This window comes from Hemiscyllium ocellatum, chromosome 24 (genome assembly GCF_020745735.1).
Source record: "Hemiscyllium ocellatum isolate sHemOce1 chromosome 24, sHemOce1.pat.X.cur, whole genome shotgun sequence".
In the NCBI taxonomy this organism is placed as follows: domain Eukaryota; kingdom Metazoa; phylum Chordata; class Chondrichthyes; order Orectolobiformes; family Hemiscylliidae; genus Hemiscyllium; species Hemiscyllium ocellatum.
In genome coordinates, this window is record NC_083424.1 from 47,033,863 (window position 1) to 47,105,951 (window position 72,089).

General features: G+C 40.7%; 1 protein-coding gene across 3 annotated transcripts; it reads left to right on the plus strand.

The window, feature by feature from the left end:
- Window positions 1–7,298: 7,298 nt before the first annotated feature.
- On the plus strand, window positions 7,299–45,228 carry LOC132827391 (coiled-coil domain-containing protein 117-like). Of its 3 annotated transcripts, XR_009645994.1 has the most exons (8): window positions 7,299–7,364; window positions 9,558–9,671; window positions 18,422–18,782; window positions 25,620–25,670; window positions 33,984–34,238; window positions 36,184–36,321; window positions 42,579–42,766; window positions 43,346–43,426. XR_009645994.1 is itself a non-coding variant. In XM_060844056.1 (7 exons), exons 3-7 carry the CDS (start codon window positions 18,466–18,468, stop codon window positions 43,554–43,556), a joined length of 972 nt encoding a protein of 323 aa, XP_060700039.1. In that variant the 5' UTR covers window positions 7,299–7,364; window positions 9,558–9,671; window positions 18,422–18,465; the 3' UTR covers window positions 43,557–45,228. The 3 variants fall into 3 exon arrangements, 2 of the variants coding, with proteins under 2 accessions (XP_060700039.1, XP_060700040.1); XM_060844056.1 differs by lacking the exon at window positions 42,579–42,766 and having other exon boundaries at window positions 43,346–45,228; XM_060844057.1 differs by lacking the exons at window positions 7,299–7,364; window positions 42,579–42,766 and adding an exon at window positions 7,501–7,567 and having other exon boundaries at window positions 43,346–45,228.
- The last annotated feature ends 26,861 nt before the right edge of the window (window positions 45,229–72,089 follow it).

The following is a 72,089-nucleotide window of genomic DNA, read 5'->3' on the forward strand; positions in this document are numbered from 1 at the left end:
TACTCTCAGGGTTTCTGCCTCTTCCATCCACACACACAGTTCCAGATTCCCATACCTTCTGGTTAAAACAATTTTTCCTCACATCTCTTGTAAATCTCCTGCCATTTTCCTTAAATCTATACCCTCTAATCATTGATCCTGAAATAACTCCAGAGGCCAGTATCCCGTCACTGATACAGCTCTGGGTATCAAAATAGGTTAGAGACAAAAAAAAACTGCAGGTGCTTGAATCCAAAATAGACAGACAGGAGGTTGAAGGACACTGCAGGCCCTGAAAAAGGGGCTGGGGCTGGGGCTCGGGCTGTGTTCTTCCAGCTTCCTGTCTGTCTATTGAGTATCAAAATGCCAGACACTCCTACATTTGTCTGACAGGTAGAGCTCCCTGAATGGGACTGTTAATCTGGTCCAATCAGGGTACTCATTCAATGAGATCCACCTGACCTCATTACAATCACTATGGAGTCCCTCTGCCAAGGGGAAAGGTTTTGTCCTGTCTACCCTATCAATGCTCCTCATAATTTTATACAACTCAATCATCATTGGCTCTTCTTCCATGAGAGAACTTTTTTAAAAATTCCCTAGATTACCAAGTCAGAATTTGTTCTGGATGAAGGCATTTAGAAAGTGATGTAATACGTGTAGGATTGAGAGCAGGAGAAACTTCTAAAACACAGTGGTTGAGGTTATTGGTTTCATGATGAGAGCAAGTTTGGAGTCAGCCACATTGCTGAGAGTCTAGAGTCACATGGATGCCAAACCAGATAAGGACATCAGATTACCTTCATCAAACATCATTGACCACATCATTCCCATGAAAAATGGGGAGGGGGTTGAAGTTAACAAAAAGGCAGTGGGGAGGGGGTGCTTAAGAAAACCAAAATGGGATCTTGGAGACTGCCTAGCTCCTGGTTCCCATGGCAACCCTCTGACTAATGAGAGCGAACCTGCCCTCATCTGAGGACAAAGCTTAACAGGTAACTAACTGTTCTTGCTACATCTTCATGCCAGTGTTGATCCCATGAATCAGACTCTCTTCTCATAACATAGTAATGGTTTACAATTTAACCAGGTTAGGATTACAAAGAAAATTTGCATTCCAGATGCTTCTGAGCATGATTGATTTGTTTCGTTGCAAAAAATACTTTGTTTACAAAATGTTTAAACTACATTCCCAAACATTTCAAATTCGACATTTCAGAAATCGCAATAAAACAGAACTGAAAATGCTGCATACTTAGGTGCTTCTATCCACTTGCCATATTTATTCTATGCATTCAGTGGCAATCGTACAGCCTGGTTATGCATTCAGTGGTAGGTATACACGTTGCATGGTTCTGTAAGTCACAAATCTCTTGGTGTACTATGGTGGAAAGCCTTTCCCCACTGTGACTTTGCAGTGGCTGCCCCAAGCTACTGAGATTGCTCATTTCAAATGAGCTTTAGGCTGTGTTAACTCCGTCCATTAAGAACTGGATTAATATCATGAATGGACTTCATGCTTATTGTATCCTGTGTGCAGACTACAAAGTTCTGAAGAAGGGCCATTGGACTGAAGGTGTGAACAATATTCTCTTTTCATGGCTGCTGCCAGATCTGCTGAGTTTATCCAGCAATTTCTGTTTGTTTTTGCAGTCTATGGATTATGTATGTTGATGGACTCTTTGGAGACATCGCTAAATTTCAAGGGCCCTGGTGGTACTGAACTTGCTTGACTCTGTGAGACAAATGTCAGATACAAAGGTGAAAAGTCACTGCTAACCCTCAGCACTATTCAATTGCTCCTCATACAATTCCCCTTTTATTTCCTGACAATCTGATGAAAATTCCAGTCTTCTGATTTTTCCCTTTCATTTTACATGGGGTCAGAACATGGCAAGAGAACAAAAGATTGTTAATGATCCATGCCATTATTAATGTGCAAATCAACAAGCTAGTTCAGGGAATTAACTACATGGTTTATAAATCTCCAGAATTCGCTGGCCAATAACTTCCACTTTACTATTTGTTTTGCAATAACAATATTTTGGCTCCTTGTTTAAAAATATTTTCTGGCTTTGAAACATTAAATTACACATTAAACTCAAGACAAAAAGTTAATTTAGATAATTAACTCATGTTTTAAAGAAAAATCTTCTTATGTTGTTAATGTAATGCCAATCAACTTATCTAGCCCAGCATGTGTGTAATTGTGGAGTCTTCTTCCTTCAGGTGGTTAATTTTATGTTTTAAGATTTACAAAATATTGCTGTTCATTAGTTTTTCTGTTTAATCTAGTCTTTCTAGCTCTTTATTTTTCTTTCTGTATTTGGTTTGACTCTAATTCACCTTCCTTTTTATTTATTATATCGGTTTTGTAAAGGAGACTGCTGGTCCACTGTTCCCTGAGACTCTGTGTCCTATTGCTGTCACTGCACCTTTCAGTTACTATTTTGAGCTGAAGAATTCAGAAATGGCCTGTTCCACAACATCTGATTCATTAATTCAATGTGCTGAAGTCATGTAGGTGCATCTCAGTGAGATCAAGTTTAAATCATATTTCAACATTTAGAGGAACCCCAGGCCCTTTTAAGTAATTTCCTTCCTCTGTAATAAATGTGCACTATAATAGCAAAAAGAAACACTCAAATTTGCTTTTGGTTTCCTTCCTTTCTGCTTGTGCCTTTCCTTAGAGGCAACAATGTTGTGCAAGGCTATTTGTGCCAAATTAACTTTGTTTCAACAGTGAACAGTTGTTAAAGAAATAGTCAGGCAAAAAACAAGAGCACTGGATCCTAAAATCATCACTGACTATCTGTTCTAAGGTATATTGGGTGCCTTTAGATTATGCCATACAGTAAGTGATGTTTAAACAACAAGTTGGTGTTCAACTATCTCAGTTATTCTGCACCAATTCCCTCCGTATCAATGTAAAAGGTTTGTCATAAATAAGTTATGTGAAACTAAAACTTTCATCAATAATATTCAGTCCTGATTTTGTTTCCACGCTATCAGAATATTACCCACTCTTTTTTTCCACACTGCCCTCACACTCTTCACTGAAAAAAAACTACACAACACAAATTTCTCTCTATTTGGTTTACTTTATCGCAGTTGTTTATTTCTACCTACTTCATCTCTGTGTTATTAAAATCATTTATCACTATTATCACCATATCCCTCAGTTTCCTCAAACTCTGAAGCTCACTGTTAAAGGCAATCTGGAACCCTGACTTGATATCCTGATCTGGTTCACTTGTGTCCAGCATTAAGGTAATGAATCATGTTTGGAATAATTGTACTATGCTGTATCTTGTTGATGTACTCGAGGTATGGCTGACCCACATTCTGTAATAATCATACATGGTCTATTTCTCAGCTGTAGAAAAAGCAATGCCATCCTGTTTCTTCAGAATGTCCCGTCAGGCACAGAGACAATGCAAGATCACAACTGATCTGTTGTTCTGATGACCATGATTTTTGGCTTCCAGCTCCTTAACCAGAATTTCTGCACTGGCTTTAAGGTTGGCAGAGTTTTCACTGTATGTTTATAGTTGTACTATCGCTGCTGCTTTTCGCTGTGAATTTCTCCTTTACATTTGTTACAAGAATTGTGTCCTAAAGCTGATGTATCTGTTATTATCTTCCTTCACATTAACAAGTTTGCTGGCAACACTCATTATTCAATGGTGTTACTCTCTAACTGAGTTTCCCAGTCTGGATTCTTAAGCACTTTACAGTTGTTTTACTTCACTTTCTGCCTTTTTGTTGGACTGAGAATGCAGTGGAAAACATACCACCTGGGTGTTGCTGACCCCTAATCTTTATTCATGATTTAGATTTGATTAGATTAGATTCCTTACAGTGTGGAAACAGACCCTTCGGCCAACAAGTCCACACTGACCCTCCGAAGAGCACACAGACGCATTCCCCTACATTACTTAGATTAGTTTGGATTACTTACAGTGTGGAAACACATTTAAGACACATTGTTTGATACTAATTCTTCTGGGAAAGCATATATTGCAAAAATCCTTTTCAGTGTTCTCATCAGAGTCTGCTGCAGGTGAATGAAGTCCTCACACTTCAATCCATCTTGAGTAATAGTCGACCAGAGCTAAATACATCTTCCCTCTAAAGCCAAATAAATCTGTTACTAGGCTTTTCCTTGGCCTTCCCAGAAATCTTGATTAAATAATTTATTCTGTAGATATTTGGTTGTGTATGACACGTTAGGCATGACAAAATCTAATCCTGTATGCCTTTGGAAATGCCTAGTCACCATACTGCTTTGTTCTTGCTCAACAATTTCTGATAACTAGATGTCTCCTGTGGAGTTTCTGTAAGATTTCACTTCATATCGACTTTGGTAGAACCATCCTTTGGCCATATGGCAATAAGTCTTCCATTATTTTCAATTTTTGTTCTTCATTTTTTCATGGTACCTTTCCATTTTTTCTGGTTTCCTGGACTATATTTGAAACACTTTATCTACTGCACTGAGGACAATCCTTGAAAACAGAGCTCTCTGATCTTTGTGCACACCTTGTCAGGCTTATCAGCTGCAGGAATTTGTCTAAGTCTTCCTTCGGTTGTTAGTGGTTATTGCAGTAAAATAAGACTCTACTCTGATAGGGCCTCAGTGTGATTGTTGAAACTGTCTTCCCTGCCACTGAGTTCTTGTTGGAGTCCTTTTCATTATCAAGCTCACTGCAATACAGTTTTTCCGTATCAGTTGCCCCCTACCAAGGTGGAAAACTGAGAGGCAGGATCAGCCTATATGATAGCCTGGAGATCATCTAGGGAACTACTGGAGAAGGGTATCACTTAAGGTTCCTTGGCATTCATTGGAAATTATGTAAGTATCTGTGTAAAAAGTGCTTGCAACTCCTCATACAATTAAAATGAGTTGTCACCCAACCTGATCTATTGCATTGTTGCTCCCGATGTGGTCTCCTCCATACAGGGTTGAGAGAAAAAGTGAAGACTGCAGATGCTGGAGAGTCAGAGTCAAAAAGTGTGGTCTGGAAAAGCACAGCAGGTCAGGCAGCATCCGAGGAGCAGGAGAGTCGATGTTTCAGGCATAAACCCTTCATCAGGAACATTCAACATTCATCATTCCTGATGAAGGGCTTATGCCTGAAATGTCAATTCTCCTCCTCCTTGGATGCTACCTGACCTGTTGTGCTTTTCTAGTGCCACACTTTTTGACTCTCCTGATTATAAGGGAGATCAAATGCAGACTTGGGGACCGGTTCATGGAGCATCTGCGCTCTGCATACATCAACCAACCCGACTTTCCAGTCGCCATCCATTTTAATTTCCCTTTCACCCCCCGCCCCCAGCAACATGTCCATCCTTGGCCTCTTCCACTGTAAGAGTCGGAACAATGTAAACTGGAGCATCAACACCTGATCATTTGCCTGGAGAGCTTTCAGCCAAATGGCCTCCATGCTGGCTTCAGCAGCTTCAAATTCCCTCCATCCCCAGCCCTATCCCATGTCTGGCCCTACTCCTCCTCTTCCTTATCTCCTTGACCTGACCCAACTTCCTACTCACCTAACCAGATATTCCAAGTACAAAGGACAATCCAAGCAATAATAGATCTGAAATGCCAACTGCTATCATAACCATGGAACCCCAGTGCTCTAACATTGGCATTACTACTCTGTGTAATGTCTGGTGGGCAGATGCATATCAGCTCAAACAACAAGATGGCAGATGCACCTTTTTCTGGAAAAGTTAATCTGAGAAAAAAAAAGTGTAGATTATTAGTCGGGGTAAATACAGGATAGGGAATGGGTCTGGGTGGGTTACTCTTCGGAGGGTCAGTGTGGACTTGTTGGGCCGAAAGGCCTATTTCCACACTGTAGGGATTCTAATTCTAATTCTAAAAGAGACTCTGTTGGGTTCTCTCAGCCAGCCTGCTGTGTACTAAACAAATGCCTTATAACCTTTCTCCATCATCCTAATCCCCAGAAGCATCAGTCATCAATCCATATGCCCCAACTTTAGAAGCAGCCAAAAAGGAATTATTCAGTCTTGTTCACTTTTTATCATATGTCCAAAAGGTAGTCATGCCCATTATCCTTTGGTGATATCAATGCTAGAACTGGGACAGCCACAAAACTCTGTAATGCTGTTTTGGAAAGGAAGGAAGGCAAACACCAGAGTCATCCTCTAAACAAAATGCCTCAAACATGGATTGGATTTCCTATAGAATAATTACTGCACATAATTGGCTCAAAAAGCACTTTGGGATATCCTGATTTCTTTTCATTCATTCATAAGATGTTGGTATTACTGTCCATCATTAGCTGCTCCTGAAAAAGTGATGTGAGTGTTAAGTTTTCTTCTTGACCTGCTTGAGTCCATTTGGTGTAGGTACCATAATACTGCTGTTAAGTAGGCAGTGATAGTGAAGAAGTAGTGCTGAAAATGTGTTGCTGGTTAAAGCGCAGCAGGTCAGGCAGCATCCAAGGAACAGGAAATTCGACGTTTCGGGCAACTTAAGATAGTGAGTGGCTTGGAGAAGAATTTGCAGTTGGTAGTGATTTCGTGCATTGCCTGCCCTTGTCCTTCTAAATAATAGTGGCAATGGTTGTAAGGTGATTATATAAGAAGCGTTGAATTTCTGCAGTGAAAATGCATTATATAAATGAAAGCCATTTTTATTCAGTTGATGTTGAATGTTTTCCAAAATTACCTACATCAGTAATTCTAGAAAAGCCAGCTCCATTAAAGAAAATTTAACAGAACTGCATTCACCAGACTTTTTGGTACACCATACCCTGCAGGCAATAAAAGTTTTGTTGGCAAATTGTAAGTAATTGTGGGTTGCAATTAGTGAACTTTGTTGTCCCATGCTTGACTTTTTGATATTAAATTTTAAACTGATATTTTAAAAACTTAAACCACTTAGTGAAGTCTAGATTATTTACATTAATAAAACTAAGTGGTTTAAATTTAAAAAGTGGATTTCAAGGAATTTGCCCTGGTATAAAATAGAATATATCTTTAATGAGATTTTGAAAAGAATATTTCTCACTCCATACACACATGTTTGGGCTCCTTTAAAATTAAGTTTTAATTTTAAAAGCTTCTTGCAGGTGATCAAAGCCCGACCAAGCGGCTATTGTCAATGCCATCAGTGATACCTGTTACTTGCCACGCCGTCATGCGCCGATGCTGGCCTTTCCGCCCCTAACAAAGATGGCGATTTAAGTGGGGCGGGGCCCCCTCTGGCTTTGCTTCTGCGCGTGCGTGAGGCGCCCGATTGTTGGGCTGCGTCTCGGTTTGTTGCCGCGGTGACGCCATGACGTGGGAGGTGGAGGCGAAAGCGGCGGGGCAGAGCGGGCGCGAGACGGAACGGAGCCTTGCACATCCAGGTCGGTAAACGGAGGGGGAGAGAGAGAGGGGGAGGGGGAGGAGGGAGAGAGAGAGGGGGGGGGGAGAGAGAGGGGGGGGGGGGGAGGAGGGGGAGAGGGAGAGAGGGAGGGGGAGAGAGAGGGTCTGAAAACGGAGGAGGCAGTGAACAAACAAACAAACCGGCGAGGCGATGTCGTGGTGATCGGAGGGTGTTTTGAGCTCGGTTCGTTGACCGTTGAGCCCTCGTGCTGGCTTCAGGGACTATAGGGGGCTGCGCGCGGGAGAGAGGGGGGTCGTTGCTGCTCGCGCCCGCCGCCCGCTCCATCAGTTCGTCCGTGTGTCCTCTGACACTGCCCGCTGTGTCCATGGACATACATCGGGGAGACAGGCCGCCTACTTGCGGAACGTTTCAGCGAACACCTCTGGGACACTCACACCAACCAACCCAACCCAACCGCCCCGTGGGTCAACACTTCAACTCCCCCCCCCCCCCCCCCCCCCCCCAAAAACAAGGACATGCAGGTCCTTGGACTCCTCCATCACCAGACCACAGCAACACCGCAGTTGGAGGAAGAGCGCCTCATCTTCCACCTGGGAACCCTCCAACCACAATACCTCGGCCTGTCACCCCCCCCCCCCACTCCGGCCTGTCACCCCCCCCCCCCACTCCGGCCTGTCACCCCCCCCCCCCCCACTCCCCGCCTGTCACCCCCCCCCCCCCACTCCCGGCCTGTCCCCCCCCCCCCCCACTCCGGCCTGTCACCCCCCCCCCCCCCCACTCCGGCCTGTCACCCCCCCCCCCCCACTCCGGCCTGTCACCCCCCCCCCCACTCCGGCCTGTCACATCCACCCCCACCCCGTCACCCACCCCCCCCGTCACCCCCCCCCACCCCCCCCACCCCGGCCTGACCCCACCCCCACCCCCAGCCCCCCCCCCCGCCACCCCCCACCCCCACCCCTCACCCCCCCCACCCCGTCACCCCCCCCACCCCCCACCCCCGTCACCCCCCCCCCACCCCGTCCCCCCCCCCACCCCCACCCCCCCCCCCCCCCCCCCCCCCCCCCCCCCCCCCCCCCCCCCCCCCGGCACCCCCCCCCCCCCCCCCCCCCACCTCACCCCCCCCCCCGCCACCCCCCACCCCCCCCCCCCCCCCCCCCCCCGTCCCCCCCACCCCGTCACCCCCACCCCCGTCACCCCCCCACCCCGTCACCCCCCCCACCCCCCCCCCCCACCCCCACCCCCCCCACCCCCACCCCCACCCCGTCACCCCCCACCCCCCCCCACCCCCACCCGTCACCCCCCCACCCCCACCCCGTCACCCCCCCCCCCCCCACCCGTCACCACCCCACCCACCCCCACCCCCCACCCCCACCCCGTCACCCCCACCCCCACCCCCCCGTCACCTCCCCCACCCTGCCACCTCCCACCCCCCGTCACGTCACGTCACGTCACCCCCCCCACCCTGGCCCGTCACCCCCCCACCCTGGCCCGTCACCCCCCCCCACCCTGGCCCGTCACCCCCCCCACCCTGGCCCGTCACCCCCCCCCACCCTGGCCCGTCACCCTCCCCACCCTGGCCCGTCACCCTCCCCACCCTGGCCTGTCACCATCCCCCCTCACACTGACACTGACCTCTCACCCTCACCTTACCCTCCTTCCCGCTGCTTGAACTGCTGTGCTCTTCCAGCACCACTGATCCAGAATCTGGTTTCCAGCGTCTGCAGCCATTGTTTTTACCTCCTCCCACCTATCACATCTCCATCGCCCCTCCCCAAGTCCCTCCTCCCTACCTTTTATCTCAGCCTGCTTGGCACACCCTCCTCATTCCTGAAGAAGGGCTCATGCCTGAAACGTGGACTCTCCAGCTCCTTGGATGCTGCCTGACCTGCTGCGCTTTTCCAGCAACATTTTCAGCTGCTGCTGACACCATGTAATGTGTATGTGTCCGAGCTGTCAGTGCAATCGCAGCAATGCGCTGTCTGCAGCAAACGTGCGTAATTAACATTGTGGACCAGTAACGATTTGAAACGTTTATTTCACGTGGGTCGCGCTTTTGTTTCCCTAGCGCTTGTAACGGGGGTGCTGTGAATTTTCATCAGTTATTGGTGCATTTATCAGAAATCTGCCCTCGGCCGTCTTCTGGCGCACCGTGTGCAGAAGCCTGTTTACTCTCGGCGATATGACAGCCCAGCATCTTTGTGTGTATTGGCAGACTGCCGCCTGATGTAGCAGCCCAAGGTGTAAACCGGCGTGGATTATTGCAATATCTTCCGGTCACAGCATTAGATGGTCTTGCGCCTGCTTTGACATCGTAAAGGTCGAAAAGGTGAGAAACGTCTAGAAGTTTCCAGAACAGACAAAATCCAAACGCCAGGCGGCGTCCACGGTGCCAGTGATAGGGCCGTTTGTAACAAATAGTTTACAGGGCCGTTCTGATCCCACAGAGTATTAGAGGTCGACAGCACACTGTTTTTATTTAAAATCCCGTTTGATCATCTTTAAACCATTTTCTCGATGCTTTGATCCACGAGGGACTATGTTATGGATCAGTGTTTATGCCGGATAACTTGATTGTGTTGCAACTAATGCACATAATGGAGTCTCGCCTTTCAGAACATGAGTGTCTTCTATTCCGCATTTAAAAAAATCTAACCAGCCTGTTTTTTTAAAAAATGTTGTAACACCTCTGGACCAGTTAGTTGGGAGTTGAGTATGAGCCTTCTGGTCCAAGGGTATGAACCCCCTGTGTTCTGCACATACTTGTAATGTTTTAAATGTTTAATGTTAACGTTGTAAATGTTTTGTTATGAAGAATAGACCTCAAATCGATTTGAAGGTCCACGTTACAGGGCAGAAGCCCAATTAATAAGCCTATCCACTACCTCTGCACCAGGTAGTCAGTTATAAGGACAGGCTCGGAGTGTAGGAGGATGAGAGGTGACCTTACAGAGGTTTATAAAATCATGAGGTATAGATAAGGTGAATGGCAGTTGTCTTTTCCATAGGGTGGGGAATTTCAAGACTAGTGGGCTTATTTTTAAGGTGAGGCAAAAGGTTTAAAAAAGACATGAGTGAAATCATTAGTGTGTCATAGAACAATATAGTGCAGAACAAGTCCTTCGGCCCTCGATGTTGTGCTGACCTGTGAACTATTCTCAGCTTAGCCCCCTACACTATCCCATCATCATCCATGTGCTTATCCAAGGGTGGCTGAAATCTCCCTAATGTGGCTGAGTTGACTGCATTAGCAGGTAGGGCATTCCACGCCCTTACTACTCTCTGCGTAAAGAACATGCCTCGTGTGTGGCATGAACTGCCAGGGGAAGTGGTGGATTCAGGTACAGTTATAACAACGTATAAAAAACATTTAGATAAGTGCATGAATGAAAAATGTTTGGAGGAATATGGGACTAGTTTGTTTGGGATTATGGTTGGCAGAGACTGGTCGGACTGAATGGTCTGTTTCCGTGCTGTATCCCTAGACTCTAATCGAATTAGGTGCCGGGAGAGCGATTTGGCCCATCAGATCATCTCCATTTAATAAGATCAAGGCTGATCTTTGTCCATATTCCTTGATAACTTTTAGTCTCATTCTGCAGCAGTGGTCCCCAATCTTTTGAAGCACAGAATCACTTTAGAATTTAAGTCTAACCCTAAAAACGACAATAGTTACATTTTAGTGCTTTCTAAAGCTAAATAAAATAATTGTTTAATTTGTCAGCCTCTCACCAAGTTTTGGTATGATACTTGTGACTACACGTTATCTACTAGTGCTTTAAAGACTGGATAATAGTTTGAGAATGATAGTTGTATACTGTGCGTCAAATAGATATCTGAAATGTAAATGTGATACTTAGGCTTGATTATCTTCAAATGGGCGAATAGCACCAAATAATTCTGAGAAACAGCAAAGTCAGCTTTTTGTTTTAAAAGTGAAGAATGGAAATAGGTATTGTTCTGAGTCTGCGAAAATCTCAGCCCTTGATCTGACTTCTGATTCATTACATGTAATTATCTCCATATAACCTTGCTTTGTAAATCAAACCCTTATGGAATTTGATAGCCAAACCACCACCATCTATTTTGAAGTAACGGACTTGAGACTAACATAATATTTTCCATTATATTTAAACTCAGAAATCACCTGTTTTGAGTTCTTCTGCTAATTTCCTCAGGTGCGCATAGATGCTTTCTGGGCGAAACAATTTTTCTTTGTCTGGATGTCTTTTTTTTCCCCAGTATTTTCTCTGGACATGGGAAGTATTGATTTCTTTTATTTTTAAATTTAAGAGAATCACAGACTCAGTTTCAGTTTAAATGCACTCTCACCACTGAACATATGTGCTCAGTCTCTATCCTTTCAATGTAGTTTGCAGTTCTGATGTTATACCAGTAAATAAACTGAAGTTAATCAACAGTTTCAGGCATCAGATCTCACCCCTAGACTGAGAGAGAGGAATTGTTAGGAAGATGTCAGTCACATCCCACAGGAGGTAGCAGTCTGGTGGGAGGATGACAAAAAAACAAGTTTTTGCAGGACCTTCCCTCTACTTCAATGTGATGGATTGGTTCACTGCAGGCAAAATTGAGTTAGTCAAGGAAGCAATTAATTGAGGTGATGAATGGCTGTTGCTAGAATTGAATTTACAATCTTAACTGTTTTTAATATGAGAAAAGTCCACAGTTTTGCTCGCTATTGATTGCTGGTGGATCATACAGTGGTAATTGATAGGAGGAGAAATTGGGATAATCTATGCAAAATCCATAAAAGGCTCCAGCTGTGACAGTAAGGCTGGTGCACATGTGTGATGGAAGCCAGATTCTTGAGATTGATTTTTTTTTCAGGCACGTTTTGAATTTGCTTTAGACATCCTAACCCCTTGTGTTCTTTCTATGAAAATCAATTAGGGTAAGGAGATGTCTTTAGTTACCTCCTTTTAAAAACTGTGCTGGGTTGGTCATGCCAGTGGATCCATCAAAAGGTTGCAAGAAGCATTTACAGTATATCAGGTCCTGCTGTAGATGCTGAAAGATTCTGAAGGCAAACATTCAACTCTCCTTGCTCCTGTGGAAGTGCCGAGTGACATGTTTTGGAATACCATTATTTTTCTATGCTTTAATAGTCTTTGTGTGAAGAGTCAGCAGCCATTGTCATACAGCTTTAATTATTTCCTCAACTGAGTGGTTTTTGTGTTTTTCAGAAATTGCAAACGTGAAATGATGTTTTGCTGCAGGCCTTACTTTATGCTGATTTAGGAAAAAAAACTTGAACTTCCAAAACTCTGTTCATTTCATCAACTTTGTTTTTCTGAAGTTTCTCTTGAACAGTATATTATCCAAATGGTTGTATGGTGTCATTCCAAATTCACCCATCTACTTATCAATGTACTTCGGTGACATTTAATGCACTCACTACCTTTTTGCACTTGTGAACAGAAATTCTTTTCCATTCTGCGTAGGAATTGTTCAGTTTTGGTTTCTTTTTAGATGGTCCAGGTTTGTCACTCATTTTGTTACTTTACCTTGCAATTAATGATGTCGCTGTGCTGTTGGCCACGCTGCAGACAGACTTCTGGAACACCCAGAATGTTGTTGTTGCTTTCAAGTGTAGATGCTCATCTCTGGTCATGATTTGTTTCTGCAACCCTGTTCAGCTTGTGTTGCATGGATATTGAATGTCAAATGCAGCTGCTTTCTCCAAATTTCTTCTTCTTCCTGCATGTACCTATTTAAATAAGTAGTTGAAGAAAAAAAGTCTGGAGAACGGCAAAGATTGGACAGAGGTGTGGGACTAGCTGAGCTGCTCTTGTCGAGAGTCTGCATTGATGTGATGTACCTCTTCAGTCCTATATTTATAGTACTACAGTATCACACATCATTTCCCAGTATATTTCTTATTCATTTGTTTTGCATCCCACCACAAACTTACTTTATCTTGCAAAACCAAATCCTGATGCAACAAGCTGGCAAAGCCAACACTTTTCTGTAGCTGCTTGGCATTTGGCAGCAGAAATCATGTGGCAACTTGACGATCAACGTGCACATGGATGTGGGGCAGGTGGTGAGATAATTGTCAGAGATTGTAATTGGCTCTGGTCAATCAACCTGCATGTTGGATATTGAGACTTCACAGCTTGCTCAGAATGCCTTTTGGTTTTGGAAGTCTTCTGAATTCTAAAAAGTACTCTGACTCCTTGTTGATTTGTGACCTGGATTTGAACCTGTACTGCCACTTGACTAAATTGTGGCAGTTTTACAAATCTGATTTTCCATGATCCTTACTGCTTTTAGATGACAATTAGTTTTGTGTTAAAATGCATTAATCTGGCATCAATTGTCATTTGTGGAGGAGCAATTTATTGTTTGCTGGTTGGGCTAGAATTTATTGCCCAAAGTGCCAGTTAAGAGTCAACCATATCTGACCAGACCAGGTAAAAAAGGAAGATCTTGTGGCCATTGATAGTGGTTGCCATTAGGATAGATTTTACTTTTACTTTTTTATGAAATTGAAATTTTAGTCATCTCATATGGTGGGATTTGAACCATGTCTCTAGAACATCAGGAGAAAATGAAGACTGCAGATGCTAGAGATCAGTGCTGAAAATGTGTTGCTGGAAAAGTGCAGCAGGTCAGGCAGCATCCAAGGAGCAGGAGAATCGACGTTTTGGGCATGAGCCCTTCTTCAGGAATCCATTACTGAAGAAGGGCTCATACCCGAAACGTTGATTCTCCTGCTCCTTGGATGCTGCCTGACCCCTCTAGAACATTAGCCTAGGGTTCTGAATTACCAGTCCAATGTCATTGCTACTGTATGATTATCTTCCCCTCCATTTTAATTCTGAAAGATCTTGATTCTGTTGTATTCATTTCGTGGGATGAGTGTCGCTGGCTAGACCAGTATTTATTGGCCCAGAGGCCAGATGAGAGTCAACTACATTGCTGAGAGTCTGGAGTCACAGACCAGGTAAGGGTGGCAGTTTCCTTCCATAAAGGACATTAGTGGACCAGATGACAATTGACTGTTTTCATGGTCATCATCAAACTCTTAATTCCAGATTTGTATTAAATTCATTCTACCAGCCAATCTGGTGGGATTCAAACCTGGGCGCCCAGCTATTTACTTGGATCTCTGGCTCAACAGTCCAATAATAATACCACTAGGCCATTGTCTTCCTGAAGATATAATATTATAAATTTCCTAATATAGTTTCTTCTATTTATTCCTTTCATATCTTGAAATCTTGGATTAAATCATCCTTCCTTCTTCTGTATTCTCAGAAAGACTCATTTGTTAAGTGTGTCCTTGTAATTTAAAACTATCATTCTAAATCGATACTGTTCTTCCAAGGTCAATTTATTTTGCTTAAGATCTGGTGTCCATATCCTGTATTCTGCTCTATTTTCCTTGTGTATAGTGACTGACCTACTGTGTCCCCACATTAGGCAAGACTGTTGGAAGTGGATTTCATTCACTTTTTTTAATCAAGACAGTATTTTTGTGATTTACAAATGTCAACTTTAGCTTAGCACAAAAGTTAGATATGTGGCTTTCTGCTGTATCATCTAAATTTAATAATGTAGATCTTTCGTAGAATGTTAATGATGTCCTGTATGTAGAATAAATGTCATTATATGTACTGTCTCATGCTTCTCAGTCATTTTCTAACCTAATTAGTGTTTGACATCAAAACCATGAGCTTCAACTTAAGCTAGTGGTGCTTGGTAAAATAAAAACTGCAATTTTATCAAATGTGTTTTGGAAATCCACAAGTATGATTGATGTACATTCCCCAGTTCACTTTTTTTTCTCTCATTAGAAGCGGTGAATGAGACAATCTTTGGTCAACTGTGGCCTACCATTTACAAAATAGTGCTGGTCATCTCTAGTCAACTGAAAACTTCAAATGCTCAGCCACCCAATCCTTAAATATAAATCTACGACAGATGTTGGTTAGATTGGTCTATAATTCCTCAACTTGCCTTCTCGTTTTAAATAGTAAAAGAAGAATCTGGTCAGTGTGGAAACAGGCCCTTAGGCCCAATAAGTCCACACCTACCCTCCAAAGAGTAACCCACCCAAAACCATTTCCCTACCCAATTACTCGACATTTACCCCTGACTAATGCACCAAACCTACATATCTCTGAATGCCATGGACTGTTTGGCATGGCCAATTCACTTAACCTGCACATCTTTGGATTGTGGGAGGAAAGCAGAGCACCCGGAGTAAACATATGCAGACATGGGGTGAATGTGCAAACTCCGCACAGCTAGTCGCCCAAAGCTGGAATCGAAATCGGGTCCCTGGCGCTTTGAGGCAGTTGTACTAACCACTGAGCCATTGTGTCGTCTCAAATAGTGAGTCACGTCTGCCGTTTTCCAATATGTACCCACGATAAAGGAATGGAATAACTTTTCTCTGCTCCATTCAGATCCCCCCTGATTGAGCACCTCTATTAAATCTTTTCTCATCCTTCTTTTTCCTCAAGAAACAGTCCCAGCTTTGCCAGGCTATCTGTAAGTTCCTTTAAAATGTTTTCTGTACCTTCAGATGCCTTTTTAGCCTTCCTAATAGGTGATGCTCAAAACCTGATTATATTGTCAGCAACAATGAATAAATAGCTTGTATTTCTATAGTACCTCTAACATAAAATATACCTATTAGCAGGTAGGGTGAAAATCAGGGGATTGTGACTTAAATTGATCGGAAAAAGCACCAGAGCCCTTTTGAGGCAAACCTCCATTCAATCTTGAAGTCCTGGTTGCCTGTCATTTTACTTTACCACCTTGCTGAACACTGACTTCTCCTGAATTATTTCAATAAAGTTCAATGTGAGCTCTAGGCACTTTCCACCCTTATGGATTCAGTACAGAGTTTAGTAGTTTCAGATCATAACCTGTTTTTCCCTTTATTTTGTTTCCTTTTTTATTTGCATGTTTTGTATTTTCTTTTTGTTTCTCTAGTTTTTGGTTTTGGGTGGCAGCTTTTCCATCATTTTGCCACTCACATCTTTCCTGCCCATATTTATCACAATGGCACTCCATCATGGTTCTCAGTAACAATCCTTTGATCATTTAGTTTATCCTTTTCTTTGGGACATGGACTTGAAATATTATTCCTTTCTCTGTAGTTGCTACCTAACCTGCAGAGTATTTTGAAATTTTCTGTTTTTGTTATTTATTTTGTGTGAATTTAATAGGCAGGTAACTCTGCTTTTTTAATCTTGTGTAAGATGCACCAATGCTGAAAGGAAATTTTTCAGAAATGTTGAACACCTATGGTGAAGTAAGTGTTGAAGGCAGTGAATATTCATTTGATTTCTGCCTCTGACTTAAAATGAAAAGTAAAAAGTGAATTGTAGTTGTAAGTATTGAGTTCCTGTAGCAATTCCTTTACAAACCCTGGGAGTAAAGTGAAATGCATGGCAACATTCCTATGAGATTATAGGTCAAATTTGCCTAACCTTGTTTTAAGAAAATGACTCCACGTTTGGATTGAAAAGAATTTTGTACCCTAAGTTTATGTTTGCATTCTCAATTTTACTGCTTACAATTTGTCTGTGCCACGCAGGACCAAGCACTCTTGAGTGGTACCTAATTCAATATCTTAAACTGTCACTTGCTACACGACCAACTCACTTGCAGTGTTGTGCACCACCTGCAAGATGTACCAAAGTAATTTTCCAAGGCTGCTTTACAACATGTTCCTAACCTGCAACCTTCATCACCTAGAAGATTTAAGGACATGGATGCTCACCACCTGCACGTTCCCCTCCAATTTGGGGTCCTTCAATTTCATTGGGTTAAAATCCTGGAAATCACTCCCTAACAGCACTGAGAGTTGATATTTGCTCCCCACTCGCACCCCCATGGACTGCAGTGATTCAAGAATATACTTTAGGGCAATTTCCACTAGCCAATAAATTCTGGCTGAGCTGGTGATGCCCATATCCTGTAAACAGATACTTTTACTTAAAAAAAAAATTAGCCTTGAAGGAACCTGTGTTGAATCATTGTGGCGATGCAATATCCTTTTGTTCTGAATGTCTCTTGGTAAGGAAACATTGCAGTTTGATTTTCATGACCTGAACTTTTTCATGCATAAAGCAGATCTTTGTGGTAAGTGAAGAATGTGGAAGTCATCTTAGCTTTTGTGACAATGCAGTGTATTTTACCAGAGAATGGGCAGACAAATACAGCTAGCTGAAGAATTGTTTTTGGACAGCATTGACTTGCCGAATACTTTTAGTTTGGCGTTCTTCTCATCAGAAATGAAGATGGGTGTTATTACTATTCTAGTTTTTGGGTGATTTCTGTATTATCTAGCTGCTTAAATGGATCTGGAATTTTATGCTTATATGTTCATGACCTGCAGCAAAATATTTTACATATATGATTCTAAACTTTTTTTTTGGATGTACCCTTGTGATACCTTTAACCAGGCCAGGCCTGTGCACCAACATTTAATTCCATTCTTATTATTAAAATGTTGAGTTAAACCTTTCATTGTCAATAGTCTGAGCAGGACAGTAGTATTGCTGAGTGAAACTGCATTCACTGTTATTGCATTAAAGTTGATGATGTACATGTCTTGATGGCATGAAAGTTCCTGGGACCTTGAGTCCTCGCAGCTGACCTGTTTGAAGTGTGCCCATGCGTTCAGTCAATTTTGGTCTGGTATGGTGAGTTGTATTTAGGAAATCAATGGCTACCAAACATATAAACATGCTTTATTAAATAATACAGCATAAAATGCTCATTTACAAGGCTGGTGATAATGTAAAGTCTAATGTGCATAATAATAAGCTACCAATTTTATAAACTGCACTCTGTGTAATTACCCTATGTAGCAGAAATGTGTTCATTGAGCATCTTAATGCAGCAATACAACTTTTTAAAAAAATGTAATGAATAGCTATGATTTATTAGTTGCTCTATAGACCTTGATTCATTAAATTAGCAAGATGTTCTGATGCATGGTTAACATCTCATTAATATTTTAACTTGCTTTGTCTAAGACTCCTCGTCAAAAAGATTTCTTGTTTTTTTTTTCTTACATTTGTTCTCCTCTTATAGGGACTGACCTTTTTAAATAACTGAACTCTGTTGCATTTTCTGCTATGGTGATGGCACACAGCCTCTGTTACAACTCATTGACACCCTCTGGCAGGCAGCTTTTTCAGTCTCCCACACTGGACGTATATGGGAAAAATGCATCATGTGCTGCAGCACGTATCCAGGATCCACTGTGCTGGCAGACAGACTGTTTTGTACCAGCATACTGTAATTCCACTACACATCTGGAAGAAAAAGGCTCTAGGCAGGGAGATGGAATAAGTGAAAGCATGGACACCAGTATGGAGTCTCCAGGATATAATCCAATGGTAAATGGAATGAGAACAACTACTACAAAATCTGAAGTGAAGCATCCTCCTTTGTGAGTATTAAAAATCCTGTTACTATCACTAGCAAAAAGAATCTAATTCTACCCATTTTTGGAGAAATGGGAGAAGATTTGAGTGCCTTCTGTGCCATAGCTAGTAGTTGAGGAAGAACAGTTATTTGGCAAGACTAAGGAAGTTCTGATGAGTTTTAATATCTCTTTCCATATTACTATTGAAGCTGATTCCCAATGCTGTGATGCAGCAGCGCAGTGTTCTAATTAGATGTTTTAACATGTTAGCTCAATGTAAGGTGAGGTGGGGAATGGTAATAGGAATTGAAATGGAGGTAGAATTTTATTGCCGTTTTCACACATTTGTTCAAGAACTTCCTGTACTTTGAAGTCGAAATAAAAGTATTTTGAAATGGAAAGGACTTTAATATTTGACCTTCCTATTATAAACTTGTCAGAAAGGATGGGGCTGTGCCCTCTCATTGTAACTTGTTTTATAAATGACTGTTTATGCCTTTGTTACTTCTAGATTTCATTATTTCTACATGTTCAAGGCTGTTTTTCTGCATTCCACACTCTGTAAACCTCTACCAAAACATTAATCTGTCATCTCTATGCTCGTAATATTGGCTCTTCTTTAGTCTTTCATGGATGTCAGTGTCACTACTAATTTTCCTTGAACTGAGTGGCTTGATAGGCCATTTTAAAAAATGGTTGAGTTATCCACATGATATGGATTAAAGTCATGTATAGGTCAGATGGGGTAATGACATTTTCCTTTCTTTTAAGGGACATTAGTGAACCAGGTGGGAATTTTGCATCTGTCATTTATAGTTGTCATTATTACTGAGATTGATCAGATATTCTACATAGTCATTGAATTTAAATTTGATTTGAGCACATCCGAGAGCATGGGCCTCTGGTTTACTGGTCTGGTGACATTGCCACAATTCCACTATCTCCCCTATTAGTCAAGCAGACCTTGATTTATAATTATTACTGTGTTTTAAATCCCTCAAAGGTCAAGTCTTTACCTGCCTCTAAGATGCTCAAAACTCTTATCTCAGTGCTCAACTAATTTGTTTTTATGCACCCAATTTGAATAGCTCCACCATTAGAGGGGGAGATGGGGGGCATAGTTAGTCCAGGACAGTATTACGGTTGCAGAAAAGACAATTGAGCATTCGTCTACTGAGGTAATATGAGCTGAGTTAGAAACAGGAATGGAGAGGTCACCCTGTTGGGAGTTTTCTGTAGGTCTCTGAATAGTTCCACAGGTGTATAGGAAAGGATAGTAAAAATAATACTTAATAAGAGCGTGAGTGACAGTGTAATTGTTGTGGGGGCTTTAATTTTGCAAATATTGACCGGGAATACTATAGTTCTAATATTTCAGATGGGTTAGTTTTTGTCCAGTGTGTGCAGGAGGGTTTCCTGACACAATATGTAGACAGGCCAACAAAGGGTGAGGCCACATTATGTTTGGTACTAGGTAATGAACCCGGCCAAATGTAAGATTTGGAGGTAGATGAGCACTTTGGTACTAGTGACCACAATTCAGTTATGTTTACTTTAGTGATGGAAAGAGATAGGTATAAATCACAGGGCAAGAGTTACAGCTGGGAGGAAGGCAATTACGATGTGATTAGGCAAGATTTAGGATGCATACGATGGGAAAGTAAACTGAAGGGGATGGGCACAATTGAAATGAAACGTGGAACTTGTTTAAGAAACAGCCACTGTGGGTCCCTGATAAGTATGTGCCAGTCAGGCAGGGAGGAAGTTGTCAAGTGCAAGAGCTGTGGTTTACTAAGGAAGTTGAATCTCTGGTCAAGAGGAAGAAGGCAGCTTATGTTAGAATGAGATGTGAAGGCTCAGTTAGGGTGCTTGAGAGTTGCAAGTTAGCCAGGAAAGACATAGAGAGAATTAAGAAGAACCAGGAGGGCACATCATAAGTCATTGGTGAATAGGATCAATGAAAACCCAAGGCTTTCTGTAGGTATTTTAGGAGTAAGATTAGGGTCAATCAAGGATAGTAGTGGGAAGTTGTGTGTGGAGTCGGAGGAGATAGGGAAAGTGCTAACTGAATATTTTTCATCAGTATTTACACTAGCAAAAGACAATGTTGTTGAGAATACTAAGATACAGGCTACTAGACTAGATAGGATTGAGGTTCACAAGGTGTTGGTAATTCTGGGAAGTGTAAAAATATGACCTGTCCCCTGGGCTGGATGGGAATTATTCTACAATCCTCTGGGAAGCCAGGGAGGAGATTGCTGAGCCTTTGGCTTTGTTCTTTGTCGTCATTTTCTACAGGAATAGTGCAAGAAGACTGGAGGATAGCAAACGTTGTTCCCTTGTTCCAGAAGGGGAGTAGAGACAACTCTGGTAATCATAGACCTGTGAGCCTTACTTCAGTTGCAGATAAAATATTGGAAAGGGTTATGAGGATGGGATTTGTAATCATCTAGAAAGGAATAAGTTGATTTCGGGATAGTCAATACGGTTTTGTGAAGGGTAGATCATGCCTCACAAACCTTATTGAGTTCTTTGAGAAGGTGACCAAACAGGTGGATGAGGGTAAAGCAGTTGATGTGTATATGGATTTCAGTAAGGCGTTTGATAAGATTCCTCACGATAGGCTATTGTACAAAATAGTCATGAGATTGAGGGTGATTTAGCAGTTTGGATCAGAAATTGGCTAGCTGAAAGAAGACAGGGTGGTGGTTGATGGGGAAATATTCATCCTGGAGTTCAGTTACTTGTGTAATGCAAGGGTCTGTTTGGGTCTACTGGTTACTTATAAAAATGACCTGGATGAGGGCATAGAAGGATGTGTTAGTAAATTTGCAGGTGACACCAAGGTTGGTAGATTTGTGGATAGTGACTAAGGATGTTGTAGGTTACAGCGGGACATAGATAAGCTGCAAAGCTGGGCTGAAAGGTGGCAAATGGTGATTCACTTTGGAAGGAGTAACAGGAATGCAGAGTATTGGGCTAATGGTAAGATTCTTGGTAGTGTAGATGAACAGAGAGATCTCCATATCTATGTACTGTTGGGGTTAATTCATAACTGGGGTGCCTAGGTGGGGGCTAGGGAATGTACTATTATTGCTACAACAGGCATTGCCAGATTCAGTCCCTAAACAGTAAATCACAGCCATGCGGGAGGAAGCGAACAACTGCAAGGCTACCTGACTGAAGTCACATTCCCCATTGATTAGATCATGTCAAAACTAACAAAAGAACCGGTAACTGTCGGATAGTGTAATTTGGAACACATTATCGATGGAGTAACTGTTAATGTCCCCCCTGACGTAAATCCCCATCGAAACCGGTGATAAATTATAATGCCTGTTAAACCCCCTATGGAGAACTATTGATTCAGTAAAGGAAAACGCCTAGCCAGGTAGACACATAGCAATTAGATTGATCGACCAAACAATGGACTACTGATTACAGAGTCAGAACTGCCGGACCCAGGATGGCTGAACTATTGTTCAGCACAGCAGGGGTTAGACAGGCACCTCAGTGCGGCCAATGGAGACACAGATCCCCTCGCACACAACAGAACGGACCAATGAGAGCAACGATCAAGGGAGAACGGACCGGGGACTCGAACAACCGGGAAATATAATTTCGCCAGGTCCGAAGAGAAAGTCGGAACGCGCCTTCTCCAGCAAGCCTGAAAGCTTGCTGTTACACGGACGTCTCTCTCTCTTTTCAAATAAAGCAGTTTTGTGCTTTTGAATCTGGCCTGGTGTCTCACTCTTTTCGGTACGAACACGGAGATGGGAGCCCCGTCTCAACAGTACATAGAACTGTGGAAGCTGCCGCCCAGGCTGATACGGTTGTTAAGAAGGCATACAGTGTGTTAGCTTTTATTGGTAGAGGGATTTAGATTTGGAACCATGAAGTCATGCTGAAGCTGTCCAAATCTCTGGTGCAGCCGCACTTGGGAGTATTGCATACAGATCTAGTCACCGCATTATAGAAAGGATGTGAAAGCTTTGAAAAGGTTTGAGAAGATTTACCAGGATGTTGCCTGGTATGGAGGGAAGGTCTTATGAGGAAAGGCTGAGGGACTTGAGGCTGTTTTTGTTAGAGGAAAGAAGGTTGAGAGGTGACCTAATTAAGATATGAAAGATAATCAGGATTAGAAAGGGTGGACAGTGAGAAACTTTTACTTTGGATGGTGATGGCTAGCACGAGGGGACATAGTTTTGAATTGAGTTGTGATAGATATAGGGCATATGTCAGAGGTAGTTTTTTTACTCAGAATAGTGAGGGCATGGAATGCACTGCCTGCATCAGTAGGAGCCTCACCAACTTTAAGGGCATTTAAATGGTCATTGGATAGACATATGGATGAAAATGGTTAGATGGGCTTCAGATTGGTTTCACAGGTAGGTGTGACATCAAGATCCGAAGGGCCTGTACTGCGTTGTTATGTTTTATGCATTAGTTGTAGCCTCAAGCTATGGAGAGAGGCTTCAATTTCGTTTCATTTCATCATGTGGCTGGTCAGGAATTGTTCCTGGACCAAATGCCTGCATTGGTATATGTTGGAAGAATTCATGTTGTTTGTTCATGTTTCTGGATCAAATGCTGGAGTGTGACTTGAACTTGGAGCTTCATTGTATCTCACCACCAAAACCACTCCCCATTGAGGAAAAAATTACAATATCTGAAAATTCCTTTTGTGAAAGTTAATTTTGTTAGTCCTCTTCTGACTAGAGTTCTGGTATTTGACTGGCTATTAATGAGGCTCAGTGACTTTTCACCAAGGACTCTTATGTATCATCTTTTCTAAAATAACAATTATTGCAGAAGTGGTGGATATGGGCACAATTACAACATTTAAAAGATATTTGGATAAGTACATGAATTGGAAAGAGTTAGAGGGATTTGGGCTAGAGCAGGCTGGTGAGACTAGTTTATTTTGGGATTATGTTTGGCATGGACTGTTTGGTCCAAAGGGTTTGTTTGCATGCTGCATGATTGTGACCTGTGTTGCATATTTATCATTTTGCTAATATATTCTTCCCTGATCATACTTCATATAAGTAACAGAGCTGCTTCTAAAACATTTGGGTTTTTGGTGTTGTCATTTGGGCAATACTGATAAAAAAGTATGTACTGTATTGCCCATTCCTTTTTGTCCAGAAGACATTTAAAAACCAACTATCTAGAATTGGGCTGGAGTCAAACTTAGGCCAGAATGAACATGTTTGAGCAAGGTACTCTTTAATGGAGGATGTTCATTAGCTATTTATGCAGAGTCAGTCTGGCAGATTTCATGGGGAAGCCCTTGTGAAACCCACAGTGACTAGCTGTATTGAATTCAGTGTTATAACTTTAGCTACTGACTTTTGGGTTGCTGGTTCAGTGTGATCATTAAACTGTGGGGAAACGAAAGAGAGCCAAATGTTTGTGCTGTTTCTCTCATTTCATTGCCCAAGAACCAGTTCTGCTTTGGGTGTACCCTGCTTCTCCGTGATTACTAGAGGGCAGTTTCATAGGTGCTGGATGTTCTCCAGTACAGGCATGCAGTGGTAGTATCCTACCCATTAACCTAGGCAAGGAGTTTTTTACAATTTATTCAACCACAGGAACCAAATTCCAATCTTGTTCTGCAAGATTATTTCTCTTGTGCTTCCCGAATCAGTTTGTTTGTAAGGAAACTTGATGTAAAGATGCTTCTGTAAGGAACCAGGCCAGAAAGTACTATTGCAAGAGTGGAGGTTGAGCATTGAATTTTTAAAAGATATATCAGATGTGGAGGCAAGGGCAGAAGCATTTAAAGAAATAGTTTTCAGAACAATTGAAGTGGTTTGGTTTTGCTATTAGTAAGCTACGTGTAGAATGCAAGACACCACTGTCAAAAAGGATTCTCTTACCATAAGTTAAAGGACAGGGAAGGATTGCAGATACGAAACCAAGGCTTGTCTGGGCAGTCAGATTCCTAGTGAGACCCTACCCATTTCACCTCCACTCTCTCAAAGCTGCAATTGACCCATATACCTGAAGTTAGTGATGGAAATTCGGTATTTTTGGACAGAGATATTTAGGAAATCTATTTTCTTATTTGAATATCCTTTATTTAGGAAGAACTTTGAGTAATTGTGGCTTTCAAATTTAAACATTGCTTTGACATGGGTTGAGCAGGTAATTTAGGAGGTTTAGTTGAAATGTAAGTCTAAATTTCAAGTATATTTTTTTAACAAGTGAGACTATTAACAGCTGAACCTCAACCTGAGCTACAAATCTTGACCCAAATCACAAAGTGAGACCATTTCCTGTTTATGGTATCAGAAGCCAATATAACATACTTTACTACCTGTAGTCACTGAACCTTGCTGTGTCACTGGGTCAATGACTGTGTGCATGACACTGTTTATGATGTCAGTGGGATGGCATTATGTGACTGGGGTTGCCCCAGTCTGTTGCACTTAGAGATGCCATTTTTATGTACAGTGTGCTTCTTGGGTTATAAAAGTGCACAACTGCAGATATGATATTCTGTACCATAACCATTGCCTACTAATTTAAAATGGTATGAGTTTGACTAGTACTTGAAATCTACACCAGTGTGTTTATGCATTCGGCAGAAGGCGTCATGTTAGAATCCCAAAACTAAACTGTTTTTGAAGATTTTCAGGACTTGAGTTACCAATGGCATTTTGGAGTCTAAAAGAGTTCTACAACATCACGTTAGAATTTTATAGAAAAATCGTTTTTTTAAGCAGGTAGTAGCACTTCAATGTAATTTTTGTATTTATAAAAGCAGCACTTAAAGTAGGCTGATATCATAACAGACAATTTTTACTTTGCATGTTTTTTTTTGTTCATCTAATCACCTGTTTGTTTTTTAAACAGGAGGAATGAGTTTTTCAGGAGAAAACACAAGCGGGAGCAGGAGGAAGCTGAGTGAGTATTTTCATTAGGCCTTATTTATTCTGTTTCCTGGGAATTGGAAATAGCACTGTTTGCAGCTTTTGATGGCAAATGGCATTCATTAAATTTTTATGCTTGCTGTTAACATTGCTTTATAATTGTACCATCATTTACTGGAACATCTGGGATCTCATGAATACTATGCTTTATTGCACAAATCCTTGTCCAGTTTAAAATAAAACAACAAACGCTGCAGCAGGGAATAAGGTGAATTAGAGTCCAACATATTTCATATATTGATATGAATATGTTAAATTGGCAGAAAGAGACTTGAAAAGATTTACAAGGATTTTATTGCAAGTCATTGGTTTAGCACAAATCTTTTTTCACCACTTTTCTTTTGGGCTCCCAAAATAGCTGAGTTCTTGTCAGTCTGTTTCCATTTGAGCCTTTCAAGGGACCTGCCTTTCTAACTCTGACAGGCTCCTTTTAAGGGAAAACATGTATGCACACAAGGCAGATAGGAAAATACACGATTTCAGATTCTCACTGTTATATGGTGACCTTGCATCATTTTTTTAATATAGAGGTCATCGACTATAGGTCTGTTTTACTGAGATCTGCCCATTCAAACTTGGATGTATCCTTCCTCCAGCATTTGCTTTAAACTGGCTATCTTTATTCTAAGACTTTATTCACTTGCACTTTTTGGAGAGTGCACATTATTCCAGGAAGACTAAGTACCATCCTATTGATATTGTTCTTTCAGTCCATTCTTACATAGTGGTTAGCACTGCTGCCTCACAGCGCTAGAGGTCAGGGTTCATTTCCCGCCTCAGGCAACTGACTGACTGTGTGGAGTTTGCACATTCTCCCTGTGTCTGCGTGGGTTTCCTCCGGGTGCTCTGGTTTCCTCCCACAGTCCAAAGATGTGCAGGTTAGGTGAATTGGCCATGCTAAATTGCTTCAGTGGGTCGGTGTGGACTTGTTGGGCCAAAGGGCCTGTTTCCACGCTGTAAGTAATCTAATCTATTTTAGATAAGATTTCTTCCTGGAATTTTAGGCACACAAAACACATTTCAACAACATTGACAGCTGGAATTTCAGTGCTTGATGTTTTATTTTTCACTATTTTCTTTGCCTTCCATGCCAAGGAAATACTTTCCTACTTTCTCACAAAAGTAGTATTGCAAATCATCCTGCACTAAAAAAATCCATTGCTAAGATTGTGCAGTATCTTCAAAAATATCTGTATCAGTTTTGGTGTCATCCAAAGCTGAGAACTTCAACATACTTTTCTCTCTTTTACTATCCTGTTTATGTTCTCTACCTTTAGATTTTTCATAGCCAGATTATATTCCAGTACATCAAAGCTTATATTGGTGTGGTTATGTAGCTAACCAGTTGAACTGTTTGAGATTTCACAGCTATCCCATCTCCTGCTTTGGTTGCAGCCTCATCTTTTTTACCTAGATCTGGTAAGGCTTCACGTTTTCCAAACCAGACATGTGGTGTAGAATTATGTTTGACTTGCCCTACTTAATTCCCAAACCCATATATTTGAAAGCTCTAGGAGCTTGGCTGCCAATTTTTAATTCCTTCCTGATTCAATTTATGGTCTTTAAAGTCATTGGTGTCCCCCCACCCACTCACGTACACGCATACAGTTGTGTACAGCTTGAAAGTTTTCTATTATAATGCAAATGCCAGGTCTGTTAGTTTGAATGCCCTAACATTAGAAATACCATTGCTGAAAAATATTGCACTATGAAACGTCATTAATCTATAAAAGAATTTATGCAATTTCTAGAGCTTCCCCTTTGTTCCTGATGCTTCCTTTTTGGGGCTATAACATGCCCTTCTCAAGAAGGCTACTCTACAGGAAGTCAGATTTGATATCGGTAGAGTAACACCTCCAATAAAAGGTTGTTAAAATGACTAGAAAAATGTTCAAAATGACTTTCTCAGGAGAAACTATCCTAACACCACCCTTCTTTTTATCACAGGCATTTCTCAAAGTGTTGAGCTACAACTCGAGCCTTAGCCTGTTGCAGCCATTTTGTTGGTACAGGTTCATTGGTTAGACAAAGTTGGTTGACCTTTATCTTCACTTTCAGAATATGTTCTGAATTATTTATTGTAACTCTATTAGTTTAGCTTCTTTTAACCTATCTTCCATTCAACTAATAGCCACAGGTGCTGTCTCATTATGGAGCACTCTACCTTTGTGCATTGTCTGATTAAGTTCTGTATTACATCTGTTACTTGGTTGCCTTTTAAAGCTGTGACTTCTTCTCATTGTGATTTCTCTGGACTACTTTCAGGATGTCTGCTTGAAATCCTATGTACTGTGTATGACCTTTTTCTTCAAACCAGTACTGGAACAGCAATTTCTAGTTCTCTATTTATGTAATCCTTGCATGATCCTCGCCTTTTCTCCCTCATTTCACATTTCCCTGTGAATTGCCTGCGGGTCCTACCCTCTAGTCATCTGACTCAGCTGACTGGTAAACTGTGTGCGAACTTATTTCGGACAATTGTTTAGTGAGCACATTTGATTACCTTTTCATGTTCTTCACAGTCTGTGCATGATGGGTATGTTTTCCCTGAGCTTTTGAGTCCTGCCCCTCTATTCATGGACATGTGAAGTATATGGTGCTTCATCATCAAGACCATCTCCCATGTTCTCAGCGTTTGAAAATTCATGGCTCATAACCAATCATGAGGGCTGCACCTCTTTATAGCCTGTTGTATTCTGGAAGTTTTTCTGTCATGACCCATAACCTTCCTTTGCCATCCCCATTCCATATGTACTGTTATTGTAAACTGTCAGTTGATCTGTTAAAGATGGGCTAAACACATTAGCCTCATTCTCTTTTACCTTCATCCTTTTGTTAAACTTTTAAAAATTGTATCCAGTAACTGAATTTCAAAATCATCTCCGTTTCATAACTCCACTTTCTAGTTAACTCTATGGGCTTGAGATTTAGTCACAGCAGAGCCAGGAAACAATCATGGATGTTTCTTTAAAACATTTTTCTTACATTGGTTGTTCTACCACTCTTGGTGAAGCCATGTTCTTAAACCTGCAAGATCATTTCCCAAACTAAAGTCAATCCTCTATGGGAATTTATTTTATTGCTCCAACTAAACTTCTCCATTTGCCAAGTCACTCTTTAATTCATCTCTATGTAATGAGACTGGTTTGTAACTTCCAAATATACCTCCAGTTAATGCTTAAGTACTTGTCATTTAAGATTTTAAATTAACGTGAATGCTCTTCTGAATTTGTCCATGATCGTCATTTCCTGTACATACTACTTTTTATAGATATTTTTATTAGAAATTTAACATTTTTACAAGTTTACAAAAATAAACTAAAACTCTCAAGTACAAACATTGATATACAGTTAAATCTTAAATAAATAATAACCAAAATTTAACAAAAGAAAAATACTGAGAAAGGAAAAAAAAACAAAACTCAACTAACTACTAATCTAACCTACAACTAACCAGAGTGTATAATTAAGTCTCTTACATTATTCAAATAAGAGAAAGGAAAGAAAACCAATGGATAACACAAAAATTGGGTAGTGAGATACATGCTCGGAATGTGTTAACATCAAATGTAACAAAACTCGTATTCGTGCGGGATTCCTCTCCCAAGGGGCCCCGGACCAGCCAGGTTCGTAATCTCAATTAAATAAAAGCCCTTGTTAGGATAGCCGAAATATATTTATTTATATAATTCAAGAAGGGCTGCCATATTTTATGAAATAATTCGGTCTTTCGGTGCACCATATTTGTAAGGAAGTCAAAGGGAATACATTGCATAATTAATCTGTGCCAACTTGAAAGTGCAGGGGGAGCCCTCAGCCACTCCGTTTACCAAAATATTTTGCCTTGCACAGAAAGAGAGAATAGAAAAGAGTCTCTTCCCGTGTATATCCAGGGAGGGTAAGTTCGAAAAGCCCAAAAAGAGAGATACTGGGTCCACTTTAATTTCTGTCAGGGTACTTGCTACTTTAGTCCAGTATCTACAGATCTTATGACAGGTCTATAGGCAATGTACAAGAGTGCCCACCTCTCTTTTACATTTGGGACACATTGAAGATGCTCCTGCCTTAAATTTTGCCAATCGATCTGGTGCTATATGGGCTACCCACCCTCTTCAGCTGGGTAGCCTGAGTTCTGTTGCAGATGGTGATTCTTCTGGCATTTTTCCCAAATGTCATTCCACATTTCTATCGAGATTTCTAGTCCCAAATCCTGATCCCATGTTTTAAGCAGATTGTCCATATCTCCTGATACTTCATCATGTAATAAATGATAAATAGTACTGACGGAAGATAGCCCCATTGGTCGTAGCACTCTACATTCTCTATCTGATTTATAAAGACTATCTAATAACGTAGTATTCTGTATATAATCTCGAATTTGGAAGTATCGAAAGAGGTCTCCCTTGGGTAATCCGAATTTCTGACGCAGCTGTTCAAAAGGCATCAGGACCCCTTCTTTAAATAAGTCCCCTAAACATGAGATACCCCTGGATCTCCAGAGTTTAAAAGTGGCATCTATAAACCCAGGTTGGAATCCCCATGCTCCCACAATTGGCGCATAGGGGGATGCTTTGTGAGTTGCCCTCATTTTGTCGCATTATATTCCAAGCTTTAATTGTGTTTAGTATTATAGGGTTTCTACAGTGATCCGTAATGATTTTCCTCTTGTCTGAAAATAAAAGGTTAATAAGTAGGCATTTTACTTGAGAAGCCTCGATGTCCAGCCAGATTGATTGCGGATCAAACAAGACCCAATCAGCTATGTAACTTCCCAGATTTTAGGAAATATCAGTTAAGTCCAGTCCTCCCCTTGCCTGTGGAAACTGTAGCTTCTTCAGCTTAATGAGGGGGCCGTCTATGATTCCAGATAAAGGAACCCAACCAGCCATATAATTTACATAGTGCCAGCCTCATCAGCATCACCGGAAGCATTCGCATAGGGTATAGGAGACGGGGCAGGACATTCATTTTAATTAGTGCTATTCTACCCAGCCAGGAAATTGGAAGGTCTCCCCATCGCTGGAGGTCCTGCCTTATCCTTTCCAGTAAATGCACAAAGTTAACCTTGTATAACTGACCAAATACTGGGGTAATAAAAATGCCTAAATATAGGAAACCCTCCTGGGACCACCGAAAGGGAAAGTAGGATCCGTCCACTAGCAAGGCCACCCATTGGCATAGCCTCTGATTTTGAGAAACTAATTTTATAGCCTGAGAATGCACTAAATGTATTAATAACTTGGATTAAGCGAAGTACGGACCTCAGAGGATTACTGAGGTATAGAAGAACATCATCTGCATAAAGGGTCATTTTATGTTTACCTGCACCGATCCTCGGGGGCATTATATTAGGATCAGCCTGTATGTGCTTCTGCTAGTGGTTCAATTATTAGTGTAAATAACAATGGCGAGAGAGGACATCCCTGACGGCAGCCCCTATCCACACTGAAGCTAATCCATTGGTAACCACAACTGCTTTGGGATCACTATACAATGTTGAGACCCATTTGGTAAACACCTTTCCAAAGTCAAACCTTTCCAATGTGTGAAACAAATATGACCATTCAACCCTATTGAATGCCTTTTCCGCATCTAATGAGACTACTACTCCTGGTATCTTTCCCTGATGACAGGCTTGAATCATATTCAAAACCCTTCTAATATTATTGGATGATCTACGGCCCATAATAAACCCTGTCTCATCCTCCTTTATGATATGTGGCAATCCCTTTCTAGTTTCAATGCTAACGTTTTAGAAAGGATTTTAAAATCTACATTTAGCAAGGATATTGGACTGTATGATGTACAACCTTCTGAATCCTTTCCTTTTTTAAGAATGAGAGATATTTGCCTCTTTCAACGAAGGCAGGAGACAGCCCTGACGGTATGCTTAGTTATACATGTCCATAAGTGGACCAGCCAATATTCCTGTAAATTCTTTATAGAATTCAGCTTGAAAACCATCTGGGCCAGGTGCCTTAACGCTCTGAAGTTGCCTGATTGCGTCAAGTATTTCTTGGACTGTTAGGGGAGCATTTAAGACCGATACCTGTTCCGGAGTTAGGTCCGGAAAGGTCAACTTTTCAAAAAATGATTGCATCCTCCTAGTCCGGTCTTCACAATTTTCTAAAGATGGCATTAATCCTTTTTATGATCATGAGTCAAAATACCCATACTTTCCTTGATAGACGTGATAGTTTGAGGGGCCTTTTTTTTTCTTTGCAAGAAATGCTAAGTATCCTGTGCATACTTAATTTCTATTTAACTTGAGTGATCTGAATCACTGATCCCACAGCATTTCTTTCAGATTCCATAAATGTCTGATTAGCCTTTTTCTCACCCTAAATTTTAATTGATAAGCTTCATGTTTAAAGCTCACAAACGTCTTTGTATTACCTCTTTGACAGTTTCCTACACTACAGATTATTCTTCTGACAATTTAGTGCACACGATCATAGTTGTACCTGACTTAACGCTTGTATTAAGTAGGTTCAAACATGTCTTGGCCACTTTGTCTACCCCACCCACCTTGAGTGAGGTAAAATATCTTTTGTGTCTATACCTATTATATTTAGGTATGAACTGTAAACTCTTGGTTAAATTAAATCCCACACTGGAATCAGAATCCTTATTCGAACTACTTATTTTCTTCCATTTCTATTTTTTTTGCCAACTCGCTTTCTCTAATTTCCTTTTTAGAGTTCAAATCATCTTAATAACGTTTCCTGCTGTATTTTTCTCTGCTTTACTTTTTCTACTTTGACTTTGCTTTTTCTTTGTGCAGTGTTTTTCATTTCTAACTGTATCCTAACTAATTCTAGCTGTGATATTCCAGTTTCATGTTTCCATTTTCCATTAAGTGTATAATCCCATGAAGCGCTTCCTCTGTACATTCCTGCTTTTATTTCTACCTTCAGTTTAACTGCTAACTCTGTTTAGTTTTGGTCAACATTTTAAAATAATCTACTGTTATATCTTCCACTTTTAAAGAAGGTCTTAGAAACATTCAAAGCCAGCTTCAAATTTCGTGCAACAGACTTCGAGATATAAGAACAGGAGTAGGCCATTTAATAAAATCATTGCTAAATAGATTGTGACCTTGACTTTGCTTTCTACTTTCTGCATCTCCCCATAATCGTTGACTCCCAGGTAGATCTAAAATCTGTTTATCATGGCTTTCAACAATATGGCTTCCAAGGCTCCCCAGAGCATGAATTCCAAAGATTAAAGTGCCTTTTGAGACAAGGGATTTCTCATTTCAAGTCTTAAATAGGATATTATCTCTTCTTTTGGAGCTTTGCCTCATGGTTCACCCTCTGCATAGCAGCAGCTTAGTATTATCTTGTCAAATCTGCTCAGAATCTTAAACGTTAGGAAATTTTTTTGTATGTTTCAATGTGTATATACCTAATCTTTCTCCTTTTAAAACAATGCCTTTTAATTTCAGACTTAACCTAGTGACCTTTCTTTGCGTTGCCTTGAATGCAAGTACAGAGGATCCTCGATTTATCTGGCATTTGGTTATTCGAATTTCAGATTATCCAGCAAGGTCACAAGGTCCCGATGCTCGACTAAACCGTTATCCAGCATTTGATTATCTGACATTTGATTAACAGAACAAAATACTCCCCACCCGTGTCCTTCGGATAATGGAGGTTTCTCTGTATATCTCTTGGCTTTCAGTATGAGTATCTACACTGTATAGGAGTGAGTTAGCTCAGTTGGCTGGGCATCTGGTTTGTGCAAAGTGATGCCAAATGTGGGTTCAGTTCCTGCACTGACTAAGGTTGCCATGAAGGAACTCTTCCTCACCCCCTCATATTGCCCAAGGTGTGAACCTCTGATTAAACCACCATCAGTCATCTGTCTCTGCAGCTCTCCTTCCACCCACTCCTCCACATGTACTGATCTTGCATGTATTTATCAAGGCGTGCAAACAATCTGCACTAGACATCTGAACAGGATTCTTAATTCCTCTGTCTGCTTCCTAGCCCAAGTGAAGTGTGATTAATTACCAATCTCCCAACTAATGCATTAATTGAAATTGCAGACTTCGTACTTTAAAATGAATCATGAGGCTTGTTAAAGGCATTACCTGGCTATGTTATTTAACCATGCACCTTTTCGAGTGTATTTTGGCCTCCCTGTTGGTGATTAGGAAGCCCTGTAGTGGTTGTTAAGAATATATTTGCTTTATATAGGAATAAACTGAGTTATTCCTTAAAATAGTTTATCCAGTTGACATTTAAATATTTGTATACCAGTGATATTTTGCTCTCTTTTCCAGTGCTCCTGCTAGAAAAAAACGTCTAACTGAGAAAATGCTTGACTGTCTGGTGACTTCAGTGAATGTGTCATGCAGCTCTTGGCCTTACACTTCCAACCCCCTGGAAAGTGGGATGTCTGATGTTGCCTCCACTTCTTGGCAGATTGGGCCTAGCTCACAGGAATTTAGGGTTATTGAAAATGAAGCACCCTACGTGGAAATGAAACCTGATCCGAGCGAAGAGGGATTGCAGAAACTGAAGGAGATTGAAAATCGGTGGGAGTCTGAAATGCAATTTCTTCTGGATACCATTGTTGATTTGAGAATGTCATTGGTCTTCAGAACAGTTCCCATCCTCCCTACTTAATGTATATTTATGAAGTGGTATAATTTATTTGAGAAGGCGATTAAGAAATTGTATTTGGTGAACTGATCTCCTTGCACAATGAAGGAAATTGCATAAGTATTCTCTGACTTGTTAAAGCTATTAGTACTGTTAGCAAATTCCATAACTATGGTGAAAATATGGGGCAAGGAGTAATGAAAATCTTAATGGGTTTGGAGAAGAAGGTAGGTAGAAAAGTTGGTATGTTCTTAAAAGTAATGAACTGTAATCTGAATTGATGATATTTGAGCATTTGTTAGCAATAATTGTGCTTTGGACTACTAACCATAGCTGTGCTTGATGCCAAGTGTTTGTTCTTTTAAGATGAGTTGACAGCAGTTAGTAAAGAATTAATGTTGATGTAAAAGGTTCTGAAAGCAAGTTGTCAAGTAAAATGGCCAATTATATTTTCTGAGGGGAAACAAAGTAGTGATGTTGGTTAACACAAAGGAATTCATTGCACACAGAGCTGTCCCAGATATGCCAAAGTATTGTCCACTTCATTTCATTATAAATCAAATATTATATATTCCTAAATAGAGCTACAGTTCTGATGAGTCATAAGTACTGTATATATTTGTATAAAAGTCAAATTTTTTAGACCATCTTGAAAGGTTCAATTTATAGCGTCGACTATTCCACAGGCACTAGTTTTGAGGGGCTGAAATTCATGTTGCAGTTCCAAATACCATATTATTAGCAGAAGTCAACTTGATCTATCAACTAATCCTGGGCAGTGAAGAAAAACAATAAATTACAGTAAAGGTAATTACTGGATAAAAGCAAGATAAACAAGAATGAATTGCTGGTGGTAAATTTTATTTATACCTAATGGTACGAAAATTTAACATGTCAAACGTTCATTGAAATCCTGCAGAATCGTACAGTCTAGCATCGTCATGGCCTGATGTAATGGCCCACTTAAAATGAAACCTTTTATTAAATTTTTGAATGTGTAAGTGCCTTGAACTTCCCTGTCAAATTCTTCATTTCCCTCCCACTTACTCTTGTATGTAATGAACCTCAGCAACATTAAAAAAGTTGTCAAAAGAATTAAAGAAATATGTAGCTAATGCATCTCCCTTTTATTCAGGTATAAAAGCACAATTAAAATTATTAACTTTCAAAAAAAATAATTTTTGTATAGTGAGCAAAGTGCGCTAAGTACCAATAGAATTGGTACAAGTCTGAATGCATGAAAACATGCTGTAGTAAACCAAGTGGGCTAAGTAGAGTTATGAACGAATAGATTCACAATATAGTAAACAAAGAGCGCTGAGTAGAATTACCAGTATGAATGAATGAATGCGATTTCATTTAAGTGGGTTAATGGGAACATACAGTTTCCTTTTGTAAGAGGTTTATAATGTGGTAAAATAGGTCAACGTTTGCACGAGATATGTGGAAAATACAAGATTTTCTGGCCAAAAATAAGGGGTTGACTATTACATGAGATCAACTTTTACACGAGTAAATACAGTATGTATACTCCTGTGACTTTTTTAATAACTTAGCAAGGCATCGTTCTCCATGTTGCATGAGACCATTTTTATCTAGTTAGTACAGTTCTTGATGGTAATTAAGTTACTATCTGAATCAAGTAGGTCTTAGCCAAATTTAAAATTAAATTCAAAATGTTTAATACCCATAGAACTTTATTTCAGAAGTTACAGGTTTTCTGATCTCCATTCTCCTAGAAGTTATGGATGCTGCAGTATTGCAGGTAGACAAAGGAAGGCTACATAATTGCATTTAAGCCATGTCTTCATTGAGAAGAATTCTCACTGAATCCTTTATTCTTTCCTTCAATAACCTGAATATTATTCTGCTTTCCAGGCTTGTTGAGGGCGACGATCCAGAAGGCGATGGAATTGAGGTTTCAGACATGCCAGTGCTAGTTTTATCTGATTCTCTACGAGAAGAACTGAGGCCTGGTCTGGAAGAAATTTTGCCTCGTAGAATAATGGAATCTTTGTAAGTGTGATTTCACCCCTGCAAGTGTGACCTTTTCCTGGAGGTGGGCAATCTTGTTGGGAATGTCTGTTTTCTTTCCCCCCACTTCTCTTCACAGGAATCATACGCAGTTACATCAGTCCATCTGTTTATATTTGGATAAGGGTTTAGGTGACCTTGTGGGTTCTTGCTCTAATCTTCTACAGGTTTTCTCTTCCTGGGTGAGTTGTTTGGACCTTTCCATATGACACCGGATGGTTAGTATAATGAAAAGAAATATGCAAGATGCTTGACCTATGTCTTTCTAAGAAACTGAATTAAGATGGAATTAAAGACTTACTTTGGGTATAACCCATACTTTGGATTTTCTTATATGTTTAGAGAAAACAATGTAATGTTAAGGGTTAAGTATTCTTGCACTCAAGTTTGGAGGAAGGGAGAAAGATTGAATTTGTTTGAGAACCGCAAGCAAGTGCCTGAGAAACAGACATATCTGCACTTTGTGGAATGTGATATTATGCTGTCTGTACCATTATTGAATAATTGGTTACGAAATGCCACTCGTAGACTGAGAAAAGTACTTAATTCTGTTTGTTCTATAAGTTGTGTTTTTTTTTTGTATCTACGTTTTCCTGAGTGAGCAATTTAGTGAACAAATCTGTCTGAACTTTCACCCTTTTTATAACTGAAGAAATAATGATCAGTCTTGAGTTTGTCAAAGCAAAATCAGACAAGAACAAAAGCATGAATGAAATTTATTTTGTCTGCCTTGGCAATGTGATATTTGATTAATTCATCCTTTAAAAGAAGAAATGTTTCCAAAGCATTTGAGAGTGAAGCTTTTACTTTCTATACTTGTTGTTGTGGCGGTGGCGGTTATTGAAGCTCGGCCTGTAGATAATACAAGTTTTTTTTTGTAGGTGGAACTATTTTCACAATTTCATGTATGCCCTAGATTTGGAGGTCCCAGTGTTGGACTGGGGTGAGCAAAGTTAACAATCTCACAACACCAACAGGTTTATTTGGAAGCACTAGCTTTCGAAGAGCTGAGCAGAGCTCAGGATGATTGGCTTACAGGAAAGTTTGAATTTGCAGCCATTGTCCTCCTAGTTGGAACTGGTTGTGGGTTTGGAAGGAGTTGTTAAAGGCATGTTGGTGAATTTCTATAGTGCATCTTGTAGATGGTATGCACAGGTGCTACTGAGCATCAGTGGTGGAAGCCATGAAAGTGGTGCCAGTTAAGCGAGTTGTTGCTTTGTCCTGTATAGTGTCAAACTTGTTGAGTATTATTGGAACTGCAGTCATCTAGGCAAGAGGGGATTATTCCATCACACTCCTGACTCCGTGCCTGGTGGACCGGCTTTAGGGAGTTGGGTGGTAAGTTACTTGCTGCAGTGTTCCTAGTCCCTGAAATAAAGCGAAGAACTCTGTGGAGCCGCAGAAAATGGGGGAGATACTAAAGTATTTTGCATCAGTATTTATTGTGGAAGAGGATATGGAAAGTAGTGTAATAAATGGTGACACTGTGCAAAATGTCCAGGTTACAGAGGAGTAAGTGCTGGATGTCTTGAAACGCATCAAGGCACATAAATCCCCAGGACCTGATAGGTGTATCCTAGCTTCTGTGGGAAGCTAGAAAAGTGATTGCTGGGCCTCTTGCTGATATATTTGTATCATCAATGGTCACAAGTGAGGTGCTGGAAGACTAGAGGTTGGCTAACAAGGTGCCACTGTTTAAGAAGGGTAGTAAGGACAAGCCAGGGAACTATAGACCAGGTGAGCCTGACGTCAGTGTGGGCAAGTTGTTGGAGGGAATCCTGAAGGACAGGATATACATGTATTTGGAAAGGCAAGGGCTGATTAGTGATAGTCAATATGACTTTGTGTGTGGGAAATCATGTCTCACAAAATTGACCGAGTTTTTTGAAGAAGTAACAAAGAGGATTAATGAGGGCAGAGCAGTGGATGTGATCGATATGGACTTCAGTAAGGTGTTTGACAAGGTTCCCCCTGGGAGACTGATTAGCAAGGTTAAATCTCACAGAATACAGGGAGAGCTAGTCATTTGGATACAAAGCTGACTCCAGGTAGAAGACAGGGTGGTGGTGAAGAGTTGTTTTTCAGGCTGGAGACCTGTGACCAGTGGAGTGCCACAAGGATCCGTGCTGGGTCCTCTACTTTTTGTCATTTACATAATACATATGGATGCGAGCATAAGAGGTACAGTTAGTTTGCAGATGACACCAAAATTGGAGGTGTAGTGGACAGCGAAGAAGGTTACCTCAGATTGCAGCAGGATCTTGACCAAATGGGCTGAGAACTGGCAGATGGAGTTTAATTCCGATAAATGCAAGGTGCTGCATTTTGGGAAAGCAAATCTTAGCAGGACTTATACACTTAATGGTAAGGTCTTACAATGTGTTGCTGAACAAGAGACCTTGGAGTACAGGTTCATAGCTCCTTAAAAGTGTAGTCGCAGGTAGATAAGATAGTGAAGAAGGTGTTTGGTATGCTTTCCTTTATTGGTGAGAGTATTGTGTAAGGAGTTGGGAGGTCATGTTGCAGCTATACAGGACATTGGTCAGGCCACTATTGGAATATTGTGCGCAATTCTGGTCTTTCTATCAGAAAGATTAGATTAGATTCCCTACATTGTGGAAACAGGCCCTTTGGCCCAACCCTCTGAAGGGTTACCCACCCAGACCCATTTCCCTCTGACTAACATACCTAACACTATGGGCATTTTAACATGGCTAGTTCACCTGACCTGCACATCTTTGGACTGTGGGAGGAAACCGGAGCACTGTTGTGAAACTTGAAAGAATTTGGAAGAGATTTACAAGGATGTTGCCAGGGTTGGAGGATTTGAGCTATAGGGAGAGGCTGAACAGGCTGGAGCTGTTTTCCTTGGAACATCGGAGGCTAGGGGTGATCTTCTAGAGGTTTACAAAATTAAGGGGCATGGATAGTATAAATAGACAAAGTCTTTTCCCTGGGGTGGGAGGAGTCCGGAACTAGAGGGCATAGGATTAGGGTGAGAGGGGAAAGATATAAAAAAGACCTAAGGGGCAACTTTTCCACGTAGAGGGTGGTACGTGTATGGAATTAGTTACTAGTGGAAGTGCAGGAGGCTGGTACAATTTCAACATTTAAAAGGAAGTTGGATGGGTATATGAATAGATGGTGTTTGAAGGTACATGGGCTAGGTGCTGGTAGGTGGGACTAGATTGGGTTGCAATATCTGGTCGGCATGGACGGGTTGGACGAAGGGTCTGTTTCCGTGCTGTACATCTCTGACTCTGAGATCTTGGAGATCTGCTGGTGGAACTAAACCGATGTGATAACTCCCTGCTTTCTTCCCACAGATGATAAAGTTTCAAGTCTAGTGATTCTTCATCAGAACTAACTGTTTTCTTCCACAGATGCTGCCATACTGTTGAGTATTTTGAGCAATTTGTTTTTGTTCCTAACTTTTGACCTGCTCTTGTCGCAATATTTGTGTGGTTAGTACAATTTGGTTTCTGGTCAAATAGTTGTTGATTCTAGAGATTTCAATGGTAATGCTACTGAATCTGATGATGATGGTTAGATTCTCTCTTGTTGGAAATGGGCATTGTCTAGCATTTGGATGTTGTGAATATTATTTGCCACTTTTCAACCCAAGCCTAGATATTACCCAGGTCATGCTGCAATTGGATATGATCTGCCTTAGTATCTGAGGAGTTGAGAATTATGCTGAATGTTGTGCAATCATCAGTGAACATCTGCACTTCTGATCTTAGGATGGAAGGAAGATTATTAATGAAGTAGCTGAAGGTGGTTGGATCTAGAGTACTCCTCTGAGGAACTCATGCAGAGAGTCTCCTCCATTACCATTGAATTTTGCCAGGGCTTCTTGATGCTACGCTGGGTGATGTTTGGCCTTGATGTCAAGGGCAGTCGCTGTCATCTTGCCTCTGGAATTCAGCTTTGATCATATTTGAACCAAGTCTGTAATGATATTTGGGAGCTGAGGGGCCCTGGCAGAAACCAAACAGTGTGTCACTGAGTAGGTATTTCTAAGCAAGTGTTGATAGCAATGCTGATGATTTGGCAGTTTTGAAATTTTCCTGTTTTCTTTTTGTGTCCAACACATACCAGGACAATTTTCCTATTTCTGAGTAGATGCCAAAGCAAATGTAGTGGAACAACTTGGCTAGGGGTGCGGCGGGTTCCAGAGCATAAGACCTCCGTATTATTGCTGGAACATTGTCAGGCCCCACAGTCTTAGCAGTATCCAGTGTCTTAAGCCATTTCATGATATCACATGGAGTTGAATTGGCTGAAGATTGGTACCTAAGATGTTTGGGACCTCTGGATCATCGACTTAATACTTCTGGTTTGAAGATTGCTGTGAATGTTTCAGCCTTACATTTTGCATTGGTATGCTGGGTTCACCCATTGTTGAAGCTGAGGATGTTTTATAGTGTCTGCTCCTCCCAGTGTGTGGTTTTAATTGCCCATCACCATTCATAACTGAATGTGGCAGGACTGCAAAGCTTAGAGCTGGTCCGTTAGTTGTGGATTTACTTAGCTCTATCACCTGTTGCACGTGCTCCTTGCCAAACAAGTAATTTTGTTTTGTAGTTTTGCCAGGTTGACAGCTCAGTTTTAGGTATGCCTTGTGCTGCTCATGGCATGTCCTCCATCTTCATTGAACCATAGAGCTAAATTCGAGGCAATATTGGTAGAGTGGGGAATATGCCAGGCCATGAGTTGAAGGTTGTTGTAGTATGTTTTTCTTGCTTCTGATGGCCCATGGTACTTCATGGATGCCCAGTCTTGAGTCACTTGATCTATTCTAATTCAGTCCCATTTTGTATAGTGATAGTACCACAAGGTACTATCAATGTCAAGGTATTCTCAATGTCCAGACTGGACTTCACTACACAATCCTTAAGCAGATGGTCATTCTTCCTGATACTGCCATGGACATCTGCAGCAGGCAAATTGGTGAGGATAGATCAAGTATGTTCTTACCTCAAAATTGGTGCAAATCCAGTCTAGCAGCAAGATCCATTTTGGAGTTTACTGGATTGGTCATTGTTCTGTGACTGAGCCACTCTGTGATGGACATTGAAATCTTCCACTGAATACATTCTGTGCTATTGCACTCTGCTTCTTCCAAATAGTGCTCTAAATCAGAGTTTTGAAGTGGGGGTGATATGTGGTATGATAGGAGATTTATTTGTTTTATGTTTGACCTGGTGCCGTGAGACTTCATCGTATCCGAAGTCAGTGTTGAGGATTCTTGGGGCAACTCGTTCTCGGTTCTTTACCACTGTGCTGCCACCGATATTGGCTATATTCGAGCCCACTGGTATGGATGGTGATGGTGTTGTCCTGGACATTATCTGTAGGGTATGATTCAGTGAATATGACTGTCAGGCTGTTGCATGATTAGTCTGGGAGACAGCGCTCTCTATTTTGTCACTCTCCCCAAATGCAGGGTTGATGGGCTGTGATTACCATTGTCATTTCTTCTACCAGGGTAGATGCCAGGTGATCTATCAGGCTTCTTTTTTGTTGAAGATTTTCTAGCAATTGATACAAAATGAGTGACTTGCGAGACCATTTCAGAGGGCAGGTAAGAGTTGCCCACATTGCTTTGGCTTGGCAGTAAGGAAACTGCTGTCCTTCACTAAAATAAATTAATTAATCAGACATGCTGTGGTAGAATTTGAACTTGGGTCCCTGGATTAATGGTCTAGTGGTAATACCACAAGGACGAAACTTCCCCCTTTCTTGAACCACCAACTTTCAGTTAACAGCTGAATGTGCTGATCAGTTGTGCCACAGACCTGGGGCGGCATGGTGGCTCGGTGGTTAGCACTGCTGCTTCAGTGCCAGGGACCCAGATTCGATTCCAGTCTCCAGTGCATTGCTGTGTAGAGTTTGCACGTTCTCCCTGTGTCTGCATTGGTTTCCACTGGGTGCTCTGGTTTACTCTTGCAATCCAAAGATGTGCGGGTTAGGTGAATTGGCCATGCTAAATTGCCTGTAGTGTTCAGGAACGTGTCGGTCAGGTGCCAAGGATGTTATGTCAAGAGTAAATGTAGGATAATAGGGGAGGGGAATGGGTCTGGATGGGCAACTCTTCAGACGGTCGGTGTGGACTTGTTGGGCTGAAGGACCTGTTTCCACACTGTAGGGATTCTGTGATTTTTTTTTTCTGTACCTGTGTATTTACCATGCTCTTGATTGTCTTGTGGTAACCTGAGTCAAACTGTGGATTTCAGTTCTACCCCAGGACCTGATAGCCAGTGAAGGTGTGTTCATAATGCAGTCGGAGTTCTAGCATCAACCTATGAATCCTTCCAGAAGCAGGTTTTAAGTGTGGGTGAAACTCCTGGTTAGCCAGACGATGGAAGGAAAGTTGGAGCTTCTACTATCACCATCCATAGCTCCAAACAACATGAATGTAAAGGTACATGTTATCAAGGCAGCTCACTCACCGAGTGAACTGTAACACACCGGTCATCATCCCACATTCTTGTGATGCAAATACGAAATTGATTAAACTCCAAAGCAAGAAGGCATTGTTGAATGTAATGCTGGGCATGCTGTATCTATGGTGTATCACATTGAAAAAATCTCTTGCTACTTAGAATGTTCTTGGTGAGAATAACAGCTCATTTTGTGTAGATATCACAACATTTGACTATGGTGTCAGACTGTTACAATGACCGGATTCTTGTGCCATGGTTTTGATTTAATCTCAACTGTCTAAATAAAGGTGAGAGTGAGACTGAAGCTTGCCCTTTTCAGTTTGTTTCGTTTTTGCTTTTCTCCAATAACAATTGAATTATTGGCATCTGTACTGTCCCAAATTCATTTTTCTGGTTGTAGTTCTATATGTAAGTTTCAATATCACTAGGAGTAAGTAGATCAGCATAAGAAGCTGAGATTAAATTGAATACAGATCTTATTTGGCTTTGTTTTAGATTTAAAGATGCAAGTTGTCCTAGAGGCCTCTAATTATGTTTTTTTTTAAAAATCTTCTTAGGAATCGTCCATGTATGGAACTTGTTTTGTGGAGACCCCCGTGTGAGCCACTTTCTGATAAACTTGCAGCTTTACCGGAGCAAAGAAACTCCAAACATAAGCAGCCGCAGTGCAACTCTGATGTGTACAACAAGAGCTCAAAATTGGATTCATCCTTAATGTGTGGTGATATGAATCCAGCCAACACACCTGAAGAGGACATGGAGCTTTAGAAACAACTTGCAGGACAGACTTGTGGGGTAAAAGCACTCTGACTTGCAAAGATTCTCCATAGGAAGGTGTGGAGTATTTTCTCTTCAAGTTTTTAAAAACTTTTAAAAAATGACATTTTGGAAGTTTTGCTGCCCCCACTGTTCTTGCATAAACCAAATTCTGAACATTGCTGCAGTTTGTACAGTTTTTGTGTAATGACTGCGTCTGGGGTAGCCTTTCTATTTTTGCAAGCCTGTTCCTATTGCAGTCAATTGATCAAAGCTGTGAAGGTCATAATCAGTCTTTTTAACAACTGATGTGGGTGCGGCAGTAAGTGTTCTAATTTATAATACACCTAAGGTGCTAATTGTTTTTGTTTCTATTTAATAGATAGCAAGGTAGGGAATTGGGAAAAGGTTTTCAAGAGTTGTGCATGAGATTTGTCGAGTGTATGGACATACATGGAAAGCATTTTGAACTGTTCTTGATGTTGAATGTAAATATTTTATGAATGACTGTAACTTGCTAGCCATGAACTCCTGATAGAAGATTGGTTTTCCTATTCTGTCTGACAAATGGGAGGGAAAAAATACTAAAGAGAATCTTAATTGGAGTAAATGCAAAAAAACCCTTAACTTTTGTACTTCAGTTTCATTTGTACAAGCAAATTTTGCTAAACCAGTTACTTTTGAGCCTATTTGTTATAACAGTTATGGGAAACCTGTATATCACTCACTGAATGAAAAAAATATCCTCCTTTTTTGTCCTGGCAAATGAAAGTGGTAGCCTAATTTAGTTTGAGGACTTGCTTGTTGACATTTTTTTGCTTAGAAAGTTTAGCATATAAGACACTCTTATTTCAAACCTATTAGTGAGGAATTGCTTTGAGCATATAACTACCATTGTAAAGCTGATTTCACTGCTCTTACAAACCAATAAGTAGATTTTTTTTTTGTTTTGCTTTGTGTCTCTAGGAAAGTGGGGTCTGGGAAGGTGGGGTAATAGCGCTTTAAGCTTGTTTTGTCATTCATTCGGACATGGTTGATCTGTTCTCAACTTCATTCAAATATTCTAACTTAATTCATTTTAGTTTTGGTTCAAAGCAAGTGGTTGTCTCTTTTGGGACCAATCTTTGCAGCTTTGAAATTAACGTAGAATTTGGCTGTCTGTTTTGAATGTAGGATGTTGATGTGTTGGAGCATTGGAATAGGGTCTGCGGACCATAGAGGAAGGAGACTGTTGAACAGGTTACCATAATGCATGCTTACTGATACTTAGGTGTTAGATAACAGGGCATGGAACTGGCATTTTCCTACTCTAATAGCAGTTAGGGGACACTGACACAAGCATCAGGACTTTACAGCTTTTAACTATTTCCTAATTTAGCTTCAGTGTAACCGTGTAGAAACCCATTTACAACTAGTAAAATGGTTGATGTGAAGTGCCAAGAGGTTAACAAATATCAAAATCCTAAAATAACACTGAAGTAGTGACCAAAATGCTGAACATCAAATGTAGTCAGCCAAAGTTTGTCATAAATTTAGCATAACCTCTTTGCTTCTCATTTTTCTGAGATTTGAACTTTTTTTATGCTTTTTCTGTGATCTTACAAATCTGGCTATCACTTTCACTGACTTTCAGTATTTCTACAAAGATCCTTTTGCAGTACTCCATTTAGATTCCTATTTTAAAAATATTACCTCTCTTCTAAAATGTAATATCTTACACTTATTTGAAATGAATTTGTTAATTAAATCTCTCTTCTACAATATTTTTACTGTTGTGAAATGACTTCTTTTCAGAAATGACCATCTCTTTCAACACCACCAAGATATGATTAACTTAGCAGGCTTAGAATTTTGGTTCCAAAGTTTAAATTGTTAATTTAATTTTAAATAAGCTATACCAATCTTGATCCTTGCAGGATTCCACTATTTTGCTATCTTCAAATTCTGAGGAACTTTTTTTAAATGCTACACTCTTTTCTTTGGTTGGGTATACAGCTTCAAGACATTCATCTAGCTGCACCTTGTTTCCTTGTGGTCTGTATTGATTTAGTCTATTATGTGGCTCTTTAAAAAAGGCTGTTTCGAAAACTGGATATACTTCATCTATTGCATTAACACTGTGTACTCTGTCATGTTTTAAAATAACTTAATGAGGTTGGGGAATTTTCTGTTTCCCTTCTGAAATAGAATTATGTTAACTATCCAACAGTCCTCTCTTTTTTTTAAAAAAAAGAGTGCATTTATTTACTGTGCCATAGTGCATTGGCTGTCTCATCAGTTTTTTTTAACATGCATTAATGATCAATCCATTTGGTTTTATCATCTTTTGACTGGTTGGTTTACTATCTTTCCTATCTTTTAAATGTAGTCATATTGTTTCTGTGCTTCTCTTGATGTCATGACACCAGATCTGTCCCCCTTCTGAATATTGAGGTAATTCATATTCCTCCCAAAATACTGTCGTTATCTTTTTGAATTTATCTTGTTTGTCATTCAGCGAACCTGTTCCCATCCTGCCATTTCATTTTCATTTGTTTGCACATAGAACATATTTTAATGTTCTACTTGAATTTAATTGCTCTTCTTTGCTTGCCTAATTTGTTCATTTTAGCTTATCTCTTGATACCTTCATATTTTCCCTTATGTTAGACTCATCCACAAGAATAAACCTGATAAAATAGCAATTCCTTACAAAATATCTTTGGTGCAACTCCCACCTTTTGAGAGACCAAGAAAGTTAATAGGATAGGTAAACTTCTGTCAATATGAAGCATGATGGCTATTAAAGATGTATTTATTTTGATACTAAATTGATACAACTCCATGCTGCACAAGTTGTAGCTTTATAATTGGATATTATTGGTAGTTTTGTAGAAATGAGAAATTCAGCATTTCTTGGAACATTTTATATAGGAGCTTGAAAATGATTGTTCTTTCATTTCATTTAACAATGGCAGAAGCAGTTGTTGAACAGACCAAATTGTTTACTTGCCATGAAACCACCCAACTAATTGGTAAAAGGCAGTGTTCTCATATAGTTGACTTCAGGTTTAGTATGTTAGTTAACTACCTATAACAAATGATCTTGAGAAATTACTGTATTCTCCATGATCACTGCAGAATTGTTGAAGCAGACTTCTTTTTGAAGTTTGTATTTGGAAATGCTTGTTAATTTTAACTCTTGGCATTCTCTAGGTTTCTAAACATGTGACCGGATTTCCAATTAGTTATCTACCTGAGTTTTTTTTAAACATTTTAATCTGAAGATATGTTAGTAAACTACCAATATGCCAAAGATGACAATTAGTTTAATTTTAAATAATTAATTGAAATTTGGCATTTATTGAGGCTGATATTTAATGTGTAGTTCGGTATTTGTGAAAGGAACAATTATCTACCAAGGCTTTGTTGAAATGCTGCCATTAGGCAGTGCTAGTTATCATTAAAATGCACCATTGTGTATAGCATTTTGATTTTTTTTTTCTCTCTGTGCTGTACTGTGGGTTTCTTTTAGAGTTCAGAACCATAACGTACAAAGATTTTACTTTTCATAGTTAGTGTTTGCCTGATTTCTAATGCTGAATAAACTGCTTATAATTGGTGTACACTAGTGTCTATCTGGCCTAGGCAGAACTGTGTAACTAAGATGTTCTTTTTGACATTTAGCAATTGCTGTTACAAACACTAGCATTAATATGAGCTAGATCAGAGTGAGGTTTGTGTGAGATTAAAACAGAAATGCCATACCAGGCCAACAATGCTGCTAAATTAATCTGACAATTTAGCTATGCCGTTTTAAAGTACAGCATTTCAGCAAAAAATTCACTGTTTGCTCAACTAAAAACTACCCATATAAAGATATCAAAATTGCAGAACTAACTCATTGTGTACACTGTATCCCACCTGAAACTACCCAAATTTCTGTTTTTGGCTTTATCACCCAGCATTCACACTTTCTTGAAACAAATGTAATTCTACCTCTTTCACTTAAAATGTGTATACTTTGAAAATTCCATTTAAATGTCATTTTCTGTCAACATTTTGCACATGTATATGCATGGATCAGACACAATTTAAATTATATCAGAGACTTTGGAATGTTTTCAGTTTAATTGCAGTATTACTTGTTGACTTGGATCACACACATATACAAAACACATTACTGTAATTAAACTGACGTTACTCTCAAAAGCTGATATGATAATTTAGATTGTGTCTGATCCATGCATATACATATAAAATGTTGACAGAAAATGACATTTAACTGGAATTTCCAAAGTATAATATGAGCCTTTTCAAATAGAAAATATGTTTTGATACTCAGCCACATAAGAGATTTTGAGAGGTGACCAAAAGCTTAGTCAATTAGCTTTTTTTTTTGAAGGACCATCTTGACAAGAGGGGGAAGATAGAAATTTAGAATGGAAGCGTCAAAACTTAGAACTCAAGGAACTGAATGCAAAGATAAAAACGTTGCCTCAGGTTTTGTGACCATATCGAGAATTGGAGGAGTACAAGGATCGCTGAATGATGGAATGCTGGACGAAATTATAGTTCAGAACTGGAGAGGTTATAGAGAAAGTGGAGAGGTTATATTTGAATCAAATAAGATTTGATGCAAGTAAGGATGGGGATGGTTGAGCTTTGGATGGGGAATAAAAGGTGGAGTGGTGGCCTGACTGGAAAACATTAAAGCAGTTGAACCTAGAGTTAACAAAGGTATACAAAAGTCTCCTAGCATCAAAAATCAAAAACAAGACAAGATGGGGAGTATTACAAGACATCTTGTGAACTTGATGCTTGCCAACAGCAAAGAACTACCTTGCGGGGTAATATCTAAAATTAACATGGTTGTCATGCTAGGAGAAAGTGATGACTGCAGATGCTGGAGTACCAGAGTTGAAAAATGTGGTGCTGGAAAAACACAGCAGGCCAGGCAGCATCCGAGGAGCAGGAGAATCGACATTTCGGGCATCAGCCCTCCTTCCTGAAGAAGGGCTTATGGTTGTTATGCTGTCATAAGTCTGTTGTACTTTTTTTTTTAAATCCTGGGATTCTGGCTTTGAGTTACAGTTGAGCCCTAGTATATATTCTGAATCAAGTGAGGAGACAGAAGGAAGTCCACCTGTCAAAAAACACCCCTCCGTGAGACTACACAAATACAAAATAGTTTTTCACATGAAAGGTGCACACTGGTTATGAAGTGCTTTTCAAAATTCACAAAGCTACATGTATTCAGTATGGTTTCTGCCATGGATGACCTGTAGTATATTGCTGGACATATCACAAGATCCACCGGGCTGTTAACTAAGCTGTGATTTGATAATCCCTTTCGCCCATGCAACAAAAGTGTGAATGTCAGTCAAGAGAAAGCCACCTCCACCAAAGCATACACTTCTTTACAATGAGCTATTGATTCCATGGATATTTTTCTATCTAGTTCCTATGGGGAAATGTATTGGTTCCATTTGGCAAAAATTGGAGAAATTTGCTAATAATTGCGCAGCAACTCTCAAGTTACTGGACTCGGTCTATGATTTCTTGAATCCCAAGCTCCATTTTTTTTTAAGTCTCTATGGAGAGAAAGCAGAGTTAACGTTTTTGAGTCCAGTGTCACTTGTTCAGAACTTGCATTTACAAAGTAGTTTTTGTAACTGTCAGAGGTCTCAAATGCTTACATTTCAAAAACCACTTAACTGGTTGTAGTTACTGTTGTAATGCAACTAATTTTTACTTGGCAAACTCCCAGAAATATTAATCACCGTGACCAGACACTGAATTTTGGGAATTGTAAGTGAACCCCGGTCAAGAGAACAAACCCAGATAGTTTCCTCTTTCAGATACATTAACTTAAACCATCCTCGCTAGGTGGTATTGTTTGACTTGTCATATTTGTCTGTCAGCTATTAATCCAGATCTGTCACCTTATTGCAGAAGCTCACTAGTATTTAAAGTGTCTGGCAATGAACCTTGTCTCCTGGCTTATCCAGCTTATGGTCAGCCTCCTGATTCTCCATACTTTCCCTACACTTTTCCCAGAACTAAACAAAGTGTTAACAGTCTCTTCACAAGGGCAAGTTATTTGACAGATTTTTAAGAACTGAAGACAAATGATCAGGACCTGATGGCCTTCTGCCAAAGGTTTCAAAGGGAGTAGTTGCAGAGGAGTGGAACCATTGGTCAAAATATTTGAGAATATTTGGATTCTGATATGATTTAAGCAGAATAGCAGTTTTTTTTTTAATGTGACACTCGTGCTTAAGGGAAGGAAACAGAAAATGGGAAATGAACATCTGTCGTTGGGAATTGCTAGAGTCCATTATTAAGGAACAAATGGCAGGACATTTAGAAAAATCAAATGCAATCACTTAACATGATTTGTTTGAGTTCTTTAATGATAGAACGAGCTAAGTTGAGAAGGGGAAATGATAGGTGTGGTTCATTTGAATTTCCAGAAGGCACATAAGATGTCACATTCAAAAAGCTGTTGCACATGTTTTCAGGGTTTGGGAGGGGAAAATGGATTGAAGTTTGGTTAACTCATAGAAGCAGGGTTAAATGCTTGTTTTCATTAGGAACAGCATAACTGGTGGAGTGCTGCAAAGATCACTGAGGGCATCGAGTATCCATTGTACCACAAGTGCGCTCTCCATGAATGCTGTCTGAACCGCTGTGATCGCCAGCATTTTTTTTTTGTTTTCAGTACCAGCAGACACCTTTTGTGTTCATAAGTATAATAGTGGCTAGCAGGAAGCCACAAACAAAAGATACTCAGCTAGCAGTGGTACACTATGCTGTGTGAATGACACATTTTGAGGGTTGGCAACAATGTTCCAACACATTAAAATAGCTCGCATAGGATTGTGTCAGTCTGCCCTTAGCATTGAAATTCTCCCAAAGTTCAAGGTAACGCTGTTCATCCCATTCTAAATTTTTGAGAACATACATAAACCAAGCAGTACAGTCAAGGTCAAGTCACCATAGGCTTACCAGATCATAGGACTGCTGTCTCATTAGAGAAAGAGAGATGATTACTGATTTTAACCTGAGGATTATATCTCCGGCGAGGGGAGGGTTGAGAAGAAGCATCCTTCCTGATAATCTCAGCCGGAGGTGGGAATTGAAGCCACACTGTTGGCATCACACTGCTTTACAAAGCAGCCATCCAACAAACTGAGCCAAACCAACCCCCTCCCAAAGCAGTACTAGATTAGTACAAAAAAATGTTGCTGTTCTGCTTCTATACCAGTAGATGGTGCTTCTTACTTAGCATTCCAGCAGGTAGCACTCTAAACTTATACCCCCATTGGATTGTCACTAATACATTTGTTGCCTTAAAATCACCCTGTACACTTGGCCATTTTTTTTTTGTTGTTTGTTTGAACCTCTGTGTGTCTGATGGAAGTGAAGTTTGTTCCAGAGTTATGAAGATGTGTGATTTGCCTAAAATGGTAACAGTTAAAAATCATAAACCTGTTGGGACTATAACCTGGTGTTATTTGGAAGCACTAACTTTCCAAGCACTGCTCCTTCATCAGATAACTGTTGATCAGGTTCCTAAGACAATTTATAGGAAAAGTTTTTACAATGTCATGCAACTGAAATGATATTTTGAACAAATTTAGATTGCTGTTAAGTCTTTCTTTTTTTTAGAATGGGGGCAGGTTTCGGTTAGCCAAGTTCGGAAACCTTGAGGATGGCCTCAACCGGGATCTTGGGTTCATGTCACACTACAGGTGACCCCACTACAGTGTGCACTCTCTCGCCCACACATGCACTCTTAAATACTCGCACTCACGCAGGCTCTGTCATACCCAAGCACATACATTCCCCAAACTCTCACCCACACGCAGAACACTGTCACAGACTTATACTCCATCACACTCTCACACACTTTACCAAGCATGCAAACTCCCTTCCCTCCCTTCCCTCGGCAGCTCATTCCATACACGTACCACCCTTTTCTTGAAAAATTTGCCCCTTAGGTCTCTTTTATATCTTTCCCCTCTCACCCTAAACCTATGCCCTCTAGTTCTGGACTCCCCACCCCAGGGAAAAGACTTTGTCTATTTATCCTATCCATGCCCCTCATGATTTTGTAAACCTGTATAAGGCCACCCTCAGCCTCCGACGCTCTATGGAAAACAGTGCTGGCCTATTCAGCCTCTCCCTATAGCTCAAATACTCCAACCCTGGCAACATCCTTGTAAATCTTTTCTAAACCCTTTCAAGTTTCACAACATTTTTTCAATAGGAAGGAGACCAGAATTGCATACAATATTCCAACAGTGGCCTAACCAATGTCATGTAAAGCCAATGCAACATGACCTCCCAACTCCTGTACTCAATACTCTGAAAGGATAGTGAAGAAGGCATTTGGTATGCTATCTACCTGTGACTCCACTTTCAAGGAGCTATGAACCTGTACTCCAAGGTCTGTTTGTTCAGCAACACTCCCTAGGACCTTACCATTGTGTAAATTTCATGACACTAATATTTTGCTATAAATTCTGTCTTATGATCCTGGTCCACAGCTACCTGATGAAGCTAGTGATTCAAAATAAACCTGTTGGACTATAACCTGGTGTTGCAGTTTTTTACTTTTGTCCACCCAAAGTCCAACACCGGCTCCTCCGCATCATAAAATGGTTACAGCACAGGTAATAGAATGGTTATTTGGTCTGTTGCTCTCAGGTAGTATATTTCACATTCTAACATTGCATCAAAAGGTTTATCTTTATGCTACTATTGATTAGTTCAGTAATCATCCCAAACTGGTATCCTTTGGTTATCCACTCTTGCCCTAGAAGGAATTGTTCTTTGTTGTTTACTGTCCACACCAATCATGATTTTGAGTACCTTTTGTTAAATTTTCTATTATTGTCAAAGAAAAGCTCCTCTGATTTCAACATAATTGAACTTTCACATCCCTAAAATCTTTGTGAATCTTTCCTTCATCTCTAAACTAGTGTGCATTTCTGGAGACAACTCCAACTGAAACCACACCAGCCTTTTATGTAACTTTTTGCTTTCTCTGCGTGGTTATGAGATATGCTTTTTAATCACTTTGAAGGTGGCAGGACATATTGGAAATGATTTTCATAGGTCTCTCTTCCTGCATTTATTTAGAATTCTTTCTATTGTGTCCCTTTTATTCTTCCCACTGAAATGCATTATTGCAAATTTTAAACTTCATTTCAAAACTGTCTACCCATTTTCATTGCCTATGTCCTCTTGAAATCCATCACTTTCCTCCTCCGTTCATAATAATACATGGAAGATTTGTTTCTCTTGCAAATTGTATCCCTAATTTGAGTCATCGGTATAGAACAAGCAGTGTCCTGGGACCAATCACTGGAAACTTCATTATATGCCTCCCTCCAGTGCAAAAGACATACGTCCATTCACCGCTTGTTTTCTGATTTTGTATCACTTTTTATTCCAAGGACTTCAAATCCACAATTTGGCACATTCATAAATTCCCTTTTGGAAAACCATGTACCTCACATTAGTTGAATTTTCTTCATCAAAATCTTCTATCTCATCAAAACATTCAACTAAAATTTTACTTTTAATGTGGCTTCCCCTAATGCACACCTGTCCAATGGATAATTTTGTCCTGGATTGATAGTTTAATCTCCGAAGGGAAATCTTTTAGAAACTAACTGCTTGTAGTTGGTGGGTTTATAGTTACCCCACTTTGAAGCAAGGTTTAAAATATGCAATTCTCCAGTTCTCTGTGCAGTACCACTCCCATTGACTAAATAGACTTAGATAAGGCAGAATGTCCTTTTTTGTTGTAGTTGCTCCTAGTCTTCACCAGCAATGCTTTAGTAATCAGTAATCCTGCTTTGCTTGTGAACAATGAGGAAATTTATACTCTACCAACTGTTCGTTTTCTCCATTCCAAAGTCACTTTTGAAGGTAAAAAGATTAAAATGATTATGGAAACAAGGTAGGTAAATGGCATTTAAAATATTTACTTGTGCAGACACACTGGATGTGCAAAATTACACGCTTCTGGTTTTACCTCGACTGTTCTGACAATTTAATATTGCCTCGCTCTAATTCTCTCAACTCCCCTATAAAAAAAATTATTTTTCCTTTTGTCCCACAAAATGCTGTCACTGGTTTCGTCTTTCAGGTGCTTCAGCGAGCATTTCATATTTCTGGTGAGCAGGTTTGATGACCAAATTGCCCACTTCTGCCCCATATCTTATGGATCTAATGGTAAATCTCCATCGCAGCTCACCACCACCTCATTTCACCAACTACCTTTTTCACTCCCTCAAGCGTTCCTACACATTTCACAGCTGTCTTGCTATCGAGAGTTACTTTGTTACTTCCATTCTCTCTCGCTCCTTCAGCATTTAACTTATTTTCAAACATTGGTATAAAATGCATTAGTATGCGGAGCCACAATCCCACTCTGCATTCCCCATATCCTTACCCTGACCTCATCCAATTCAAAACTCATCATAACTTTAACATATTAAAAGTGCTCAAATCAGTTTCAAAGCTTCAGTTAATGCAAATTTAGGCTTTTTCAGTTTATATCTGAGCAGCAACATTCTCTTTTTTTCCAAGGAATAAACAACTTCAAAATTTTCTTTATTTTTAAAAGATATTAGTTATTAATTTGTGGGAAAAAAATCCATGTATTGTTATACAAATACAGTAAGATGAAGCAAGCAAGATGGATTTCTACCTAGAGCATGCTGTCATGGGCTCATTATCCAACCTCAATTTAGTTGGAGGTATGTAGATTCAGGAGGAACGGGTGGTAGAAGGGAGATTAAACAGTAAAATCAAAAATACTCATGGGACATCACATGTTTACATTATTCCAATTTTAATTCTGCGCAGAATGCTAAACACACAATCGGCACCATCCATACAATAACATTACATTTGCCTTTCCGTTGGATACAGCTACGTATACTCAAGTCAAGACATAATTAGTGTGCGCTACTGTCCAGTTTCTCAAAGTAGGACTATGCTGAGCTGCAGTGGTCTGTTCACCAAGAGTGAGAGCTCTCTGAAACGAGATGACAGGTGTCATTCTACCATGGCTTGCTCTGTGGCCTCCTTTAATGGAAGAGTTGGACAAGTATACATCTTGAGTCATTATCAAATGTCACTTCCTGCTTTCCTCTCCCAGGCAGCAGGTTAATGATCTTTCCGGTGATACCCGACTCTGAGGAGGAGAGGTGAACATGTAAAGGCTTTATTTCTTAACAACAGAATGGGTAGATTGTGTGACTGTTATCAGGGGAAAATGAGGACTAGAGATCAGAGTTGTGTGGTGCTGGAAAAGCGCAGCAAATCGGGCAGCATCTGAGGAGTAGGAGAATCTGCGTTTCAGGCAAAAACCCTTCATCAGGAAGGGCTTATTTTGTGATGAAGGGCTTTTGCCTGAACCGTTGATTCTCCTGCTCTCTGACGCTGCCTGACCTGTGCTTTTCCAGCACCACAGTTTCGACGGTGATTGGCTGGCTCCCACGTACGCACAATATTGACATTGAGCATGACTGGAAATATTTAAATAGGAACTTGATCCATGATTACCCAACAATTTAGAGGCAGGTAGAATTCCTCCTGCACCAGCATCATTGCTCTCTATACCAAACTCTGAGTCAATGCGGAACCCTACTCATCATTTTTCCCTAATTAAACTTCCTGTCTCACTATTTCTCTGCTGGTTCTGTAACTATGTAGTTCTGCTCAGTAAACTACTCACCGTCTCTGTATGCGAGCTGCCAGTCTTGGTATGGAGAATGCTCCCATCCTTCAGACTGGTACCACAGTAGATGTTGTTTTCTGCTCTGAGCTGTTTCACACGGCTCTGCAAGTGTTTTAGCAGCTTCAGTGTCCCAAAATCCTTCTGCTTGTAGGAGATCACTGCAGAGGAAGTCACTGATGTGGTAGAGGCAGACCACAAAGGAGAAGGTTCAATGTGTTCCTTTAAGGGAATACAAACAAGATGCGATAATTTATATTACTTGAGTAAGTATAATTTTGATTTAACTGCAGGACAGATATGAACCTGTATCAAGGCAGTGAGCACTCATTTTACATGTTGTTCATTCATTGGAATAGGGCATTGCTGACTGGGCCCACATTTATGGCCCATCCTTAATTGCCTTGGAGAGGTTGTGAGTTGTCACCTTGAACATGCTGCAGTTGGGGTATATGGACACCCATAGTGCTGTTAGGAAGGGAGTTCCAGTATATTGACCCAGTGATGGAAAGGTCATTGGAATAGGTGTAGATGTTTGGACCTTGGACACCACACTGAGGAGCTCCTGCTTTGAGCGTGCTTCTTTTGGGGTTTTTTTGTATTGGAAGGGGTAGAATTTTAAGTTGCATTGTAGTAGGAAATAAATACTCTTTCCAGTTCTGTTTGTTCATAATGAAACCTGGTCTTAATTACTTTTGTCCTAAATAGCAGTAATTCAGACAAGTTGACATCTTGGTGATCCATCTGGGATTTAAACAGCTTTGGGACAGTTTCTGGAATGGTAGGACGTGGTTATCAGCACTCAGCTTCAGTAACCCAATTAAGTCATCAGAGTTGGAAAAGTCAGTAGAGGTTTTAAAAAAAAATGTGGACGATGTTTCAGCAGCTGAGATAAAAATCCGATGTTGTAGGGTTAAGATGCCATCCTTAGTGATGATATAAATTGGAGGTTGGAAACTCCTCTTTGGGGCAATTGTGATACCAAGATTCTGAACAGACTGCATTACTCTCTCAATGGTCTTGAGATTAAGCCAACATTAGTAATTTGGCATTGGATTTAATAGTATTTAGTTGGAGGAAAATTCTGTTCTTTTAGAACTGAATTTCAGATGAGCAATCTGATCATTTAGCAATAATAGAGATGTCAAGAGAGACACAGCTGGTATGATTAGTAAATCTGTGAAAACTAACTGCTTGATGGGTTATACCCAAAATGTTGACTTCTCCACCTCCTGATGCTTCCTGGCTTGCTGTGTTCTTCCAACCTCCTGCTTGTCTACTTTTGGATTCCAGCATCTGCAGTTTTGTTTTTTGGATGATGGTGCCAAGGATCTGCAAGTAGATTGAATAAAACTGGAGGAAGACTAAGGATATATCCTGCAGAATGCCAAGGTAATGATACAGGAACAGGAAGAGAAACTGTAACAAGTGTTTCTCTGATGATTTAGATTAGAATTGGACCAGGCAAGAGCAGTCCTACACACCTGGCTGACAGAAGAGGTAGTGCAGGAGATGGTGTGGTTAGCTATTTCAAAGGCTGTAAGCAAATCAAGAAGAACAAGGTGCTTTCGTCTCAAATGACCACCTTTGTCACAGTCGTACAGGTAAATGTTGATAAGAGCTGTTTCTGGTCCTGTTTGAGAGATGGACATCTGCTTCAAACATGGGGTTTGACAAAGATGGGTAGTGTTAACACAGTCAATAACTGGAGAGAAGAGTGTGCAGTTTTGCAAGGATGAAGGGATCCATGTTCTTTTGAGGACAGGATGGATGGTGACAACCACCACCACATACTACATTGGTTACCATGGCACTCGGAGGGCAAATTGATGGTCAAACAGAACTGTATGAATAGGTTCAGGGGAACACAGTGTCATAAAATAGAATGGAGTTGCATAGAATCCCTACAGTGTGGAAATAGGCCCTTCAGCCTAACAAGTCCACACTGACCCTCTGAAGAGTAACCCACCCAGACTCATTCCCCTACCCTGTTATCCTATATTTACCTCTGACTAATGCACCTAACCTACACATCCCTGGACACTATGGGTAATTTAGCATAGCCAATTCACCTAACCTGCACAGCTTTGAATTATGGGGGGAAACCCACACAGACACTAGGAGAATGTGCACATTCCACTTAGATAGTCACCCGAGGCTGGATTTGAACCACTGTACTACCCCATAACAGAAGGTGGATTGCATGGATAAATGAGCAGAGGGAGGGCATACAGGGAAATAAGAAGGAACCAGAGGAAGATATGTCGAAAGCCTCGGTGGGGATGTGGGAAGGAGGAGGGTGTCAGATGTGATTGGACTGGGTGAGCTAATGGAATAAAGAGACACAGCAGAAACAACTCACCAGATTTTTTATTTTAGTGACAGAGGTCAACAAGTTCCTTGCACTTAATTGCTGGAAGTTGGGATGGAGGCAAGAAGGGTTTAACGAGCTGATTTGTAGTACACAAAAACCAGGGATTTCGGGGATACATTTCAGGATGGTCCTAAATAGTAACAGACTGTGGAGACAGAAGCCAGAAATCAGTGAAGATGGCTAAACCAGTTGTTGACTCACTTGAGCTGACGGGAGTCAGACTGGACAAGAGAGCTGAGATGAGGGTTATACCAGAGGGAATGGTGAGAGAGTAATGGTTTTATTGAAGACTAGGGCTGGACCACGGTGAATACAAGACTGTGGCCAAGCAAATTGGTTGCTGCAGAAATGTGCCGAGTAGGGGGTGAGACCAAAAGCTGGATATTTAGGAAGGGACACAGGAGAAACCAGCTTATGGATTAAATTGGCTTTAATAATAAAAATAGTTTTGAGGGTGTAGTTGACTTTGTCTTCATGTTAAGATGTACATGGTGATTACAGGTTTGGACAGCATTCAGGCTTGAACTCCTAAGCAGCAATTAACACTTGCAATCCAGTAGGAGCTTGGTAATAACCATCTCTAGAAGACAGTCTTGCATCTCCCCTTGACAATCAGCAGCATTCTAATCACTGAATTCCCCACCATGACCATTTGGGGGTTCTTCTAGCTTAAGTACTTCCATCAACCACAGGGATGTAGTGGCTGTAGTGAGTAGCATATCCAAGATGTCTTGAATAGCAGCTTCCACACATGATCTCTACCACCTAGAAGAACAAAGGGAGCAGGTGAGTGGGAGTACTGTGATCTGTCAATTTCCGTCCATATCTCTCATCATGCAGATTGGGGAAATATCTCATCAATATTTTATTTAAATCCTGGAATTGCCTGCTTTCTCACCATTGTGGATGTACCCATAGACTGCAGTGGGTATGTCCCACTGAGAGAATCTACAAAAAGAATATTCCCTCACAAGACTCATTTAAATCTAAGTTTCAATGAAACCATCTCTCATTGATGTAAACTCTAGAGCATTGGCCTGTTCAGTCTGTCTGTCCTCGGAGGATATTGCAGTACTCCAGAGGTGGAGCAGTGGTACTTATTAAACACACCATGATGGAAATAAGAAACAAAGTGATGTTGCTTTCAGTAAGATAAATAAATCGATGTGGATCAGCATAAAAGACAAGTGCAAATAAAATACAAAAGAGGTCATCTCCAGACCATCTGACATGGGAGGGATTTGAAGGAAAATAGATGATTTTGGGAAAAGAACCATAATGATCATATAAGATTTCAAATATCTGGAAATTAATTGGTAAAAAATGGGTAAAGGGATAATAGCATAGAATACCCTACAACTGTGTACAAGACTTCTTTCTAGTTTTTCTAACCTAGCATCCAAAAAACTCGACAAGCAAAGGATTCCCCACTGCATACAGTAATGGGAATGAAGCAAGGCACAGATCAAGGACCATTGAGGTAATAGTGGCCATGATATCCTGTTTAGGATAAAGACTGAGCAGCACATCAACATTGCTAAGATCAGGAGACCATAATTGAATAAAGTTGGTTTTGAAATGTTGAGAATTTGATGAAGTGAAAAGAACAATACATCAATAAGCAAGAATGTGGAAAACCACCAGAAATATTTAAAACTATGCAACGGTGTCCAAGAAAGCAAGCAAGGAAAGAATCCATGAAAAGCAAGAATGAATTATAGAGACTGACATTTCAGCAAGTCGTGATTTAGCTAGTCACACCTGTATAAGTTGGCAGAATGTAGATTTAGCCTTTGATCAATAAAGGAGACATAACTAAAGGAGAAGTAAATTAAAGACAAAAAAGAAAGTGTTTTAAGTAAAGGCTTAGAACATAAACAATAGGAGGGGCTGCAATACAGGATAATACAAAGCGATTAGGAGAGAAATCAACAAATTGGAAGCCAAGGAACTAAGAAACTAACTACAAATGAGTAAATCCACTTGATGTTGGGCTCCAAATCCAAATTCCTGCCACACTGCCAACACTAACATCTTGTGGCGTAAAACACCAGGGAATTGTATGGAAATGATACAAAAAAAGGTACAACACTGACTGTCATTGAATATTTTAAGGTTTCTAATAAGTCCAAGATACCATCTTAACATACAATTTTGATGGTAGAAGTTAGGCAAATGGATTATGTTTAAGTGAAATTAAATGTTTACCAAAGGCAGGGGATGGATTTCATTTTTTTGCATTTCCATCTTCTTTTGACATTCATTTCTGTTTTTGTAGATCTTCCTGTAAAGAGAAACGTTGATTTGTTACCGTCGTCCCCGGAATATTGCAGGACAAGCATATCATGTCACTGAACAATTAAACACCCATATACCAAACCTTTTGTCTTTATATGTTATATTACCCTCCTAAAACTAAGACATTTTTAAAAATAGAAGTGTTCCCTTCACTTACAACAATAACTTGCATTCACATACTTGATAAAATATCTCAAAGGTGCTTTATAGATACATCAAACCAAATCAAATAATGAGCTTCAAAAAGGAGATGTTAACCAACTGTTGAAGATCTTGGTCAAAGAGAATACTGAAGACATAAGCAAGAGGACATTTCAAAACAAGTAAAATAAAAAAAAAGAACTGCAGATCTGAAACAAAAACAGAAATTGCTACTTTTTCCCCAGCTGCTAATCGCTCTGATGTAGATCACCAGACTCAAAACATTAACTCCGCTTTCTTCCCACAGAATCTGAGACCTGCTAAGTTTCTCCAGCAATTTTTGTTTCAGATCTGCAGGACTTTTTTTAAATTTACTTTTTTTGAAATACTTGCAACGATCCTCATTTTTTAAAAAAACAGAATAGATCAGATTCCCTAGAGTGTTTCTAACAGGCCCTTTGACCCAACAAGTCCACACGGACCTCCGAAGAGTAACCCATCCAAGCCCATTCTACAATCCTGTATTTACCCCTGCCTAATGCACCCAACATTATGGGCAACTTAGCATAGCCAATTCACCTGACCTGCACATCTTTAGACTGAGAGGAAACCCACACAGACACTGGGAGAATGTGCAGACTCCACACAATCACCCAAGGTGGGAATCGAACCCGGGTCCCTGGCGCTGTGAGGCAGCAGTGCTAACCACTGAGCCACCATGCTCAAAAGCACAGAAAAATATACATTCCCCACCTTACCATCCAACTGGAAGGTCACATCAGTGTCATCTTGGTCAAAGGCCTATATTAGAAGCTGCCACTATTCAAAAATAAATCATTTCTTTAAACAGCAATGAGCTAATGATATTCTGGATTTCTTTTAATGCCACTCTTCCATGTTCCTTTGCCTGTTGCTGTGCTTCTGTGCAGTACTACCTGAGTAGCTGCAATGTGGCTTCTGATTTTTAGTGGGTGAGACCAGTGATGGTCTTGCAGTACAGTATCAAGAAGTTCTATACATAAAAGACCATCTTGTCATTGGAGGTAGTAGTCTGGACTGGTTGCCTGAGAGACAACAGCAAGGGCAATGGCAGTGGTTGGAACATGAATACCGTCACTGCTAATGCTCTCAACTTTTTTGTATAAGAGGCAGCAGCAGCTCTCTTTCAGTCACAGAAGCTTCAACATCAGAAGGCCCTTAAGAGCTGAAGATGAGCTAGAATATGTGCTCACCTCTCCTGCTCTGCAGCCCCTGACAAACAGCCAGCTAGCCAGTAATGAAAATCATATTCATCTGCAAACAGAAAACAGGAAAATAAGATGGCAGCACAAAATGTGCATGCTGCCTGCCTCAGGATAATCTCCATGCCTGATAAATGCATGCAAATTTAGACCCAGCTGTTGACTTCTTTTATATCAAAACTGTTTTCTGAATGAGACTAATTCGTAAAACATCTTTAAATATTCCAATTAGTCAATTCAGAACATAAATCTACCTCAGTGGAACGAAGGTCAGATAATTTCTAAAGTGGTTGCATGAATCTGTCTTCAACATTACCTGACAGGCAGTGAAGTTGAAATAATCTCCAAAAATTACTATTTCTGAGCTCCAGTTGCAACGTACTGTGAGGATCAAAATTTGTCTGCTTTCAGACTAAATGGTGTCATTTCTAAAGCAGTTGTTTTTCAGGCAGACTGAGTACATGGATTTGATTACTCTCTCTTATATTAGACATCTTGATCTTTATGCTGTGTGTGAAGGCCCAACATAACTTGAGTACCTCCTCTTGAATGATTATGTGCAAACCCATAAGCAGAGTGCCCAGTCCACTGAACATTTCTTGCTGTGGACATCAGCTTTCTACAATAATCTGCCCTCAAAGTCAACTCTGCACAAGAACTAGTACTTCAAATTCATTATGGCCCTTCATCAAAGTTCTGATCTGAAATGTTAACACTGTTTCCACAGATACTGGTTGACCTGCTGAGTATTTCTAGAATTTTCTATTTTTATTTCCATTCTCCAACATCTGCAATATTTTGCTTTTACTCAATAGGGGAGAATTCATCTTGATGAATATTGTAAAATGGGCAGGATCACATCAACTGCCTGTTATCCCCCAGTGCTCATTGGAATTTATTGGATCGGAATGTCGCATGAGGAGTATAAAAAGGAGGCTTTGTGATCCCATTGAATGTAAACCTCTAAGCCGTAGAGGTCCTTAGAACAGAGGTAGTTAAGTGGAGGTGATCAAAACAATGAGGGACTCTTGGTGCCAATCTCTGACATAATACTTCCCAGGACGAAATTAAATAACAGTGCATCTTAAGGGAAGCTGGGTTTGGAGTGACATATTTTCAACGCCTAAAATGTAGCATTTTGACAGAGGAGCAGTTCCCACTGTTCTAAGTGGCAAAAGTGTCAGTACTCAGAGTTTTAAGTTGATTGACAAAGAAATGAGAGACAATGTGAGAGTATATTTTATTACCTATTCAGTGGAGTCTAAGAGGGTGGTGGAAGCAGATTATTTTGTAACTTTCAAAATATGTTTACGGGGCTACAAGAAAGAGTAAAAGAATGACACTAATTGAATAACTCCAGCAAAGAGTCAGCATAAATGCAACAGGCCAAATGGTTTCTTTGTGTGCTATATTGGAAAAGCTGAAGTAGTCCTACTTAGAGATAGTTGGAAGGCATTTAGAAAAGATGTTCATAATCACTAAGGCCTGTAGATAGAGTGAAACTTACTGGAAGAATGGAGTTTAATTTAGATAAATGTGAGTTGCTGCATTTTGGAAAGGCATATCAGGACAAGACTTATACACTTAATGGTAAAGTCCTGGGGAGTGTTGCTGAACAAAGAAACCTTGGAGTGCAGGTTCATAGCTTGTTGAAAGTGGAGTCGCAGGGAGATAGGATAGTGAAGAAGGCGTTTGGTATGCTTTCCTTTATTAGTCAGTGCATTGAGTATAGGACATTGGTTTAGCCACTTTTAGAGTATTGCATGCAATTCCGGTCTCCCTCCCTATCGGAAGAATGTTGTGAAACTTGAAAGGGTTCAGAAAAGATTTATGAGAATGTTGCCAGGGATGGAAGGTTTGAGCTATAGGGAGAAGTTGAATAGGCTAGGACTGTTTTCCCTGGAGCGTCAGAGGCTGAGGGGTGACTTATAGAGGTTTACAAAATCATGATGGGAATGGATAGGATAAATAGACAAAATATTTTCCTATAGCTCAAACCTTCCATATCTGGCAACATCCTCATAAATATTTTCTGAACCCTTTCAATAGAATAGCGAAGGCGGCGTTTGGTATATCTGATCAGCATAGACGAGTTGGACCGAAGGGTCTGTTTCCGTGCTGTACATCTATATAACATGGACTTTATAGGACTTATCTGAATGTCATTTGCTGTGATGGATTAATGTTGCAATTATCTGAAGTTTCAACATATTCAGTGCTTTCCCGCTGGGAAATCAAAGGTTTACTTTAAAAGGAAACATTATGCCTCTCTCCAGTCCATTCTACTCACTTGCTTGTTAGATGGCTACAGCTCAGTATTATCGATAGACCACCTGGCTTTGACCTAGCCACCAGAAGCCACACTGCCAAGAATAACCCTGACTACTCTGCAAAACCCTCCTTACTAGCATCTGGGGGCGAGTGCCAAAATTAGAAGCACTCTTTACAGGCTAATCAAAACCTGGCATAGTCAAAATCAGAGAATCAAATCTTGCAGATAATGTCCCAGACACCACCACCATCCCTGCCTCTGTTCTGTCCCATCCCTGACTGTAGAATAGAGTTGATAAACAGTTGGGAGGGAGTTGCCCTGGGAGTCCTCAACAGTGATGTTTCATGGTGTGAAGTCAAACATGGGCAAGGAAACCTGTTGATTACCACGTATCTCCTCTCCCCCACATTTTCATTTACTCCTCAATGTTGAGCACACTTACAGGAAGCCCTGAGTGTGGCAAGGTTGCAGAATGTACTGTGTGGGAGATTTCCATGTCTATCAACAACCAGTAGCACTACTGATTGAGCTGGTCAGGTTCGAAACAACATTGCTATTGTACTGGGTCTGTGGCAGATGGTGAGGGAACTAACAAGAGGGACTAATGCATTGGCTGTTTCCATACCAATCTGCTTCATGTACTTCTGTCAGTATCCGTAAGCATGACTAGTTTGCAGTTTATGGAGATGAGGTCCCATATTCACACTGTGAACACCCTCCATCATGCTTTGTAGCACTATCAGCATGCTAAGTAGGACAGACTTAGAACAAGGTCAAGATTAGAGTGGTGCTGGAAAATAACGTCAATTTTCCTGCTCCTCGGGTACTGCCTGACCTGTGCTTTTCCACTTTCACACTTTAATCTTGACTCTGATCTCTAGCATCTGCAGTCCTCATTTTCACGCAGACTTAGAACAAACCTAGCAACTGAAGACTGGGCATCAATGACTTACTGTGGGTCATCAATAGCAGCAGAATCAAACATTCTGCAACCTTGTGGCCTGGCATATCCCCCACCAATCATTACCAGCAACCCAGGAATCAATCGAGTTCAATGAAGTCTACAGAAGGGAATGCCAGGAGCATGCCAGACATAAGTAAAAATGAGGTGTCAACCTGGTGAAGCTACCAAACAGGATTACTTGCAGCCAAATGGCATATACAACAAGTAATAAACAGAGCTAAGTGATCCCACAACAAATGGATCAGATCTAAGCTCCACAGTCCTGCCACATCCATTCGTGAATAGTACTGGACAACTAAACAACTCACTGGAGGAGGAAGCTCCACAAATGTCCTCATCTTCAATGATGGAAGAGGCCAGCACATCAGACTTCCCAAAGCTTGTCCATTTAAATATTTAAATATCCCCCACTTTCCCGGACGAATGCACTTCCAACAACACTCAAGAAGCTTGATACCATCCACGATAAAGCAGCTTGCTTGATTGGCACACACCAAAACCAAACAATCAAACCTATTACCGCATACAGCAGGGGTGTCATCTATAAGATGCACTTCAGTAAACCACCAAAGCCCCTGAGGCAGCACCATCCAAGCCCATGACCATCTGGAAGAACAAGGGCAGCAGATACATGGAATACCATCAGCTGCAAGTCTCCCTTCAACCACTGTTGTTCCATTAGTGTCACTTGGTCAAACTCCTGGTCAATTATAGTTGAGTGTGTGGCGCTGGAAAAGTACAGCCGGTCAGGCAGCATCCGAGGAGCAGGAGAATTGACGTTTTGGGCATAAGCTCTTCATCAGGAAGATCTGGGTGAAGAACTTATGCTCAAAACATCGATGCTGCCTGATCGGCTGTGCTTTTCCAGCACCACACTCTCGACTCTGATCTCCAGCATCTGCAGTCCCCAATTTCTACCAGACAGTTGTATAACTCCATCTTCCAGAGAGGAGGCTGTGAGAATTGGTTAAAAAAAAGCAAAATTCAACAGAACGACTGGTGATATTCAAGGATGTGTTGAGGTGGAGTAATAAGATACAAATGTAATTCTACACCAGTTGAGTTCGCTGAGTTAGCTACAATCCCACAAATAGTGGTTGAATCAGAAAGTCCTCTCCAGGAAAGTAAAAAGGAAAGTCATCTTGAGCTGTAACTGTGTGTTACCTTCCATCTGATTCTAGATTAGAGTGGTGCTAGAAAAGCACAGCAGTTCAGGCAGCGTCTGAGAAGCAGGAAAATCAATGTTTTGTTTTCCTGCTCCTCGGATGCTGCCTGACCTGCTGTGCTTTTCCAGCACCACTCTAATCTAGAATCTGGTTTCCAGCATCCGCAGTCCTTGTTTTTACCCACCTTCCATCGGATTCAAAAGACAGGACTTGAGTAGATGGATCTGTGGTTTCCTCATGCACAGAATTCCCCATCTCAGTCACCCTGTCAGAAGGAGATGCCAGATGACCTGAAGCACATCTTCACACAGACAAGCGTGAAGGCATTAGGAAAACAATTCCTTTGCTTCTTTTACTAACTATCAGTTGAGAACTGGTAGAACCCTGGGACAACAATACCTCAGGAGGAGACTGAAAACACATTCTAGTCCACATTTAAAGAGCTGGAGAAGTCACATACTTTACATTCTGCTTCTCCTCAAACATGTGGGTGTGTTTGCAGGCAGTCACATTGTCCCATTTGGTCATGGTCCTCTGGACTGCTGGTAACTCATTCTTCCTCTCCTGAAGCGTGTGTTCCTTTTCTCTCCCAGACTCAGTCAGTGGTGGCCTCTGTAGCTTGCAGACCTGCTTGGTATCATCCTGAGTAATGGACAATGCAGGAGAATTAGGCCCAAACAAGATTTCTGTAAAGTCATTACAAATTTCCAAAAGAAACCAACTCGTTAAATGTCTGTCTTTAATATTTATAAGTTTCTTTCAATTTATTTTCTCAGACTGAGTATATTGTGAGCAACATGCTAACCTATATGGGAGAGGTCCCAAAACTAATAGTACAACTGGAAACTTTGGTCTTTTGTTTTAGAATCTAATCTGGAGACTGTCTCACATTTCCTGGGTTCTTGGAGTGATATGACGCTGCGATAGTTTAACTTTGCACAAGGAATTGGGTCCTAATTATAGAAACCAGTGAATCGTGTGCCAGTCACCCTTTGGAATTTACAATGAGTTCGCAAAACTAATGAGTGCAAAAATGCAAGATAATTGCTCAGTATTTTCCAGCTAACTGAAACTTTGGAGAAACTTAGAACTACTAGAGGAGCTGGAACAGTTTAAGCTTAGTGAGTACAAGAGTCACAAGCTCTTGGCTTGAATTCCAATCCAGGGAGACGCACAAAATCCAGGTTAATACTCTCTGGGTGTACTGGGAGAGTGCTGCGGATCTGCAAGTGTCACCCCTCAGATGAAATATGAAACAGAGACCGTATTTGACATTTAAAAAATCCACAAAATTATTTCTTGAAGACAAATAGAGAGGGGTTCATCTTGGTGCCCAGTCTAATATTCATCCCCCAGTCCACATTACAAAAAAAAAGTGTTACATAGTTTGTGGAAGCTAGCTGTGCATAAATTTCCTGCTATGTTTTTGAAGGTAGAACAGTGACTACTTTTCATTGGCTAAAATCCATGTTTGGGGGGAATTTGTCTACGTCATAAAAGTTGCTCCATATGCAAGTTCTTTCTCTCTATTTCGAACCCAAGCCAATCCCAGAACATGTTGGATACAGTGCTGAAATTCAATAGTACATTGGAACATAAGAACAGGAGGAGGCCATTCAGCCCTTTGAGCCTGTTCCACCATTCAATCATGGCTGACCTGTGGCCAACTCCATAAACCTGCCTCTGGCCCACATCCCTTACTTATCCCTTGAAATACTACATTGCTCCACTCATTGAGCAATAACCCAGGGTATGGGAATGCATGGAATCTTCAGGGTCAGCCTGATCTTGTGGGCACTGAAAGTGTCACCATACTCCAGTGAATAGTTGCTACTATTTATTCTCTTATTCAAAATAGCAAAAAAAATAGAAAGTTGCGTTTGCAATAAGGAGACTTGCAGAATAGAACTATGAATATAGAGATGGTATGTCCGGTCTTAAAAACCTGTCCTGTTCCTGGTAAAAGGAGGTCTTCACGACTGGGACTCTCTTATAAAGAACACGTCCTCAGAGACAGCTGCTGACAAGGAAGTCAACTATTGTTTCAGTGCTTTTAACTTCTGTGAGTGCTATCTTGACTTTCAGATGAGCTGTTAAATCAATGCCCCTCTTGTTTTGCATAGGCGCAAAACCTCCTATACTAGATTACATTAGATCCTCTACAGTGTGGAAACAGGTCCTTCGGCCAACCAGTCCACACTGACCCTCTGAAGAGTAACCTACCCAGACCCATTTAGCTCTGAATGATCCACCTAACACCATGGGCAATTTAGCATGGTCAATTCACCTAACCTGTGCATCTTTGGACTATGGGAGGAAACCCACACAGACACGGGGAGAACGTGCAAACTCCACACAAGACAGTCGCCTGAGGCTGGAATCGAACCTGGGACCCTGGCGCTGTGAGTCACCGTGCCACCCCATACTAGTATTAAGAAATGAGCAGGGGAGAGATTCCCAGTGCCCTGCCCTGCTGAATTCCATCAACAAATATCACTGAAGAACAGATTATCTGGGTTATTATCACGTTGCTGCTTATGGGAGACTTACACCTAAATTGACTGCTGATATTTTTTAAAAATTGCTTTCTCATCAGATGGGGACATCGTTGATAAGGTCAGTGCTTGTTGACTATCCCCAATTGCTCTTGAGCTGAATGGCTTCCTAGGGCATTCCACAGGCCAGCTAAGAGTCACCCACATTGCTGCAGGTCTGGAGTCATGTGTAGGCCAGACCAGCTAAGGATGATAGATTTCCTTCCTAAAAGGTCATTAATGAACCAGATGGGTTTTATGGCAGTTGCTAACAGTGGCATGGTCACCATTACTGAGACCAGCTTTATATTTATCTGTCCCCCATGTACATCAGCCAGGGCCTCTGGATTACAAGTGAAATGATATTATTGTCGCACCACTGTCTCCCCAAGTTTCCTGTATTTTAATTGAGATCCTGTTTGAAGAGTAATTAACTCACAACTTGTTTTGAGGTATCCTCAGGTGGAAGCCACTGAATAAATAAACCTTTTTGCAAACACTTCAAAAGGTATAACATATTTCCCCCTGAAATCCTCTCAATTGGAAAAAAGTAACAAAAATTCCAGCATGTGGGGATGGAGACTATCACCCTGTCACTCGATTGCAACTCACACAGATGAAACAAAATACTCAGATTGCTTCTGTTAAAAGTCAACATGTGCTTTTGCCCTTAAACTGTCCCTCTCCATTTCTGGCTCTGTGCATCTTCTTTTAAGGATAGCGACATCACGACCAGCAATCAGAGGGTTCCAGTCTTCGTCCAACTAATGTCTTAAACAAGTCATAATTCTCACCCCTTTTTTTAATACAAAAACTTTTTAAATTAACCTGTTCAGAGATGTAATTACACACCTCTGGAGCAGTTGGAATTTAAACCCAACTCCCCTGGTTCAGAGGTAGAGACACTACTGCTGCACCATAAACACGACAAAGCCTTTCTTTCAGACTGAAATGTATTACCAGTTCATGACTAATTTTCCAATTACAATAAAAATATTGCAATGGTTATGCTGATCACCCATCAAGCCCCTTATATTGTGCACAGATGCTAAACTGAACCGGCACCCTGTTTGATATCTCATGACAATGGAAGTAAAAAAGTTAGGAAAGAGACGTAAAATAGGCTGGTGTTTCACGATCAACCATTTCACACACAGCCAAAACTCTACCATAATCACAAGTGCTATCCTCCAGCTAACGCCAGCAATCACCTTTAAATTGCAGCAATTTTAAAAATGGCCAAACATCCACATTTGTTTATTGCTGCAAATATTTAAAAAGGGTGAACTCAAACTCTTGAATTGCACAGGCACTGGAGTTTGTCTAAATAATATAAAGCTGAAAATGTGTTGCTGGAAAAGCGCAGCAGGTCAGGCAGCATCCAAGGAGCAGGAGAATCTGCTCCTTGGATGCTGCCTGACCTGCTGTGCTTTTCCAGCAACGCATTTTCAGCTCTGATCTCCAGCATCTGCAGATCTCACTTTCTCCTCCTAAATAATATAAAGGCCATGTCTCAAATTTGCAACATTCTATGCAGGAATCCAGGGCTCCACGCTGCAGCTTACATAATATGGGTCTCATTGACGTGTGTGGTACCTTGTCCGCCTGGAGATGATGTACCATAAAGCGCTGGCTCTCTAGCTCCTGATGCAGCTCAACCACGAGTTGGCGCAGATCCTCACTGGCTCTGCACAGTGCATGAATAGCGTCTCCTAGTGTCATTTGTGTCAGGCTCCTGCAAAATAACAAGGAGGTGGGTTTCACAGAATGGTACGTTCGAGCAGATCCCCTCCCCTTCTGGTGCAGTGAACCTGTCATGTGAGGGTGTGTGGTCATTTGCTCGCACTGATTGGACCCAAGATGTTGAAACAAGGCAAGGAACAGAAGAATAGCTGCTACCAAAAGACACTGAAGATTCTCCTGGAAGTGGGTGAGGAGAAGTGAGGGAGAGAATCTGCTGACATTAATTAGGACTTACTTTCCATGTTCTAGCTATCTCTGAAATTACACAGATTCTTTGGCCCATTGTCAGTGGGTCCTACAATGCAACCTGTCATCATTACATTGGGGTTTTAACATTTGTTAGGGGAAAAAAAGCACCCTTCAAAATTAATATATCAGCCAATTGTTGTTGTTTTTGAGATCGAAGCAGAGCTGGAAAAGAAAGTAAACAAAAAAAATCAGAACTTTAGAGGAAAAAGAGTGGAAATAAATGCATTGGATAAAGCAAAATTAAATTAATACCAATCAAAAGGGGATTAAAATCAACCAACGTGAGGAAGCAGTTTGGGCAGAAGGAAACAGAGCAAACATTTTAATGTAGAAATTGCATTGAAGCGCTCCCAGGCTCAACAATGCACCCCGTCCTCAGGGGGTGAAGGAAATTCAGCATGTCTCTAAAGGACCCTCACCAACTTGTACAGATGCAGTGAAGAAAGCTTTCTATCCGCAATCATCCCCGCTTGGTATGGCATCTGCTCTGCCCTGGACCATAAGAAACTACAGAGAGTCGTGAACACAACCCAGTCCATCACACAAGCCAACCTTCCATCCACTGACTCCATCCATATGTCTTGCTGCCTCGGCAAATCATTGGGGAAAGGAGGGTATAGGTAGAGAGGGACTGAATGGGTCTGTTGGAGGGGAAGAAGCTGAGGGCCTGAAGGCCATTCTTGTGGGGTATGGACATGTATAAGAACTGCACGACTGCACTGGCAGCTAACATCATCAAAAAACCCTCCCACTCCAGTTATTATCTTTTCCAACCTCTTCTGTTGGGCAGAAGATACAAAAGCTTAAACACACTTACCAACAGATTCAGGAACAGCTCCTTCCCCCTGTTATTAAATGGACCTCTCAAATTTCAAATCTAATGTTGATCTTGCTTTTTGTTGCACTTTCTTTGCAACTATAACTTTGTATTCCTTGCACCGGTCAATTCCACTATGGTCTTTGTATGGTATGTTCTGCCTATACAGCAGGCAACACTAAAAACCTTTCGCTGTACTTAGGTACATGTAACAATAATAAATCAAATCAAATCTCTTGTCAAACTTAAGGTGGAAGGTTAGATGGATTTGCGTAGAATTCCAAAGTTGTTATTTTTGTAATCTGTATCTCAGGTCTATGGAGTCAGTATTGCTAGGAAAAGGTTTCTTGAAATTCTTCACAGAATTCTATGTAGGTGACACTGGCCAAGCAGGATTTGTTGTCCATCCATAATTTCCCTGTAGGAAGCAACACTGAGCTGGTTTTCTTGAACTACTGCAGTCAACATGAGATGGATATGGGAATGTGAGTGAATAAGTTGACTAGGGCTAACCATTGATGGTGTCAGTGACCTACCTCAGTTTACTGCAGACTGGGCTTATAACTCTCCGCAGGGCTTGCATCTGTGTACTCTGTATTAACACTCGAATGCGTTCACATTCCACCTTGATCTCAGACACAAAGGACATCTCTGCCTGCTCCTCCTGCATCCTGGCTTCTTTCTCTTTGAGGGAAGCTTCATTGTTCTTGGCCCAAAGGATTTGCAGGTCCTCCTCCATCTTTGAATTTCTCTCCATTTCTTTTTCTTTTCCCTAAGCTCACAACAGGAGGGAGAAGCTCAGGGCAATCCCAAAGAAAATATGAAACTTAACCAGCTTTGCACAATATTAATAATGAGAGAATAATAGAAACCATACTCCCTTCTATTATACTAGTAAGGATCAGACTCAACTTTACCAGGGCTTAGGACAAATAATACTCTGGATAGACACCCATTAGCATTGATTAGACCCAACATTACTAGGGATTGGAGTCACTAATACTAA

Bases quoted from the DNA above. Each gene is read 5' to 3' on its own strand.
- LOC132827391 (XM_060844056.1), top strand. From the start codon at position 18,466: ATGGTGATGGCACACAGCCTCTGTTACAACTCATTGACACCCTCTGGC. The intron at 25,671-33,983 runs GTGAGTATTTTC...TCTCTTTTCCAG, and splicing joins CGGGAGCAGGAGGAAGCTGA to TGCTCCTGCTAGAAAAAAAC. The intron at 36,322-43,345 runs GTAAGTGTGATT...AAATCTTCTTAG, and splicing joins CGTAGAATAATGGAATCTTT to GAATCGTCCATGTATGGAAC.